Source organism: Lissotriton helveticus, chromosome 9 (assembly GCF_964261635.1).
Source record: "Lissotriton helveticus chromosome 9, aLisHel1.1, whole genome shotgun sequence".
NCBI classification, from domain to species: Eukaryota; Metazoa; Chordata; class Amphibia; order Caudata; family Salamandridae; genus Lissotriton; species Lissotriton helveticus.
This window is the reverse complement of record NC_136070.1, coordinates 857,332,201-857,404,289: the sequence shown is the minus strand read 5'-3', so window position 1 is coordinate 857,404,289 and position 72,089 is coordinate 857,332,201.

Below are 72,089 nucleotides of genomic sequence, written 5' to 3'. Positions count from 1 at the left end.
TCAAACAATAATCTTTCAGTACACATTAGAGCTGAATAATGTATAAATTCACGGTGGGGCATAAATGTCCGGAATATCGAGGGACAATAAATCAACGTTAGATTTGACATTTGAGGGTGGGCGGGGCAATAATGGTGGGTACTGAGGTAGGAGATAAGGTTAGAGTTGATAGTGTAACTAACAAGAAGGGCGATTGGTGCTTTAGATCAAAGGAGTAGTGCATTGTGGGCCTAGTAGGCAGTTACTGAGGTGGGAGGGAGATAGAGAACGGAGGGTGACGTGATTAGTGAATGTTCGATTGACAACAGGTGCGGGAGAAGGGTGGAGCATAAGAAGCTTGATGTAGAACATTCCAACAGTTGGTTAGACTTGGTTGGAGGCTAGAGGAACAGGAATGATGAGGGCACTAACATTGTGAAAGGTATGACGAAAATGCAAATAGCGAACTAGTTTCTACCTCTGAAATTATATGAATATTTGAGCAAGGTGGTAGTAGAGGAAACATAGAGGAGGGTACCGCCCAGAGGGATCAGGGGAGAGGAGGTTCACTTCATTAAGGCCTGGGACACACGATAATTACGAAGGCAGCACTTGAGGAGAGGCACGAAAAGGAAAAATAGCTTTGAAAGTACTGGTATTCATTCATAGGAGTGCCATTTGTTATGCTTATAGCGGGAAAACGTTGATTCTGGGGAGGGTTTAGGGTACTAATGTGTTATTAAATAACGAAAGAGATTGAGTGAGACATTTTTTTAAAAAGATGTGTTTTGCATTTTAGATAATCAAACCCCTGACGAAGGGTCGAAGAGAATAACCCGAAATGCATTGGGTAAATGAAATTGATGAGTGTGGATCAAATTTACGCACGCCCTCGGGGTGCAGGATAAAGCTTGGATAAGCATTGCTGTACCTTTTAGAATTTGGCGAAGACGTAAGCCGCCTCTCTTGTGATTTGCGCAAAAAGCAGGAAGAAATGATTAACTTCTGATTATTTTGAAAAAATAAAAGAACTTGGAAGAAAAAGAATGTGTCAATTGGCATCTGTGGAATGCAAAGTAAAACATAGCTGTGCGTCCGGCGAGGGGAGGTATGCCGCTCTAATTCAGAGCACTTTACTTTTAAACATATTTATCTAAAGCGCAGCATGCGACCATTGCTACAAAAATAAATATATATTTTTTTTGGCCTACAATTTATAGACTTTTGTTGAAATTGGTGTTACAATATTTAGCAAAGCCAATAGCTCAAACTTAATTAATGCGAGGCCTATTGCATTGCAAATGCTTGTTTGTATTTGATTCTGCGTGTGAATTGCTGCCGTGAGTATACTGTCCTTTTTTTGTATTAGTTTCTGCGTGTGAATTGCTGCTGTGAGTGTGCTGTCCTTTTTTTTATTTGTTTCTGCGTGTGAATTGCTGCTGTGAGTATGCTGTCCTTTTTAGGTTTCGCCTGGCGTCCACTGCGCAGCAGTGTTCGCGCAGGCGAAATCTTTTGAGTTTGAGTATGGGGATTTAACCCGCCTCTCTGTTCCATTGGCTAGCTCCATAAATGGAGGCTAGCCATTGGAACAGAGATGCGTCAGGCATTGTCCGAGCAGATTCGTGGGCGTTCCGGCGATTTTTTCGCTCTCCGCCCCTTTAACAACGTCATTGCGGCGGTGGGCGGATGTTTTTTATTTATTTTTTTCGTCATGTTTTAGTCTTTTTCGAAGTGTCTTTTGCCGCAGTAGGAGATGGTTTATTGTTTATAGCTAATTTAAGGCGTTCCATTTGATTTCTCAACGCATGTACATTACAATACGACCAACAGCAGTGACCAAGAACTGAATGTGACTTCCGTTTCAGAGTCAGAAGTCAGTATTATTTAAAAAGGACAGACATAGCATTTAAAGGCAGCAATATTGAACGCCCACAAAATAAAAACGTTGTGTGGCAAGATAGGTGCATTTTTAACAGATTAGCAGACTGCAGTGATCTTTTACATTTTCGTTACATATACCCATAACTTGAACTATTCAGTATTTATGTATTTTTGTATTGACGTGTGTACGAACAGCCATGTCAACAGAGGGTGCATGAACTAATATTTCAAGAAAATATGTTAGAACGTCACCTATTTTTGTAATATTTAATTGCATGGATGTTTTTCTACTTAGTGGAGCACTCAAACCTGTGTGGTGAATTTCAGTCATTCAGCCCAACCCAGTCTTAAAGTTCTTCTTCATTGCATGGGTGATAATATAGCATGCCTTCCTTCAAGAACCACTGCATCAACTACAAATAAGTTACAGGAGGCATACCTATAGGGCACAAGTTCTAAAAAAAAGAAGCGGGGGGAACAACCTAGTTAGGCAGTATGCAAGTGACATCACGGCTCGCGACATCACACATGGCACCACAGAAATTGACATAGAAAATGGCATCACAAGCAACGACTTTACAGGAAGTAGCATCACAAGAAGTGACATCAGATCTAAAGCCCTCACATATATGTTTAGCAGGTCTATCATGTGTACGTTTGAGGGCATTGAGAGGAAAATAGCACAGTGAGCTATGGAAGATGATATGTGACTTCTACACCTTGCAATCCCCCAGGTTTATGTAACACATCCTGTACATTCATTTACAAACATATAATTTATTGTACATATAATATGCACATTTTGATGTAAAGAGATCTGACAATCTGCATTGGAATGAGTAGGGCTGTACAAGACAAGCATTTGCAATGCAAACGGTCTCGCCTTTGGGACCTTATATGTATTTAGCTATGCAGCACCTTAGCCTGGGTGCTGAAACATCTACTGTTCTTCAACATATATACAGCATGCTTCTCTCATGACAGATCATGTTGGCTGCCTGTTATAAATATAAGCAGGAACCCAGCAAGTACAATCTAAATAATTTTAAAAATACTGAAAGTGAACATGGTCTCCATTCCTCTCCAAAAACCTTTGGAAGACTCCTTATGTAGATATAATAGGATCTTCTAGAATGCCCTGCAGAGTTTCTGAATAACCTGAAAACGGAAATCGGCTGCATTGTGATACCTGAAAATGTGACACCTTATTAAACATTATTGCTTTAAACCATGTTTGTGTAAATATAGCCAATACAAGGGTTAATCTGACCTAATTAAATCGTCTGCCTTATTTGCTTACTAAAAAAGAAAGACTAAACTAACATGCATCCTTTGTTTTGTTTACAAACTGGTCTCACTATTAAAAACAAGCACTGAGAGACGCTGAGAATGAATTCTGGTGTTCAAAGAAAGATAGGAGACACAAGTGAAAATAATGCAAAGTTTTCTGAACCACGTCACATAGTGACGGATTTCAGAATCTGATTCACTGCCAGCTGAGGCTGTTTTGCCTGATATTTACCTGCATGTAATAATCACCAGTATTGGCCTGGGTTTAAATGTAATAGTATTTTCTGTTCTGGTCAGATGGTAACTTAAATAAAGACAGAAGAGTAGCAGGCAGTGTAGTGTACTGTTGGAACCCATATGGAAAAGTAAATGAAATGCACCTGCTGCTCAAAATGCTTTGAATTCCACGCGTGAAGTGAATGTAGTTAGGTGCCATGGTATGTGCACATAATTACAGCATGGCACGCATCTGTAGATGCAATGCGCACAGATGAAATAACAGTAAAAAGCGGAAATGCAACTTATTTAAAAAGAAAGGTGTGGCGGTATGCTGGGTGAAATAAATAAAGAAATGCCGCTTAGTTGTATCTAGTGGGTGAATGAATTGCTATGTCATCTGAGCGCATTGCATCTACAGATGCATGCCATGCTGTAACTATGTGCACATACCATGGCACCTAATTACATTCACTTCACGGTGGAATGCAAAAGTATTTCATCTCTCATAAACGTGGTACGGGGGTCATTGTTCATTCAGTCATATTCTTTTATTCCTTCCTGGGGATGCGCTGAGTGAATATTATGTTTTTAAATTGAACCAAATAAATACATAAATGAAAAATGTAAGTAAATAATATAATGCAAAGTCTAACCGCGATCCAGAAAAAGAGGTTTCCGAGCATATGTGGAAAATGAAAGGTGACCTGTGACGACCCCCCCCCCCCCCTTCCTTCAGAATGTTTACTAAATTGTCGTAGAGACTGGGGGCAGAGTACAGTAATACACCAATGAGGTGATCTCAGAGCAGGCAATATCCTAACCCTCTTATGGATTTTGCATATCTCCATAGCATCGGCAAAAACCCCCGATTACATCACACCATCTGCACTATGATGTCACAAGGCGCGTGGAACATGAAAACAACGTACTCGAATGGGGACAACTCAGCTGTAGCAGAAGCAAGGAAAGGACATCGTGAAATCAGCAATCATCTCAGAGACTACACAACGAACTGTCCAGGCTACTAGTTTAAATTAAGTAAACAGGTAGATAGATTACTTTGAAAACCAAATCGCTGCTGTGATTTTCCAGTTCCACCCCCACAGCTTCGAGGCACATGGTCTTTCCCAATTGTGATAAGGAACACATTGTGACATATTCTTGGTATATATACGGGTCACTTCTGGAGTAGTGGTAAATATACTAGGTTTCTGGCGCCACTGGGAAAGTTACTCCTTTCTAATATATACGTGGTTGGGTAGTAGTTCACACGGTGCTATAAGGAGAAGAGAACCACTTCCCTCTTCTAGTTAGGCTAAGCCACAGACATTCGTTGCTCCCTAGCACACGTAAAAGATTAATACTGTCAAATACAGGTGTTTCCACATTACATTTCATACAGTAATACACTCAATAAAATTTTCCAGTTCCTTTTGTTCAGGGTTTTGTTGTTGTTTAATGAGGAGACGTCACAGCCAACACGTGTTTCGTCGTACTGGGGAATGTAACCCCCGACTTTTTCAAGGCTATTCTCCGTTGCTGTAGTTCGTTGTTGTTTGAGGTGATACTTCCAACCCTCAAAGGGGTTCTGGTGTATTTGTCGTGGTTATTTGTTGTTCCAGCTTCTTGTGGTGTGAACACCATATATTGGTTCACTTTCTTTTCGGCGTGTTCTTGGCGGGGAGTATGATAAGTCCCTTCTGCTTCGAGTAAGAGGCAGTTCTTACTCGAAGCAGAAGGGACTTATCATACACCCCGCCAAGAACTGGAAAATTTTATTGAGTGTATTACTGTATGAAATGTAATGTGGAAACACCTGTATTTGACAGTATTAATCTTTTACGTGTGCTAGGGAGCAACGAATATATATACGGGTCAGTTACTAGGGAGCCGTCGCACTGAAGAACCTGACATGGTCACGAGGCAACCTCTGCCGGAGCCAGAGACCAACGAGAAGACGGAGTCCATGGCTGAATTACACGGACTCCCTCAACGGAAGAGGAGAGGCTTACGCTGCCTGCCACAAAGAAAGAATGTGAGTCAGTGAAGCAATAACGTTCAAAACAGACTTGAAACCCGATTTGATAATACACCTTAACCCCAGTTTTCGAAATATCTTCACACCTATACCCCCTCTAAATCGTTTTAGGCAAATCCACCCTACTTACCCACTTCATGAGGCCTTCTATACCCCATGCAGGAAGACAACACAAGCTGTACGACTGACAATGGGTATAGGAATGTGCGCACCAATGTACGAGATGTGACAAAAAATGGTAACTATATAATCTAGAATCCCGGTGCTAGCCTATACTTGTAGAATTAGATATCACTATTGCTTAGATACAAATGTAAGTATACATGTGTTAAGAAAAAATGCAATAAAGTTTGTGTTAAGAAAAATGAGGCCTTCGATGCCCGAAATCTGCCAAGCCACTTATTTTTCTTCCAATCTTTTCATTCCTTCCCTAATCTGTCAATTTCTTAAACTTGCCTTATTCCAAATCTGCTTTCTTTGTTCCAATTTATATCTCCCCGACTCCCATACCTTACTCTTGTCAATCACCATACCTTACTCTCGTTACCTTTACTTGTCACAAATGCTGCCCATATCATATTTCAGTCCCTCTCTTAAACCCAGTCAGTTTAATTCTACTCCCCTACATTACTCCCATCACCCCTATTACTCTTACCCCATTTCTAGAGGATGTAGCCTTCTGGCTAGAGAGGTCGACCTCGTAGCTGGGTCACAGGTTTGGATTCTCAGCAAGGATGCTCAACATCCTGTGATTCTGGGCAAATCACTTAATCTCCCTGTGTCTAATAAAATGAATGTGTTAATCTGAATCGAAACCGGTGCTCATGTAAAGGACTCTGATATGATACGTGATATCTTCGGGTCTAGTTCGTGCTTTAAAAAACTCTAAAAAAAAAAATCCTTCTGACTGCCACCCACTTCAATTTGTCTCCCATTTTGCACACTCCTTCCTCCATTATTTGCCAAACTTCCACACCCAAGTTCCTTACTTCAAAACACTTCACTTGTGCCAAACCTTAGTTTACCCAAACCTCACTTGTGCCCAATTTTCCAACAATTCCACTTCTCCATTATCATTAGAAGTTTGGATTTCATCGTATATTGTGCATAAGCACTGTTCGAGCCAAATCTTGAATTCGGAGTAGTGTGAAATTGCAGCATTTTCGGTGGTCAGTCATAACAGATTGTAATGAGGGAAAAGTGCAGATTTTGGGTATGGCAAGCCCGCATTTGCATGTCATTTCCTATTCTGACCTCATTTACTCTGAAGGGTGAAGTGAAATCGTTGAGGCAAAACACTGTTAATTGAGTTACCCTGGCGAGATTTTTACTATGCAGTAATTCTGTGGCATTTGTAACAACGCCATTGATTTCCCAACCTTTTTTTGTAAATCCATATCACCCAAATTTTGGTCTTACATGAACGTGCCTACAAACAAATTGGACTTATTGTTTATCGAGCACCAGCACGGAATGATGTCACGTCTGGAGCTCAAACAGTAAATGTACCCACTAATATAGGTAAGGAGTTTGGCTGAATTTAGAGAATAAATACAAATTGAAATTTTTGCAGGGAGATATTTAAGTAGGGTCGAGATTAAGCCAATCCATATTATGGAGTTTATCTCTTTGCAAATTATGTTTTTGGAGTGTTGTTTCCATGCGGAACCACCATTTGAGAAAAAGGATGGAAAAGCTACTTGGGGAGGATGAAGGGTTGTCTGGTAAAATTGTGGGTGTTCTTTATCCCTGAGCCTCGATTGAAGAGGGTAAAATTATTTTTCTTTTCCCAGGTTTGAGCCTCTCAATGCCTTGGCTTCTCGTATTGCAGTGACCACCGAAGATGGACTGTTTTCAGCTAGGTATGACACTCAGCCTTTTGTAACAGATTTGTAGTGGATGCAGCAGCTCTTAAAGATGATACAGGGCCCCTACAAACAAATATGGTTCCCAAGGATATCAACTACAAAAAGAGCAATATTTTGCTAATAATGCAAAAGTAATTGAACCAATCATCATTGGGCCAATGAAAGTGGTTTATGATTATAGTAGCTCCACACTATATTCAGGCCATCTCCATCTTCTTTGTGAAAAGTTGTTTGAAAGATAGGTTGCTGTTTTAATGTTATAAGCAAATGCTCGTTTAAAACTAAAAAATATATAAAAACATTTGGAAAATGAGAAATTATTTAATTTATAAATGTAACTAATTATTACATTAGGATATAGTAAATTTATTGAATAATCACTCTATAATTAATTAGATTTATGTTTGACACTTTCAGTCCTATTTACTAGGAAGTGGCTTAACGCCGCACTCCACCTCTTCCAGAACACTGGGCTGCACCCTATTTACAAGGATACGGCTGAGCCCTGCATTTCCCCATGTGCTGGTTCAAATTTTTGCTGCCTAGTGCCAACTCAGACATCTTTGCACCATAGTGCAAGGGTGCCTGTGTTGTAGGGAAAGACTGTTTAAGTGCAGGAAGGTGTCCGTCCCTTCCTGCACATATAGGTGTCCCTTCCTGCACACAAACAATCTGAAATGGCATTTTGAAACTTCGATGTGCAGCACACATAGAAGTTGCAAAACGTTAAATTTTTTATTTGATTGTTTATGTGCAGGAAGGGTCACCTTCCGGGACATAAACAATCTGTGGTCTTTTGCTGTTTCTATGTGTGCTGCACAACGCAGCACACACAGAAACAGCAAAAACAAGGAGAAATGAAACATTTCTCCTCATTTGCACCTGTTTAAGACCAGGGTTTACCTGGTCTTCAATTTGGTGCTGCCCCATATTTACGCTGCCCTTTTAAATGTGGCGTAGCATCAAAACCAATGGGTGTTGCGATGGAACTTCCACCACAACACCCATTGCCCGCCCCTTTCAAGCTAAGTATAGCGTACAAGGGGACCTTATTTACAAGACAGCACTAAGACACTTTAAGTGGCTCAAAGATGCCTTGTACCTAAGGCGAAGCCGATATAGCCACAGGAACATCACTAAAAGTGACGTTTCTGTGGTGATAGGGGCTTGTTAATATGCACCATAGATTATTGAGTCTTTAAAGACTGGTGAAAAATGGCAAAATACTTTGGGGGTTATTTAGTGCTTAGTGGATGTGGGACATCTGCAAATAACTGGTGGATTACTGTTAATACTAGTTAGAGTTTAAGTCTTGGATATGCTCTCTTAATAGTGCACACAGAACATTCATCATTTTTTGGTAGATTTCCCACAACCACCAAACTCTAAATAATCCCTTTTTGCCATTTTTCAAATTTCGCCTCAGTCAACTGAGCTAATCTTTTGCTTAAAATGCTGGTGAATATATGTCTGTCTATACAAATGTTTATTCAACCTCATTTTATCCAGTTTAAAACAGGGAGTTATCGGTCCATTGGGTATGAGGGGCCACGCCCCTCCTCTTTTCGCCCCTCATGAACAGTGTCTGTCAGGCTGTACAAACGTCGCCTGGCAGACACTGTTTACTTTCAGTTCAAGCTTCCAGGAGCTAGACATGCACATTTAGTGCTGGCTCCTGGCTGCCTGAACTGAACTTTGCTGGGCTGAGGAAGTCACAGCTCCTGTGGGCCTGACGTCCTCAGCTTAGCAAAGGTCCCTGAGGCCCTCCCCTCAGTGAATAGGGGTAGTGTCACTGATTGCCTCGCACCTGGGAGATTCAGTTTTAAGAGCCGAAGCAACCAGGGTCGAGTGTCAATCAGTAGCGGCCAGTGGTGGGAGTGCTGCAGGGCGGTGCAGGGGAGGAGCAGGGTCGGGGGTAGTAAACTACAGCATACGGCCGAACAGAGGTAAGTAAACAAATAAATAAATAAAACAGATTTCATTGCGCATGCTGCATTGCCAAATGGGATGTAGCACGCCCAACGAAATTTGTTTTATTTATTTATTTGTTTACTTACCTCCGTTTGGCCGTATTTCATAGTTTACTACCCCCTCACCCTGCTCCACCCTTGCCTCGCCCCACTGCCCGCAGCACTCCAACCACCAGCCGCTACTGGTGTCAATCAGTGACACTTCATCACAGAGTAATGTGGGGTCAGCAGTCTCACTGACCCCATCCCACTCTGTGATGATAATGGGACTGCTTTCTTCCCTCATTGGCTGACCTTAATGAGGGAAGGCAGCAGTCCCAAGCCTTCTGGAACCTCTGAGGCAGAGCTGGCTTCAGGTAAGTGTTTGTTTTAGTTTTAAACTGTTTGGTGCGTGTGTGCGTGTATGTATGTATGAATGTTTGGTGAAGAGTGTTGTGAACGAATGTCGTTGTGTGTGTGTGCATATGAGTGAATACATTGCTTTAATTGTTCTGTGTATGTGTGCGTGAGAGGGTGTCCCATCCGCCCCCTCCATCCAAAAACAAGATTTAAGCACACCATGAAAGAAAGACTAGACAATCTATTCCTTATAACTTACATAGTAATCTCTTGTGTGAAGAATCCAATCAACTGCTGACATTTATTTTACTTTTCTCCCCTGCAGAAACTCTGGAGCTGTGCTCCCATCTTGTAAAACATGAATATATTCATCTCATGGCCTACCTTATGGTTTACCCTTATCTTGACAGACTTCTGGACAAAGGTGTAAATGTCCATTTTGCGTAACACTGCATTTGGAGCATTTGATGCCCCTTTCGTGGGGTTTCATACTGAGCTCCGTGAAAAAAAGGGCACCTGCTCCAGAGGTTATCATATGTGTGGCCATGAGTGTGCTACTTGCGACTTATCTACAACATCAAGAATGAAGCTGAAGTATTGGAGAACAGTCAAGAGAATAAAATCTACAGATCCTAGGAATCCTGGATGTTGTGGGGAGTCATGAGCTGAGATGAAGGGGGCCTTGTGCAGTAACTTAAAGAGCAGCTAGAATTTGGCAAGTGCCCATTGCAAGCAGAAATTATGTAAGCCATTAGGCTCAAAACAAGAAGCTCTCAAAAGCAGCAAAAGATAGAGGTACAGTCCATCAAAGCATAATGTGTCTAGAAGGAAGAGCATAGTGCTGTAGCAACAGCCAAGAAAGAAGCAACTGATCCACAATGGAAAATCAGAACGTCTGAACAGTATAGAACAGTCAAAGTACATATTTCCAGAACTTGATTAACTGAAATCAACTTAGCCTGAACAGACTAGGGTGTAAACTAGAACTGTATTCTCTTCCCCAAGAAAACACTAAACCATTCCAAATGTACTGCCTTGGAAGTCAAACCTTCTTGCCCCAAATCTCTACTATTAGATCATCCTTTGCTATTCTATGTGGTTTGGTTGAAGCCGTTATAATGTAAAATTCCACACTAACAACAGATTACACCATCATAATGCTTGCCACCACCATACACCTATCATCGTTGCCTTTCAGACATTCATCCCTTTCATGCCTCATCTCTTTGCACTCCTTTTTTGTTTGAGTTACTTACACCCACAATTGTATTACTCTATGCCACAGCAAAACAAGAATCCCTGTTAAAAACGTAATAGGCTGGAGTGGCCACTCCAGCCTGTTTTGCTGATGCTAACCCCCTTCCCTGTCATATACCTCAGGGGTACCTCCTTCTTTTGAATTCCAGTTACTCTATGCCACTCCACTTTACGCCACTCCACTCTACGCCACTCCACCCAACACCATTCCACAAAATTATATTCTACCGTACTCTACACCACTCCACTCCAGACAATGCCACTCCGTGCCACTCTACTCTACACCACACCACTCTGTACCACTCTACTCTAACCAACTCTACACCACCCCTCTACCCATTCAACTCTTCTCCATGCCACTCTACGCCACTCCATTCTACATAACGCCACTCTACACCACTCCATTCTGCTCTATTCCACGCCACTTCACTGTATGTCACTCTATTCAATCCTACTCTACTTCATACAACTGTAAGCCCTTCTACTTTACAGCACTCCACTCTATTCTATGCCACTCTACTACACACCACTCCATTTAACTCTACAACAGTCTATGCCACTCTACTCTACACCTCTCCGCTCAGCACTACTCAACTCCACTTTAACCACTCCACTCTATGCCACTCCACACCACTCCTGCTTGGGCAGCAGTGTCAGCCTACTGCATCTACTGATTAGTTTTTGTGTCATTCACATTTTACTTCCACCTAGCAGAGCATACAGCACAAGGCAGTGGGGCAGCCCATTTCAACTGATCAGTTAGCAAGCAATTCATGTTTTTGTATGCCCACAGTATTTAGGACAACACTAAAGTATACAAAACTGTGATGGATAGAATGCTTGAATTAATCTCAGCCACTGGTAATTACTCAGGCTGCCTCCCAATCCATTATTTTGCACACCATACCATCTTAGTTTGGACTTAGCCATATGAAATTCTGTTCTGACCCTGCTCCAATGGAAACCGTCTACCTTGAACAACCAGTCCAGGTCCTTCATGAGATGAAGTAGGTTTAGGGGCGTCAATATGTTCTCGGATCTCCTGCATTTTTTTCACTGAAGAAGAGTTTGATGGCAATGCACTTTTCTGTGGAGTGAGAAATAGGTGAATCTTGCAGGAGGGATGCAGTTCTTTATTGTCTTGAAGAACGCTCTGCTTCTTTTGGTGGATTCATTGATGGTGATGGTATAGTACTGCACTTAGGCTGATGTGATGACCTGTCTGCATGTTGCACTGAGGACCTTCACTATCAAGAGCTCCTCAGGAGTTCTGTTTTTCTTACCTGTATCATATGGATTGTATATTGTCAGGAATGTATTTAGAATGTGAGGGCACTAAAGGCTTTCGCTTGCACTTGCATTTTGTAATTTGGGTGTGGATTTTTGTAGGAAGCTGGCTTTTATATACACTGTACCAAAAAGAGCTATAGTGTGCACAGAGTCCAGTAAGTCCCCAAAGGAATGGCAGAGGTTAAAGTAGATAATACCTTACTTTCAATTTAGTTGTAAATGCAGTTGTATACGTTACAGTATTAATAATGTTTTCAGTAGATGTCATTCAAGTGCACTTGTATGCTTTTGCAGTGAAAAGTTTGACAGTTCAGTGCAATAGATAGAACAACAATGCAAATCTATGGAGGAAAACAATGTCAAACAGTTTGCAGGTAAGTACCTAAACATACTTCCCCAGGCTTCAGAGGTTTAAGATCAGGTAGGTACTGTACCACGAGCGGCACTGGGGCGGCAGAGTGCAGAGGTTACTGGGCCCATTGTTATCCAATGGAGCCAAGGGGTACCTCAAAGTGGCACGGTTTGAAGGTTGGTACTCATGGTCTAAGGGCAATGACCCAGGCTGAAGTGAGCACAGGGTGGTCACAAAACAGCTTATAAGCTACACCAACAGCGGCACATGGGTGGCCGGGTCTAGGGTGCAATGCATATAAGTGTTGGGCACCTTATGCTTTCCAACGGAGTTTGTCGTTTTCGGAAAGAGGCTGCAGGCTTGGACTAGGAAGCTGGATCAAGGCAACCAACGGTTGGGCAGGTAAGTAGGATAGCTGGAGGACACCATCAGCTGGGGTCCCTAACGTCAGGGGTGGAGGATGCAGGGGTGTCTTTTGGTGTCGGGGCTTCTAAACTGATTCCAGTCGCAGTCGGGCTGCAGGCGTTGAGGGGAAGATGGGGTCCTGGATAGGTCAGCCACTGATGCAGATGAGGTCAAGATTGCCGGACAGACTTCTCAGGATAGGTGAGTCACTCGAACTCAGGCCGTGGGCGTTGGGTGTAGAGTGTGCTGGGGACAGGGATCCACCTGGATCCGGATTCCTTGAAGTTAGAGTTTCTTTGTTGGACAATCCGTGTCCTCAGAAGACAAGAGTCTTTTTCAAAGGCAGGGCAGGTCTCTTGGAGGCTGCTTAGCTGCAGGACTCGCTGGCCTCAGCTCACAGGTTCTTTGAAGCAGAGGACAGGCTGGCAGGGATGGCTCCAAAGCAGTTGTTGTCGACATCTTCTCTGCAGCACGGCTCTTCAGTTCTTCTTCATCTTAGGTTGCCGTATCTAAGGAGCAAGGTTCAGCGTTACAGAAAGATGCAGGTTGGGAGCAATGGGCCCCTTCCCTGGGGTGTCTACACCCCCGTTATGCCACCCTCCAGTGGGAGGGGCATACACCTCATCCTCATTGGGGAGTCCTCTCATCTTCAAGATGGAGGGGACTGAGAGGTGTGTTTCACTTTGCCTCCCCTACCCCTCGTAAAGATGGGCACACCTCCCTTTCTCTATAGTTTTCCCGACAATTCTCCTGCCCAAAGTGGGGGTCAGAACCTGTGGGAGCCAGCTCCTGATAGCAGCAGAGGCTTTGGCTAGCTTACAAAGGATCCATTAATTACAATGGGGTAACCCGGTAGCCCTCAGAACCTGGGCAGACAATGGCAAAGAAAAATTGGTTCTGTCGGGAAGTGAACAATTTCTTAGTTCTATAGCATATATTGCAATAACATTTCTTACTTCGTAACACTTGGAAGTATTTAAATTAGAAAAACACACACACCACACAATATTTCAAGAGAAGAGAAAGGTTCTTATTCGTCCGTCTCTTTAAAGCAATTCATTTCAACACTTAAAAGATTGGTTGTCCATGCAAAAGATTTCAAAATAAAGTGCACAAGTGGATTACACGTGAACAAGTGATTTGGGTGTATAATACAGTGAAACAATTTTTACAACAAAGATTAAAAGCAGTCACGGTCCAAGCATGAAATCAATGTCCACAAACAGTACAATTATTTATATTTTTCTGCTGTGATTATAACAAGGACCAGTTGAAAAGTTAACGTCGACGTTTCGACCCTGGGATGCGGTGCTGTCTTATTGGCAACCAGTTCGGGTCTTCATCAGGACGATAAAGGAGAAGGGACAACCTATAATTAAAAAGGCGTGCCTATTTTAGTATGTGGTGTGTGAATTAGATGAGCAAGTAATCACCGCCTTTATTCATTTGCTCACCTGGGATTTGGTATTTTAAAGAGGGTATAGGCGTCCTATTTCTGCCTCTACACTCGTAGTTCTTATGTTCTGGCGTTGATTCTGTAAATTATAATTACATTGAGTATCACATTCTTTACGATTAAGTTTATACTCAAATTTACAAGTTCCAAGTTTTATTGGCCACATACCTCAAATATATGTCACCGTCCGGTGTACAAATAGGGGAAGGTGCTGTGGATAGAATAACAGCCTTGTTGGAATTTTCAGGGCGATGTATCTGTAATTTATATTAGCAAAATTCAGTGCACTGTTCTTATTTAATAGTTGTCAGTGACACGCAAGTTCAAGGAGACACGTACCTTACTGTATTGTAACGCTGTCTCCTGATCGAAAAATCAAGCCTGTAGTGCCGCAGCCGCGATCACCTAAACCGGTAAATATTCCCGCATTAGTAAATGAATCTATTGGTCAAGTTATTGACTGCGCTAGACATCGAGAGCTGGAAAGTCAATTGGGCTCTTTTACTTACTTAGGGAACAGTCACAGCAACCGTCTGTGTATACCACGCGAGTCAATCCTTACTGAAGGCTCGCATCTATTCCCATTATGTTAACGGAGGGCTTCCGGAAACCTTGCATTCCGGGACGTCTTTGACGTCATGACCATACTCCTCCCTAGCGTGTTGTCAACCAATGGCAGTCTGAACCGCAACGTTTTCAATATTCGTGGAACGCACCACGTCTTCATACTGAACGCAGCCTTCCTAATTTTGCCTATTGGTGGAGTTTGGTTCTCGTCTAAACTATGCCGCATTAGGGGCTGCGGTGTACTATGGTATTTGTGTCCACATTTTATCAAAAAGAGGCAGCGGCGGGTTGGACAAGCCGCAGTTCCTCGACGTATTCCTACCAGAACTATTCAGATGTACATGACAAACAAGTTTATGTTCTGCAGGATGTTAATTTAAAAAACCTCATATCTAGGAAGTTTGAGAAAATTTAAACAACAATACACATTTTCAATGGAGTTCCAATTCTTATGAACATGTTTAGTTAGAGGGACATAATGAATTTTCAATTCTAGTCAATCTAGCTATACCGAGTATTCACACATTAATGTTAAAGACATCCACAAGCATATATCTAAAACATTTTCAATGGAATTACAATTGTTATGCACATGTTCAGTTGAAGAGGCATTTTGCACTTACAGTTATGGTATTCACGCATTAATGTAGAAGAGTCAGCCATTATTCGCGACAATATAGCATAACTGGCACATAGAACATAACTACAGTCTGCTCATTTGCATGCACGTTTCTTCCTGACTATTCAATCCATTCGCCACAGAATCTAAATTATGGATCCAGAGACACTCTTTATAATTCAAACTCGCAGCCATATTCCCTCCTCTCTGATGTAATTCGATCTTTTCCAGAACCCACCATTCTAATTGTTCATGTGTATGACTAAACTTGCTGTAATGCTCAACGAGAGGGGCACCCTGGACTTGACATCTAATTCTACTTTGGTGCTGTAAAATCCTGTTTTTAATTCTTTGAGTAGTTTGGCCCACGTATAACATCTGGCAGGGACATCTAATGGCATAGATCAAGTTTTGACTATTGCAGTTTGTAAAGTTATTTACTTTGTAAGTCTTGTTGCCATTAGAGAAGGAATTGCCTGTTTTCGTGTATTTGCACGCTTTGCAGCTCCCACATCTATGATGTCCTATAATGGGGGGCAATGATAATTGGCTCCTAAGATCAGTCTGGGTCGGGGTATCCAGAAAAGAGGACACTACCATGTCCTTTATGTTTTTGGCCCTCTTGTATGCACACATAGGCATTTCTGTTATTCCAATCTCTGGTCCCACCAAGTTCCAGTACTTTTTAATTATTTTGTTGATATCGTGACTCCTCGTGTTGAAGGTGGTTACGCATATCAATCTTTCCTGTTGTTGCTCTCTCTCCACTGGTTCAAGTAACGTGTCTCTTGGTCTATACCATGCTCTTTTGCGTGCTCTGTTCAATAGACCCTTGGGATAACCTCTGTCACGCAATTTTATAATCAAGATATCTGTTTCTTTAAAATAATCCCCTCGCTTGGTACAATTTCTACGTATACGGAGAAATTGACCGTATGGTAGATTATCGCGTAGGTTTCTTGGATGGTGGGAGTTGTATCTCAATAATGTATTGCGATCAGTTGGTTTTTTATACAAATTCATTGTTATCTTGTCATCTTCTCTTTCAAATGTTAGATCTAAGAAGGGTAATGTTTCTTGATTCCATGACATTGTAAACTGGATGTCGGGCGAGCGGTCATTCAGCCAGGCCAGGAAAGTCTTTAGATGTTCTGCACTTCCATTCCATATCATGATGATATCATCTATATACCTGTTCCACTTTGTAATGCATTCGGAGTATGGATTAGTCTCAGGATAGATGTATTTCCATTCGAAATCGTTCATAAATAGGTTAGCCAGACTAGGAGCATAGCCGGCGCCCATCGCCACTCCCTTGCATTGGACGTAGAACTGATTTTGAAACGTGAAGTAGTTCCTTGTCATCGCTATTTCTAACAGCTCTATCAAAAAGTCTGTGGGCACCCAGTGTGGAGCTTCCCTGGTATTGAGAGTCTTTCTTATTACCTCTATTGCCTCATGCTGTGGCATACTTGTATACAATGAACAAACGTCTAGCGTTACAAATAGTTGTTCCTGATTCAGTGGAAGGTTCTCAAATATTTGTATTGTATGGGTAGTGTCTCTGAGGTAGGCAGTGGTTTTCAGGACAAATGGTTGGAGAAAATTGTCCAAATACTGATTTATGGGCTCCAAAATTGATCCACATGCGGATACAATAGGCCTGCCAGGCGGATTGATTAAGTCTTTATGGATTTTTGGAATAGTATATATGGTTGGAAGTCTTGGGTGTTGGGTATTCAAGAATCGGAATTCCGGGTCCGTTAGAAATCCAATTTCCATGCCTTTGGTAGTCAGGTCCTTTATTAATTTGCCGATCTCCTTGGTTGGATCTCCTGGAATTTTGGTGTAACTTTCGTCGCAATTTAACTGGCGCATTATTTCAGATATATAATTCTCTCTGTTTTGTATAACGACAGCACCCCCTTTATCGGCTGTTTTTATTACAATTGCTTGATTGTTCTTAAGATTCGTAAGGGCTTGTCTTTCTTCCTTCGTGATGTTATGTTTGATGTATTTAGGTTCATTTAATGCATGCAGGACCTCAGACATCACTATTTTTTCATATGCCAGAATTCGTTCATTCACCAGGTGGTTGGCCGGATTGAAAGTAGATGCCGGACGGAAGTCAGTGGCCGCTGGTTTTCTGATATATTCCTCCTTTTTCTGATGGAAGAAGTATTTTAATCGAATTTTTCGAAAAAATTGTTGTAATTCCAATTTCACGTTAAAGGTATTCGGGGGAATAGTAGGAACGAATGACAAACCCTTTGACAAGATCTCATGTTCTGGGGCGGTCAGCGTGTAGTCCGAGATGTTAATAATTGGGTCTTTAGTGTTGGAATGTAGGTTTCTATCAGGCATTCCCACAGGAAGTACAGTCTCTTCCGATGTTTGTATAGTAGACCTTGGAATATCTTCTACCACCTGTACGTTTTCTGACTTACAAAGTAAATAACTTTACAAACTGCAATAGTCAAAACTTGATCTATGCCATTAGATGTCCCTGCCAGATGTTATACGTGGGCCAAACTACTCAAAGAATTAAAAACAGGATTTTACAGCACCAAAGTAGAATTAGATGTCAAGTCCAGGGTGCCCCTCTCCTTGAGCATTACAGCAAGTTTAGTCATACACATGAACAATTAGAATGGTGGGTTCTGGAAAAGATCGAATTACATCAGAGAGGAGGGAATATGGCTGCGAGTTTGAATTATAAAGAGTGTCTCTGGATCCATAATTTAGATTCTGTGGCGAATGGATTGAATAGTCAGGAATAAACGTGCATGCAAATGAGCAGACTGTAGTTATGTTCTATGTGCCAGTTATGCTATATTGTCGCGAATAATGGCTGACTCTTCTACATTAATGCGTGAATACCATAACTGTAAGTGCAAAATGCCTCTTCAACTGAACATGTGCATAACAATTGTAATTCCATTGAAAATGTTTTAGATATATGCTTTGGATGTCTTTAACATTAATGTGTGAATACTCGGTATAGCTAGATTGACTAGAATTGAAAATTCATTATGTCCCTCTAACTAAACATGTTCATAAGAATTGGAACTCCATTGAAAATGTGTATTGTTGTTTAAATTTTCTCAAACTTCCTAGATATGAGGTTTTTTAAATTAACATCCTGCAGAACATAAACTTGTTTGTCATGTACATCTGAATAGTTCTGGTAGGAATACGTCGAGGAACTGCGGCTTGTCCAACCCGCCGCTGCCTCTTTTTGATAAAATGTGGACACAAATACCATAGTACACCGCAGCCCCTAATGCGGCATAGTTTAGACGAGAACCAAACTCCACCAATAGGCAAAATTAGGAAGGCTGCGTTCAGTATGAAGACGTGGTGCGTTCCACGAATATTGAAAACGTTGCGGTTCAGACTGCCATTGGTTGACAACACGCTAGGGAGGAGTATGGTCATGACGTCAAAGACGTCCCGGAATGCAAGGTTTCCGGAAGCACTCCGTTAACATAATGGGAATAGATGCGAGCCTTCAGTAAGGATTGACTCGCGTGGTATACACAGACGGTTGCTGTGACTGTTCCCTAAGTAAGTAAAAGAGCCCAATTGACTTTCCAGCTCTCGATGTCTAGCGCAGTCAATAACTTGACCAATAGATTAATTTACTAATGCGGGAATATTTACCGGTTTAGGTGATCGCGGCTGCGGCACTACAGGCTTGATTTTTCGATCTGGAGACAGCGTTACAATACAGTAAGGTACGTGTCTCCTTGAACTTGCGTGTCACTGACAACTATTAAATAAGAACCGTGCACTGAATTTTGCTAATATAAATTACAGATACATCGCCCTGAAAATTCCAACAAGGCTGTTATTCTATCCACAGCACCTTCCCCTATTTGTACACCGGACGGTGACAAATATTTGAGGTATGTGGCCAATAAAACTTGGAACTTGTAAATTTGAGTATAAACTTAATTGTAAAGAATGTGATACTCAATGTAATTATAATTTACAGAATCAACGCCAGAACATAAGAACTACAAGTGTAGAGGCAGAAATAGGACGCCTATACCCTCTTTAAAATACCAAATCCCAGGTGAGCAAATGAATAAAGGCGGTGATTACTTGCTCATCTAATTCACACACCACATACTAAAATAGGCACGCCTTTTTAATTATAGGTTGTCCCGTCTCCTTTATCGTCCTGATGAAGACCCGAACTGGTTGCCAATAAGACAGCACCACATCCCAGGGTCGAAACGTCGACGTTAACTTTTCAACTGGTCCTTGTTATATTCACAGCAGAAAAATATAAATAATTGTACTGTTTGTGGACATTGATTTCATGCTTGGACCGTGACTGCTTTTAATCTTTGTTGTAAAAATTGTTTCACTGTATTATACACCCAAATCACTTGTTCACGTGTAATCCACTTGTGCACTTTATTTTGAAATCTTTTGCATGGACAACCAATCTTTTAAGTGTTGAAATGAATTGCTTTAAAGAGACGGACGAATAAGAACCTTTCTCTTCTCTTGAAATATTGTGTGGTGTGTGTGTTTTTCTAATTTAAATACTTCCAAGTGTTACGAAGTAAGAAATGTTATTGCAATATATGCTATAGAACTAAGAAATTGTTCACTTCCCGACAGAACCAATTTAGCTTACAAAGGAAGCAAGCCTTTGAAGCTTCGGTTCGTGGAACCTTCCCACCCTGAGGGGGAGGAATGACACCTCTGCACAGGATGTGCTTCGTTTCAAGACCCAGAGAGGTGGCAGGCAGATGGACGGTAGCCATTCAGGTACCTCTGCAGGGATAGTCGTTTTTCAGGGGGCATCTCTAAGACGCCCCCTGAGTTCATTTTACATTAAATCCAACATTGGCATCAGTGTGGGTTTAATGTGCTGTGAAATTTGGTACCAAACTTCTCAGTCTTCAGTAAAGCCACCATGGAGCTGTGGAGTTTGTGCTGACAAACTCAAAGCCCATGTACTCAAAATGGGTTCACTACATTGACAATGTCTGTGAACTTTTTTTTTCACAGAGTTTTGTATAGCGCAAACTTGACCAGGTTTTGGGTATCAGAGCACTTTACATAGCACCAGTTGCATTACATGAGGACACATTCATTTTTTTTAGGCACAGTGAGATTAAGTGATTTGCCCAGAATAACAGGATGTTCAGCGTTATTGCCGAGACTCAAACCCGGTTCCCAAGATTCGAAGTCAACCTCCCTAGCAGTTAGGCCAACTCCTCTCCCCTATTGCTCATGCAGCTCTGCCTTCACCAGTGGTATGGTGTAACTGCCTGTAGCTCTGTAATGCCTGCCAGAGGGGTGACTTACCCATGCTGCAGGCAGTGTGGATGGACATTGCACACAGAGATGTGGGTCATGTCAACTCTTTAGTTTGGTCTGCAACAAAACACGCTGTCTGTAGTGGCAGTGTGTGGGTGTTAAGGTGAGGGGGTCTCTGAGGGTGGCATGGCCACAGAGAGACCTCTCTGGTCAAAAGGCCCTTGGTATCAGGGGTACCATTTACAAGGGACTTGCATGTGGCCCAGAGTTGTGCCAATTGTGGAGCCAAAGGTACAGTTTTGGGAAAGAACATAGGCCCTGTAATCCTGATTGGCATGGACTCAGGGCACACTCAGTCAAGATAGCATCATGTATCTGGCAAAAAGGTAAGGGGTAACCATGCAGAAAGGGGCACTCAAAGACTGCATTCAGACCATTAGGTTGTGGAAAACATTGTTCCTTTGTTATTTTATTTCTAAAACCAAGAATCACATAGTGCAGGTAAGTTTCACAGTGGTTTGAACATAGTAATACTTTTCAATAATGAAGTAATGCTTTGTAAATGCAGTTATATACTTTACAGTAATGAGGAATGTTTTCTGTAGAAGTCAAGTAAGTACAGTTGTATGCTTTTGCAGTGATAAGATTAGACAGTTCAGTGCAATAGTTAGAACTACAATGCAATCTAATAGAGGAAAACAATGTTAAAGTTTGCAGGTAAGTACTAAACTTACTTCCCCAGGCTTTGGGGGTTTCGATTGACACAGGGCAAGGTTGAAGACGAGGTAGGTACTTCACCACCAGCGGCACTAGGGCAGCCGGATGCAGAGGTCTCTTTGCACAATGTTATCCAATAGAGCCTGGGGGTACCTCGAAGAGGCACGGTTTGCAGCTAGGTACCCACAGTCTAAGGGTGAATGCCCTGGGGGATGAAGTGGGCACAGGGAGGGGCCACAATACAGCACCAAAGCTACACCACCAGTGGCACCTGGCAGTCGGGTTCAGGGTGCAAATCAGCAACTGACGCCCAGTGTTCTCCAATGGAGGTCATCGTTTTGGGAAAGAGGCTGCAGCCTTGGACCATGAAGCTGCAAGAAGGCGATAAATGACTGGGCAGGTAAGTTGGATAGCTGGGGGACACATGGGCACCATCAGCTGGGCTCTCCAAAGTTGGGAACTGTGGATGCCGGGGTGTTTTTTGGTGTCTGGGTTTTCTCATCTGGTCCTCCTTGCATTCGGGGGGCCCTTCGAACAGGAGCCAGTTGCTGATAGCAGCAGGGGTAGCTAACAAAGGCAGCTGGTCTTGTAAGCTTCCCTTAATGGATCCGGTCCATCCTGGGGGAGCAGGCATGACACCTTTGCCCAGGATGTGCTTTGTTTCAGGACCCAGAGAACAGAGGCTCGCTACGCAGGGGCCCAAAACCTCTCTAGAGGTGGTAGATGGTGGCTAGTCATCCAGGAACCAAGCAAGGGGCTTGTCGTTTTCCAGGGGGCATCTCTAAGAAGCCCTATGAGTGCATTTTACATTGAATCCAACACTTGCATCAGTGTGGTTTAATGTGCTGAGAAGTTTGGTATCACACTTCTGAGTCTTCATTAAAGACACCATGGAGCTGTGGAGTTCCTTCTGACAAACTCTCAGCCCACGTACTCAAAATGGCTTCACTGCACTTACAATGTTTGTGAATGGCACAGACACTGTAGGGGCATATTGCTCAAGCAGCTATGCCCTCACCTGTGGTATGGTGTACCTGCCTTTCGGGCTGTAATGCCTCCAAGAGGGGTGACTTACCCAGGCAGTGTGGGTGAGCATTGCACGCAGGGATGAGGGACATTGCAACTCTTTAGTTTGGTCTGCACCAAAACACGCAGCCTGCAGTGGCAGTGTGTGGGTGTTAAAATGAGGGGTCTCCCAGGGTGGCATGCCCTCAGAGGCCCTCTCTGGTCACAAGGCACTTGGTACCTGGGGTACCGTTTACAAGGTACTTGCATGTGGCCCAGAGGTGTGCCAATTGTGGAGACAAAGGTACTGTTTTGTTAAAGAACATAGGCCCTGTAAGCCCGATTGGGAGGAACCCAGGGCACAGTCAAGTTGGCCTCATGTATCTGGCAAATAGGTAAGGGGGCAACCATACAAAAAGGGGCACTCAAAGACTGAATTCAGACCACGAGGTTGAACAAAACATTGTTATTTTGATTTTATTTCTAGAACCAAAAATCAGCAGGTAAGATTCACAGTGGTTTAAAAGGAGCAATACTTTTCAAGAATGCAGTAATGTTTTGTAAATGCAGTTATATACTTTATCATATTAAGAATGTTATCTGTAGATGTCAATCAAGTACAGTTGTATGCTTTTGCAGTGATGAGGTTTGACAGTTCAATGCAATAGATATGACTACAATGCAAATCTATTGAGGAAAACAATGTTAAGCAGTTTGCAGGTAAGTACCTACACATATCTCCCTGGGCTTTGGGGTTTTAGGACAACACAAGGCATGGTTTAAGACCTGGTAAGTACAGAACTAATTACGGCACTGGAGCGGCTGAGTGGGGAGAACACTGGGCCTAATGTTATCCAATGGAGATGAGGGGTACCTTGGAGAGGCACTGTTTGAAGGTAGGTACCCACAATGTTAAACAGTTTGCAGGTAAGTACTCAACTTACTTCCCCAGGCTTTGGGGTTTTAGGACAACACAAGGCAATGTTTAAGACCAGGTAGGTACTGAACTAACAGCGGCCCTTGGGTGGCGGAGTGCAGATGTCACTGGGCCTAATGTTATCCAATGAAGCCTGGGGTACCTCGAAGAGGCACAGTTTGAAGGTAGGTACCCACAAGGTTAAACACTTTGCAGGTAAGTACTCAACTTACTTCCCCAGGCTTTGGGGGTTTAGGACAACACAGGGTGAGGTTCAAGACCAGGTAGGTACTGCACCACTAGCGACACTAGGTCGGCTGGATCTAGAGGTCGCTGTGCACAATGTTATCCAATAGAGCCTGTGTGTACTTCGAAGATGCAGGGTTTGCAGGTAGGTACCCATGGCCTACGGGCAAATGCCCAGTGAGTAAAGTGAGCCCAGGGTGACCACAAAGCAGCACCAAAGCTACACCACCAGCGGCACAGGAGTGGCTGGGTGTAGGGTTCAAATCAGTGTTGGGCAACTATTGCTTACCAATGGAAATCGTCGTTTTCTGAAAGAGGATGCAGGCTTGGAACAGGAGGCTGGATGAAGGCGACCTACGGGTATGCAGGTAAGTTGGATAGCTAGAGGACACAATCAGCTGGGCTCCATAAAGTCAGGGGGCGGAAGATGCAGGGGTGTCTTTTGGTACTGGAGTTTCACAACTGGTTCCAGTCGCAGTCAGGCCGCAGGCATCAAGGGGGAGAGGTATTCCTGCGTAGGTCAGCCACTGATAAAGATGAGGTCCTGATTCGCAGGGAGACTTCACAGGACAGGTGAGCCACTCGAAATTGGGCCATGAGCGACTGGTGCAGTGTGTGCTGGGGACGCGGATCTGCCTGGATCAGGAGTCCTTGAAGTTGGAGTTTCTTTGTTGGACTATTCTTGTCCTCGGAAGACAAGTCTTTTTTGAAGGCAGGGCAGGTCTCCAGAGTTCTTGGAAGCTGCTTAGCTGCAGGACTCACTGGTTTCACCTCACAGGTTCTCTGAAGCAGAAGACAGGCTGGTAGGGATGGGGCCACAGCAGTTGTTGTGCCACCTTCACTGCAGCACGGCTCTTTGGTTCTTCGTCTTAAGTTTTCGTATCTAAGGATTAATGTTCAGGGGTGCCCCTAAATACCTAGATTTAGAGATGTTACAGGGGGGTGAAGGTTGGGATCAATGGGGCCATTACCTGGGGTCTCTTCGCCCCCACTTATGCCACCCTCCTGTAGTGTAGTTCCTATATTCCCAATAGGCTCTGCGCATTGGAATAATATATTCAGCAGTGTAGACGTAGGACTGAGGTTATCTAGGTTTCTCTGACTATATTAGACTTAAGGTTTGCCAGATAGCTCAGAGGTCACTAGAAACTTTCTTGAATAAACGAGGAGGAGTTTAACCTCCCTGGATAGACAAGAAGGGATTAGCTTCTGACAACCATAAAACATGACAACTTTGCTCTCCCTGAATAAGAGTGTATCTCTAGAGTCGTGTGAAAACAATAGACAGCTATTTCACTCAGTCAAATGTGCGTACTTAGTTTCACCAGAATGCAGAGAAAAGAGAGACGGGCGTTTTCAATAAAAGGTGTTATTTATTGAGCAGTCTTCTTCCTCAACAAGAGAATGAATTGCCACGATTGTAATACTCATGGTAAAATAAAGTGTGTACATTAAAAGGAGGATTATAAAATAATACTGTAAAAGCATTGATATGGTTTCTTAGCCATATGATACTTTAAAATAGATAAAATATATACACACATATATACATTCACTAATCGTACTCAACTGGTGCTTCTAAATACGCCTACCCCGGTGTACTTGACCTAAGCCTAATACGTGGGAAGGAGTAAGTAAGTAGCAGTTTAAGTTAAGTTTGTTTTGCCAAGAATCTGACTCAAGAATTCTCTGTAAGGGTTTAGTCAGTTCTGTACCTGGGTAATAGAAAGCGGGAGGTCTGGTATCTCTCTCTCAGGACTCGATATCCCAGCAACCCGCATGGGTAGGCTGGAAACGCCGGAGCTGGATTTCTCGGCAGGAGAAAAGACAGCGTCTTTCTCAGCGTGTCAGGGAGGAGGGGCAGCGTCCGTGGGCTCTCGCATCAGCTGGGCTTTCGGGCAAGTAGATAGCTGCTCTGCTCCAGAATCACCACCGTGTGTTTGCTTAAGGCAACGTTGGTATATTTATACCTGAAAGGTGCCTGGGTTTGACGTAAGGTTGGACATAAGACGTCAATAAAGATGTCACTAAGAACTGGCCGTTCTTACAGTGCTTTACAGGAGTTCTAGGACGAAATCAAAACAAAAGCAAGGGGGATTTCCCAGGTTGCTGGAGGCTTGGTTTTGTTTAGAGATCTCGGTGTGCTTACTAGGGGGCCGGAGAAGTAGCCTTGCTTAATGTGACAGCATGTGCTACGACTGAATTATGGATATGATTGTTACGCCGTTGTATGGATATTATTGATTATAACCGGACAAGGGCATAAAATAGGAATATCGATTCAGGTTTCCTAGATAAAACACTACACCCACTCCACGAATTAATGTCCATCATTACTTAAAACTTAAGCAATAGTAAACATAAAAGGTGCATGTGTATACCAACCCACCCCAAAATACATTTATGCATTTGAAATGGTGTATGCGAAATACATGAAAATGATTATAGGTACTGTACGCTTTTCAAGCAGTGTAATCATTCATTGAAAAGGATGCATATATATATTGGCATGAATGATTTGCGAAATTTACACATGAAATGGCTCTTATTACAGAAAAAAAGGGTCGAGACCATTCCATCACATATAAATACAGTTGCTGTAAATGTGCTAGAGGCTGACATGCTATATTGTCTTTAGAGTTATAAAATAGAAGCTCTGTTCTCTAAGAATAGTTCTACTTCAAGCAGATTACATGTGCCAAAAAAAAAAAGGTAAATAATTTGGAATCGGGAAAAAAATAATTTCGCTTTCAGTGGAGAGAGAAAAAATATAGTTCCAAATATGTTCAGTAGCTTTTGTTTATCAAAGCCGAAGGCCGAATTCAGAGTTCAGGGAATGCTGTGTACTAGTTTGCTTAAAAGTTATTCCTTTTGTTCGGGGGAAAACAACATTTCAGACAGACTTTCAAAAAAGTGGTTTACCGCTTCAGGTGAAAGTTCGACCAAGTTGGAAAATGCCGCAACTGTGCAGTCATGAGCATGATTGCTATCATCGATGACAGGATCAGCAGTGCTCACAGAAGGTCGTACCTGGGTGATGTTGCTCTCATCTCGTACTTCACTACCCTTTAATGGCAGTGGTGAAGTCTCAACGAATGCCGTCATCAGGATTGGTAACCGCTGGGGACAACATGATGCATGAGCCGTTACAGGACTTAGCAAAGTATCTGTATCCAATGGTACTGCTGATTGTAGTGTAAGACAGACGTCCAACACGCATTCTTCTCCGCATAGCATACATCGAAGCACAGGTAAGATACAATTATGCCAGATGGGTCTGAATGAAAGAAACCAGGTCATATTCAGATCTCTTAGCCGGGCTAATCCAAGGACCTTAGTTATGCGGTCCCGATAGCGTATAGCTAGGATCGTTTGTTCCATTGTTGCTGGAGTCTTGTCTGCGTTTTGGCTTGCCATAACGAAGCAGAAGTATCAAAAATAAAATGCCTGCTACGAGTCCCAACAGGAGTGGTAGGCCGCCAAAGACAGAATGGACAAAATTAGGAAAGATGCCCAGAACTGTTGTGAAGGGTGTTAACAGTCCCGAAAAAATTGTCTTAAATATATGTGGGATACCGCCAGTATCGGACATATTTAGGATTTGGCTTAACATTTCTGCGAAATGTAGGGGGCAATTTGCTGATAAAAGGCTATGTATCTCTACCGTTGTCCTTGCGTCTTGCAGATCATACGTTTCTTTTGATGACGTCAAGGGCACAGTTGTCTGTAATAGGACAGACTTCATTCTGCTTAAAGTATCAATTCAAATAGAAGAGATATTAAAAAATGGCCAAATGTTTTCCCCCCTGTCTGGTGTGCTGTTTGGAAACAATACTTGCATACAGCAAGTGACCATGGAACTAACGCTAACGAGATAAGCTTTTCCTGGCACCATGCCACAACATCTGTGGTCCACTATTAGAATGTAGCTCCCGTTAGAAAGCCGTCTTAAGAATGGCTCTATTCGAGTTGCAGGTGTGCCATGCTGGTGACATGAAAGGTTATTTGAAGTCCCCTCACAGGCCCCATGCAGGTTAATACCTTGACACAGAAGTATACCACTTAGTGATCTTTTACAATTATTACCACTAAGAAATACATTCTGTTCCTTTTCACTATAACGTGTGTGTGTAAGGTAATTTCCATGTTGACTTAATGTACCCTTTACCCAACCTTTCATACTGGCCTGCTGGTATATATTCTTGACAGAATTTATATTTGAAAGTTGTTATCGGAATAGTTATTATTCCTTGTATTATCCATTCAATGACAGGTCGTTCTGACATTGTCAATGGTAATCTCTCAAGTTTTTCAATGCTCAGTATTGTATATTCCGCTCCTTTCTGTGCCAAGCGGATATGTGTATCAGTAAGGTTAAAGATAGAGGATAATGACGTTGTATTGATTAAACGCCAAGGCACGTAGCCTGAACGCAGATTTTGTAACGTCCAGCCAAGCTGTACAATAGAACGTAATTGGGACTGACCATGTTGTAACATTAACAAGTCCTGTTCTATTATATCTATAGCAGATGATACAATGCTGTCCAGTGAATATATTCTGGAAGACAGAGTCATTAACCCATTGTCCACAACAGAAAGTGATTTTTCCAAATTAATACAGTCAATTTCCAGTATTTTTTCTGCTGTTTTAATTTGCGTTTCTTTCCAAGCTTCGTTGTAAGCTGCATATATACCCGCCGCTATGAAACGTTTTTGACGCTGTTTGCGTGGTCCCATTATGAAATCACGCAAGTCAGCACCGTCTTTAAGTAAAGTCAAGTGTTGCTTAATTTCTGCCAGTGTGGATTTCTGTAGCCATTCGAGGCAGAGTTTTCCTACACTGTATGTAGTAACTATCCCTGGATGTTGTCTCTGGGAGTATCTAGTGTCTGGCCTGGTCAATTTGAACCCCTGTATTTTGTTCAGGAATCTATCTTGACAGTTATTTGTGTCTGTGGGCCAGATCAACCATTTCTTCCAATCATGATGTGTTCTGTTTTGGTTAAAAATATGGGATACGTCTATCTCAACATCTGTAGTGCTATTACTGTCTGATGTTGGCTTTGGAATAGACGGTTTGTTTAAGTCTTTAATTTTGGCTAGGCCAAGACAGGTTGTCTGTTGAATGGTATCATTCAAGAATATAATTTGTTCTGGGATCATGCAGGCTCTAAATAATAATTCTATACCTTGGACCTGCCAATCTTTGGTACCCCAGATGGTTTTTGTTTCAATATTGTTTTTCCAAAAATCAAAACCAAATGTAGTCATTTGTTCATAAAATGCTTCTGAATAGATTAATTTAGTGTTTGTCAGCATCATTTTCATTCCTGTCTTATTTAAAATTTTGAAATAAAAGACTTCTGCTTCACTTGTGTTAAACCCTGAGAAGTATGGGAATTTCTCATAAAATGTTTTTGAACTGCCTTTTGGTGGAGTTGCACAATGTTCCCATTGATTATAATTTAAAACATTTCTAGGTTGAGCAGATTTATGCAAATAGTGATGTGCAAAGTGGTTGTAGCAGTACATTTGTTCATAATTAGATGAACCCTGCAAGTAATCATGTTCTGTAAATTTTGCTGACATTACTAAATCTGACATCATATCATTAATACTATCAAAGTCCCAATCATCAGAGAATGTGCTCGGTTTTACAAAGCCACTCAATGAAATCTTGAACTGGTGTGGATACTTCAAGAGCTCGACCGGGCCATAAATATCGTAATCTGTTTTGTCCCAAGCTACCCCACCGGGTATTGGATTGGCTGTGACATTCACTGATGATAGTTCTCTTTTCTCGATGTGAGATGACTTAGGACCAAGTTGATGTTCTGACTTGCTATGTCCATTGTACTGTATTTTCCCTCAATGAATTTTCCCAAACAAAGAACCATGATGAGCCAAAGCAGGAGGAAAAGTACACCTAACACAATCCAAAATTAAATCCATGGAGAAATCAGATAGGTCTCTTTGAGTTGATGAAATAGTTCTGTTACTTTGTTTTTAAACGTTTTCATTGTTGGCTGTTCTTCAGGTTCACTCGGATCCTCAGTAAAGTCATCGTAGTTGATGAAGTAGCCAGATGCAGTTCTATCAATTATTGGAATCGCTTCCGGATTTTTATTTGCTTTTGGAATTTTCTTTGTTTCATTAGCACAGTCTGTGGCTACATCGTTGTAGACAGGTGTTTCTTGATGAACTGTTTCAATTTGGGTTTCAAGAGGCACAAGTTCCATCGCATTATTGCATAGTCCATTGCTAATCACTTCAGGTTTTTCAAATGTGATTAGTCTCTCAGTTTGAACCTCTTGGATTGTAGCAAGATTTGGTCTTCTGCTATTTCTTGGGAGTACACTGGGCCTACTACTTATTATCGGCCACATGATTGTGGTTTTACCAGGTCGATTGATACAACTCGGTTCTCCTTTTTACCAGCAAGGGGCGGTAGTACAACTGATCTTGTTCCGTTGACAGCCAAGACAGGTACTGCTTTTCTGTAAGAAGGCCCAAATTCCTTCTTCACCGCGATCTTCTCTCTGACAAGATCCCCAATTTTTGGAATCCAGACAGGCCTTGCTGGGACAGGTGGTTTCTCTTCAGTGGCTGTTGGCTGGTGTTTTAGCTTTACGTTGCTCAGGTCTTTTCTTGTTTCATTTAAGTCCTGTAAAATAGCCAAACGATCTTTGATATCAAAGCATTTTTCTTCTACCACTGAAGTCTGACTATCGAGGTCCTGAATATGCATTCTAGTCCCGAACAATAGTTTGTACGGACTGAAACCTTTTAGAGAATTTCTTGGCAGATTATTAAGACTACGTTGGACACTTGTTAAATGTTGGACCCACCCATCACCCGTACCTAATACCCTCGCCGTTATAGATTGCTTTATGTCTCGGTTTTTTCTTTCCACAATCCCGTTTCCCTCAGGATGGAAGGGACAAGTGTACCGCAATGCAATGCCCATGCTGGTCATGGCCTCCTTATAAGCTCGAGAGCTAAAAGCAGGACCCTGGTCAGAATGTAGCATGCCAATTGCGTATGTGCCGATATAGACTCGCAAATCTTTTATAACAGTTCTGGCGTCAGCCGAGCGCGGGGGCCACATCCAAATGAATTTCGTGCAGGAATCCACTGCTACCATGATATGTTTATAGTTGCCATCCCTTTGTAAGGGACCACAGTGGTCCAGGTAAACACATGCTAAGGGTTTATCTGAGATTAGAAGGGGCGTCTGTTCTGGTCGTTTCACTGTTGATACTTTCATTCTTTGGCATATTTCACATTCTAGAACATACTTCCTAGTTTGTTTTCTCATGCGTGGTCACCAATATCTTTGTTTTAATAACGATACTGTGGCGGAAACACCAGCGTGTGCAGAAGCAAGCCCTTCGCGTGCCGCTGTAATTAGTCCTAACCTGTGTTCCATGTTTGGAATTGCCCTATCCCCACTCCAGGGATTCGAGCAAATGGAACATTATTTGCATCAGTTATGTGAATGAATTCCCCGCAACGTGAACGCCATCACGTTGATGACTCAGTGTATGGATCACGTGAGTCTTTTGTAGTTCTTTCTGTAAAAGAACTACTTGTTCCCAAAGCGTTTTATGCTTGATTGTGCCACCTTTTGCGTCTTTGAAACCGTTTTGAACCCAGTTCTGCAAGTATTCATTATAAGACTGGACGCAGTAATATGAATCGCACACTATTAGTGTGGGGAATTCGCGATCGGTATTTTCAAGCGCCATCTTAAATGCTAGTAGTTCAGCTCGCTGAGCTGTACAATCTCCTCGAGATTGTGTTTTAGTGACAAGTGGTCTAAATTTTCCTTTGTGCCAACGACCTTTAACAATCGCGCACGCAGCACTGTAAGCCTGCTTACCCCCAACTGCGGGTTGTGCTGATCCGTCTGTATATATTATACAGCCGTAGTGCTCTAGAGGCAGGATTTCGGTCGGCAGAGAACATTCATATTCATATTGTAGAAATTCTTGTGTTTTCAAATTAGGATCAAATTCGTAAACTACGTCTGCCTAAACAAGAGAATTAACCCATTGGATCCATCTCGGATGTAGCGCTTTAGCATTTGGAATGCTTGCCTTTGTTACCGCTTCTAGGGCTGGTACTGGTGTAACGATTATTATTCGTTTACCTTGTGCTAGAGTTCTTTCTGTTGCTACAGCAGTCTGAACCGCAGTTAGAATTTTTTCCGTTGAACTAAATTTCATTTGAGCTTTTGTGTACAAATGTGATTTGTATGCTATTGGTACCTTTTCTCCCTTATTAGAGGTCAGGTACGTGAATCCACATCTTCCTGGGGTGACTCGGATTACAAGGTTGCGTGTATTATCGCGAGTTTGCAATTTTGTTTTTGTTCACATGTCTGTTTGCAATGATCTCAAAATTTCTGTGTGTTTTTGAGTCCAATTGATTGGTTTAAAATCAGGTTTTATTAATTCATAGAGAGGTTTAACCCTCTCTGCATAATTTAGGATGTATGTTCTTCCGAAATTCAGGAAACCTAGTATTGATTGTAAGTTCCTCAGCGTTTTTGGTGCTTGGAGTACAGCGCATTTCTCTAAGAAATTGTCTGCTAGGCTCTTGCCTTCACTTGATAATTCATATCCTAAAAACAGGACTGTTAGATGGGCAATTCGTGACTTTTTAAAGTTGAATTTGTAACCCTTTGCTGCGAACCCAAGTATTATGGTGTTCACTCTTTTCAAGTGAGTATCCAAGTCATCATCTGTCAGATAGATGTCATCGACATAAGATAATGCCTCATCATCATACATTTGTAGTAACTCTGTTACTCTTGCTGAGAATAATCCTGGGCTATTCTTGAACCCCTGTGGGAGTCGACAGAAATTTTTCTGCGAGCCCATTATTGAGAAAGCGGTCAAATACCTGCTTTCAGGTGCAATGTTTGGACAAAAGAATCCATTAGAGATGTCTAATGTTGTTTTGTACTTTTTGCGCACGATGTTATTCATTAGTGCTGCACTGTGTGAGTTTTGTACTGCAAATGTCTTGCAACATGAGTTTAAGTGTCTGTAGTCCAAAACTAGACGGTATGAATCGTCTGGCTTGGAGACAGGAAACAAAGGATTGTTCATTTGTGAGGTGCATGTTTCAATCACCCCCTGGTATTCAAGTTGATCTAAGATCTCCCTGACCTGTTTTTTAGCTTCTTGCTTAATTGGGTACTGCCTTTCTGCAGTTGGTTGACATTTTAATTGGATTTTGTGAGAAGGAGAGTCCTCATCCCATCCTACATGATTTTTATATAATGCTGGAGCTTGGGCTACTGCCCACTTTCTTGCAAGTGTATATTTTTTATGAATTGGAATGTGATTTGAGAAGGCAGGCATAATCATTTCTTCGCCATGAGGGCACTCCCTGACAAACTCTGGTGGCCAGTCCTTTTCAGCTAAAAGGATATCATAGCCTTTGGAAAGGTTATCCCAAAATAGACCCCTTATTTTCCTAGTCTTATCTCCCTCTATACTTAATGTTATCTCGTATATTTTATTAGGTTTGCTAACTCTGCTGTCTGCAGTTTCCATTTGAATGTATTCATTCGTGTCCACTGTCTCCAGATGGTTCATCAGGATCTTGCGAGCTATGGTCACTTCTGCTGCGCTGTCTAGCACTGTCTGGGCCCACTCTCCGTTTTTCAGCTGTGTCCTCAGTATCCTCGGCACGTTTGACTATTTTAATGCTGGCTACCTTCTTTCTTGGAAATTGTAATTTTTTACTTTGATGAGCAGGTTCCTTGTCTTTGGACTTGACGTGCTCTTCCCTTTGTTCTGACCGTCCTCTTCTTTCCGATTTCTGCGAGGAAGTCTGAAAAGATCGAGAGGGACGTGTATCAATATCTTGATATCTATCAGGTTTCTTCAAATTATCCCTATTTCTAAGGTTGTATCTTTTCTCAGAGGGCTCCCTCTGGGGAAACTTGTGTCCTTCGTCCGGAGTTCTTTCTCTCCGCCGAGGAGACCTTCCTCTGGACTGGAATCTTTTTTCTTTGGGAGTGGATTGTTTATTTCCATCCCAGCTCTTTTTTGGAGTGTTTAGATTATTTTTAATAAATATCTTTTCAGGATTTTCAGTTAGTTGGGGTTTTACGGGTTTCCCACCCAAACTATCTCTTCCTAGTTCTTCATAGGATTTTTCTATGATTCTGGCAAGTTCAAATGGTTGTTCTGCTATATCTGTTTCTTTCAATTTCTGGCGGATCGCCACAGATGCTGCTTCCCCTTTTATGTTGGCTAATAATATAGCCGAGACCTGCTTGAAGTCTTTTAGTAATTTCATACCCAGAGTTAAAGCAGGTTCTGGATCGTATTCATTTTGAATCTGTCTCAGCACATCGGGTATTACCGCCATGGACGGAACACCATGTGTCTTTGTGTAAATGGAAGCAAAGACTGTGCCCCAAGTGTCACAGTCCTCTACATGTGGTGCGATCCCCATTGGAAGACAGATAGTCAGAATTCTGTGTTTCTCAGTAGGGGTAGTATCCGGAAATACTGCCTCTATTTGAGTGATTTTTTTTGCTAACCAGAATGGAATTTGTTCCCGTTATATGGGTACTTTATCCAAACATGATTGTATGTTCTATGGTGTAATTTTGTTTGTGTTCCCCTGATGAGGAGTCAGCTGTGGAATGTTAACAGTTGGTTGGACTGTTGAAGTCCGCATTACATATTGAACTAATTGTCTATGTATTTTAATCAGTTGTTTTAGCTGTGCTAAAAGTTCTGGTATTGACATTTTTTCAATGTCTGGATGTGGTATGTAGCTGGCTAGAACCGGCCACGTTGCTCCTGGTCTACCTAGTGGACCGAGCCTGGTGATGTGATTATTATGTTTTAGGGCGCCTTTAAACCAGAGCAGGTGCTCTTGGTATTTTAATGGGATTTCCACCTCCTCAAAAGGAGTGTATTCATCCGGAGGTTCCTCTATTTTGTAATAGTGGAATTCGTGTGTGACAGCATTCGCTTGTGGTAAATAAATAAATAATACCTCTCTTTTTGACTAGACATATATCATAACAGATAGCTCAATAAATAAGAGTCAAGATTCGAGGTAGTAGGAGTTTTGCAGGTTTAATACAGCATAAGGACAGGAACAGGACAACCTGCATAGGAATAGGATGGCAGGGCCCAGCAGCTGCTGGGGCTGGATCTGGGATGAGCGCGCTGACTTTTAATAACAATACATGAGCATATATACATAACGCAAACACATAGCATTACATTGCAGTAGGCGTAGCAGTGGGTGGAGCAGAAGGTGTGACGCATAGCAGTCGCGAAAGATAAGGGTAAAAGTAGGTGTAACAGGGCGTATACATAGACATGTGATGCAAACGTAACAGAATATGTCATGAATAGGGCGGAAACCATGGAGGGGGCTACCTAAGGAGCCGGGACCTCTAACCTGATGGTGCGTGCAAACTAGCAATGACGTATCACTAGGAGAAGCTGGGGGCTATGAACTCTGTGCTAGGAGCAGAGACTGAAGTCTGGAGAGTCAGGGCGACATGTACCTAAACAGTATCTAGTATCTGATGTTTAGAGAACATGTTGATATAAACTAGAAGTTAGGAAAGGAAAGGCTAACTTGATTCTAAGACTGGACCATGCATTATTCTACATGTAGTGCGTGATGAAGAATATTAAATGACCATTAAATGCAGTATTTCTCTAACGTGGAGACGTGAAGGCTAGACCATGACGGAAACTATTGATGCGATTCAGTAGTTTAGGAATGCAGAGAAGGAGGACTGAACTGATAACTGGAACTATAACATACTTTTGGCAGACTCAGAGGCAGAGCCAGGCTGGACCGGGCACTGCGAGGCAGGAAGTAAGTGAAGGGTCGAGGATACAGGTGGGGGCTGTATCGCTCCTCAGCGAGGTTTCTGGAGACAGGAGCTGAATCTGGTGTCCAGGCCCTTTTGAGGCCTAGAAACGGGGACTTTATAATAGAATAACGTGCACACTGAGAAACGTGGCAACGTAGCTTTACATAGGCCTGATATTCGTAGTATTCACGAGGACTGGAAACTGGCATATTAGAGGTGGACACAACTATAATTGCGTCATTAATCGGACATAGGGAGTACATATGCATATTTAATCATGCACACATAACATATGATGGAGGAGGCGTAGGGACACAGAACATGGCAAAATTTACTTTTCCACACGCTGCTGGAAAGTTTATCCATGAATAGAATACCTCTGTCTGCCGATATTCATGTGCCTCAATTACGAATACGACTATACCACCTCTCGATGTTAGTCCATTCTCTATAAGTTTAAGAGTTATAGTTTTTCTTATGTTGACCAGAATGAGTATAGCATTCGGGTCGGTCTGCAGGAGACTTGTGTCATCCTCTAGGAGTTGAGCTGCTATTCTAGCTGTCTCCCTTTCTTCTTCATTTTCTGAAATTTTTACTGACAGAAAGGTTTTTATTGCAGATCAAGTTTCAAGGAAACAAAGATTAGGTGCACAATATTTTTGGAACACTGTATCCTTCAATGTTGACTAAACCAAAAACTATACATAGAAATCTCTTCCTACTAAGTTCCGGCGGATTTTAAATCTTTGGAGTATTTACGGGAAAAAGGGTCTGTGTGAAAAAGCACGACTGAGTTACTCTAACGTCTTGCGTTAGATTTATCGCCTTACCAAACGTTGGGCGCCATGTAGTGTAATTCCTATATTCCCAATAGGCTCTGCGCATTGGAATAATATATTCAGCAGTGTAGACGTAGGACTGAGGTTATCTAGGTCTCTACTGACTATATTAGACTTAAGGTTTGCCAGCTAGCTCAGAGGTTACTAGAAACTTTCTCGAATAAACGAGGAGGAGTTTAACCTCCCTGGATAGACAAGAAGGGATTAGCTTCTGACAACCATAAAACATGACAACTTTGCTCTCCCTGAATAAGAGTGTATCTCTAGAGTCGTGTGAAAACAATAGACAGCTATTTCACTCAGTCAAATGTCCGTACTTAGTTTCACCAGAATGCAGAGAAAAGAGAGACGGGCGTTTTCAATAAAAGGTGTTATTTATTGAGCAGTCTTCTTCCTCATACAAGAGAAACGAATTGCCACGATCGTAATACTCATGGTAAAATAAAGTGCGTACATTAAAAGGAGGATTATAAAATAATACTGTAAAAGCATTGATATGGTTTCTTAGCCATATGATACTTTCCAATAGATAAAATATATACATACATATATACATTGACTAAGCGTACTCAACTGGTGCTTCTAAATACGCCTACCCCGGTGTACCTGACCTAAGCCTAATACGTGGGAAGGAGTAAGTAAGTAGCAGTTTAAGTTAAGTTTGTTTTGCCAAGAATCTGACTCAAGAATTCTCTGTAAGGGTTTAGTCAGTTCCGTACCTGGGTAATAGAAAGCAGGAGGTCTGGTATCTCTCTTTCAGGACTCGATATCCCAGCAACCCGCAAGGGTAGGCTGGAAACGCCGGAGCTGGATTTCTCGGCAGCAGAAAATACAGCGTCTTTCTCAGCGCGTCAGGGAGGAGGGGCAGCGTCCGTGGGCTCTCACATCAGCTGGGCTTTCGGGCAAGTAGATAGCTGCTCTGCTCCAGAATCAACACTGTGTGTTTGCTTAAGGCAACGTTGGTATATTTATACCTGAAAGGTGCCTGGGTTTGACGTAAGGTTGGACATAAGACGTCAATAAAGATGTCACTAAGAACTGGCCGTTCTTACAGTGCTTTACAGGAGTTCTAGGACGAAATCAAAACAAAAGCAAGGGGGATTTCCCAGGTTGCTGGAGGCTTGGTTTTGTTTAGAGAACTCGGTGTGCTTACTAGGGGGCCAGAGAAGTAGCCTTGCTTAATGTGACAGCATGTGCTACGACTGAATTATGGATATGATTATTATGCCGTTGTGTGGATATTATTGATTATAACCGGACAAGGGCATAAAATAGGAATATCGATTCAGGTTTCCTAGATAAAACACTACACTCCAGTGGGGGGAGCATATGCCTCGCCCTCATTGGGGGAGTCCCCTCATCTTTCAAGATGGAAGGGACTGAGATATGTGCTTCACTTCGCCTCCCTCACCTGAGGGTTGGGGTTGGCAAAGGTGGGCACACCTTCCTTTCTCTGTAGGTTTTTCCGTCGATTCTCCTGCCCCAAGAGGGCTCAGAACTGACAGGAGCCAGCTCCTGATAGCAGTAGAGGCTTGGGGCTAGCTAACATAGGCAGCAAGCCTTTAAAGCTTCCCGTTCGTGGAACCTGCCCATCCTGGGGGAGGAGGCATGAATCCTCTGCCCAGGAATTGCTTTCTATCAGGACCCCAAGAGGTGTCAGATGGTGGGTAGCCATTCAGGAACCACTCCAGGGATGGTCGTTTTCCAGCGGGCATCTCTAAGATGCCCTCTGAGTGCCTTTTACATTAAATGCATTACTGGCATCAGAGTGGGTCTAAAGTGCTGAGAAGTTTGGTACCAAACTTCTCAGTCTTCAGTAAAGTCATAATGGAGCTTTGGAGTTTCTGCTGACAAACTCCCAGCCCATGTGCTCAAAATGGTTTCACTGCACTTACAATGTCTGTGAATGGCACGGACACTGTAGGGATAAAATTTTCATGCTGTGGTACGGTATAACCTGCCTCTGTGGCTGTACGACTTGCAAGAGGGGTGACTTACCCATGCCACAGGCTGCGTGGGTGGGCATGGCACACAGGGATGTATGCCATCTTGACTCTTCACTTTGGTCTGCACCAAAAGACGCAGCCTGCCATGGGTGGTTATGGGTGTTATGGTGAAGGGGTCACTGAGGTTGGCATCATACATGCTGCAGCCCTCAGAGGTCCTCTCTGGTCACAAGACCTGTGGTACCAGAGGTACCTTTTACAAGGGACTTGCATGTGGCCTAGAGGCCTGCCAATTGTGGAAAAAAGGTACAGTATTGGGAAAGAACACAGGCCCTGGGAGTCTGATTGGCAGGGACCCAGGGCACACTCAGTCAAGCTAGCAACATGTATCTGGCAAAATGTTAGGGGGTAACCATGCAAAAAGGGGCCCTTTCCTACAATGTTCACATTGTTTTCCATGGAATTGTTGAGTCCAAGCAAACAGACACCACGCAGAGTACAGGCAGAGTGCTCACTTGGCAGACTCCTAATTTAGTTCAGACACGGAGTCCCCCATGCCCTGTAGGTGCTGGATGTAAGGTCAATACTTTATTTTGTTTCCATAAATACTTCCATCATTTTCTGGAGGAAGATTTCTTTGAGGAAATTAAGCACCAAACACATTTACATGCCTTTCAGTTTCTGAGGAATCATGGAGGCACTCTGTTGCCTCAATCTGGGGCACACCTGGAGACTCCCATGTCACTTGTGGAGTAAAATAATTCTGAGCCTAACACTGAACACGGGAAACCTACACAACCCAACTGTACAGTCTTTCTAGTCATGCGGTTTGGGCAACACCCAGCTACGCACTGGTCATGAGCACAGCTAGGTTTTTGATTTTGGAGTCTATGTTGCTTTTCAATGATTATTCAGTTGCATTGCCCCAGGATCATCCATACCATGACAGACTGTTCAAAATACAGCCTGTCGTTGAACTTTTGTCTGCCAAGTTTCTAGAGATTTACGGGTCATCTGCCATATTATAAATCTCCCCCTAAACCTTTGTCTTGAGTGATGCTCCTTACAGCGGGATTAGCTCGAGGCTGAAGCACCCACAACAGATGCACAGAGGAGGTGTGAACAGTCTGCACCTTCACTATAAACAGCCAAATATGATAGAAATCAGGAAGAGAGACAATGGGCTGTTCTCCTTCTAAGGAACTTTCACAACACGAGACCAGATACTACAGGCCAAATGCACTAAGTGGCGAGCAATTATAGTCCCAGACTGCATTGCATGAGATAGGCTACGCCCAATTTCAATTATTCATCAGTTAATCCAAGTTTATCCAATTTTTTTTATGGTGCAACTATTACCAAATCTTTTTAACTAACTGCTTTCCAAGCATATTACATTATCTCAAAACAACATAAGATATCTCCCATTATGTCAATCAACTTTGGATGCATTTCGGACAAACTATGCTTCAGGGGAGATGATCTTATATTTCTAAAATATAAAATATAACTATTGTCAACTGAGGAAGCCTGATGCATGATTACCAAAACAAATACATACCACTTGAATGTTTAGCATGTTTTCAAGGCTTGTGGATAGAAGGCCTACAAGACCAATACGACGAAATATTGGAAAAGGTTTTATTTGGGTTGAAATTAGAGTGTTTCTGAACTAGAACTAACAGAGACTGCAGTTACACAACCCTACTGTCCATCAAATGACTGTTCCATCAGCAGCTCTCTGCATCAGTAAGGACCTAATCGATTTATAAGGGGGAGGCTTGTCTCAACTTTTCCTACTTCAGTGTCTGGGTTCCCATCCTCCAGTCTCAGGAATGTCGGCAAAACATGTCCACTGGCAAAGCATACTCATACCCATGTTGTGTATATGAACAGTCAAGGGATTCTAACCTGTGTCACTATGTTCATTCATACACTGCACACCACCACACTAGCATACACGCACATGCTTAAGTGCATAGGATCTTGGTGCTACGACCCAAGATCACAGTGACCCGCAGAACACTTAACGCTGCCACCACTGTGCCACACGTGTAAAGCACCCGACCAGGACAGTACTCCAGCTGTCAACATGAGGATTTCGCTTGGTGCACCCCTCAAAGTTCAGGACCAGCAAAAGTCCAGTACCTCTCGCAAATCAATGTCAAGCCTAGAATTCTGAATACACACTGCATTAATGACTCACCATGCAAACTTCAACTATTTCCCTCAATCATCATGTAAAGTTGGCTAACTAAGTCTTTGTGTGACAACATCACTGGCAACTTTCACAACCATACGACAGAACAATTACTCACTAACACTTGACTAACTGATTGACACTGTCACCACCCCATTTCATGCGCCTGCTATTTACAATGGACCTGAACCCACAAAAGCTTTAGTTTAAGATCTTAACATTTTAGATCATCTTCACACTCTGGTCCCTCTGAACATTCTTGGGGTTTGGGTTTGTAACAGATTTACAAACACCCACATACAGAATACAATCTCCTCTCTACTTCATGCTGACCAGATACTCATTGATATTCATGCATGCTCCACTCACAACACAACAACCTCATACTGACCTCTGGACTCAGAGGCTACTTCTGGCCAACGGTGTCCACATCCCTTTGATCATGCCTGCATGCACATTCCAGTTACACTACTTCCACTATGATTCACTGAGTGTCAACTCATCCATATTTTGATAGAAAATCCTGTACCTTATCCCTCCTTGCTGTACCACAGTGTGCGACAATCTTTCTACTTCGCCAAGTCCCAACTTCTTCTATGACCTCAGAAACACACTTGTCTCACTCTTAGATTCACACTTGCATCTCAAAACCTTTAACCCTCCAGCACCACATGTAGAGCACTGGATCCTTTTTTAATTCCAATCTCTGAATGCCAAGCTAAAATCCTAAGTGCAGTGCTGGAATCAACTCTGTACCCCTCAATTCCTGGAAACGTACAAAAGCCCACTCCTTGTCCTTGGTATAACTTGACAAAACCAAAAAATTTTCAGTAGCACATTTTTATCTTCTCTCCAGAGTCATCCAACATGTCTTCTTCATCCCTTACAACCACTGTCCTTCAAAATTCCATATCTGTTCACTTCAGAAACTCTTGCAGCCACCAATTTTGATAAATATTTCTACTAGAACATTTACATCAGGATCACACTGGCCACTCTGTGTGCAATACCTCTAGCTCTCTTATTCACCCCATACTCGTATAACCAGAACTATTGCACAGCATCTGCCTCAAGGCATACAATCAACATAAGAGCAATTCAACGTTACCAGCCCTTCACACACTCACCTCAATCATGTGTAACAGGCTACAAAGTAGGCCTTCTTCTAAACAAATCATTGAGAGCTACCTGTCCATACTTCAACTTGGTGACACTTGAACAACTGACCATTAGCATCATTGTCCCATTTTAGGCACACATTGCCGTCTGCCATCCACCCAGACTTTCAAGAATCTAGAACAACATCCAAGATCCACTCAACCCCTTTGCCACTGGTTATATTTCGAAACTGTACTCAACTAAAGAACGACAAAAAAAACACACTCTTCTCACAACTTCTTGTTGACCTTAAGCTAAACATTACATATTCCATTCAATCAAAATGCAATCCTCTTGACTGCATACAAATCCCTCAGCACATCAACAACTCTCAAATTTCCTTGTGCTTATCCTCCTTTGACCATATCCTCATCCATTTGTTCCTCACAGTACCTCCACCCAGTAGTCACCTAAATCACCCGTCTCCAGACATCCCTGATTACCACAACACAGTGCACAATAATCTCATTATTTCACCTGATCCCAACTCTTTCAGTAACCTCACAACTTACTACACTTAACATTAGACCCACACTTCCCTTTGTGAACTATGAAGTTACAAGCACTTCACCCTGGATCTTTCCTGGCACTGATCTTTAATAATGAAAGTGCGATCCCAGATGTGCAGCTGGAAAAAATATCATAAGTTCTGAAATCTTAAAAATATTTGTTTCTTGCCCTCACCACTGCTCTTGTCTAAAACCTAATCATACTAATACTGAAATCTCATCTTCATTCCAGCTTTAACAAAACCTTTATCTCTTACCTTAACATTATTGCTCACTGACTACACAAATCTAACACATCTTCTGCGCTTACTGCCAGTGAAGCTGTTGAATAATTTCACTCAAATATGTGCATAACGGCCACACTGCTATATTAAACAATCGTCTTCACACTTACACCCCAAAAGACAAACTCCAAAAGCCACTTCTTTCACATCCTTACCCACAACCTCAACTATTGAATGTCATCCTGTTCTGAAATCAGATAATCAAAATGCTGCTGAAATGTGTTGAAATGTTGCCATGGAAGAAGACATGCAGATACATGGATGCACTTTGGTAGAATATTAATCAATAAACTGTGCAATGTATTTTATTTGTTAATGTAATAGTTTAGGATCTCTATAAAATGGCTCATTAATAAATGTGTTTTTCAAAAAAATATGTAACAGGCAGCTATATTGAATCCTGGACAGTAACAAGGTCCAAAGGCCATTCTTTCAACCTTTGTTCATAGTGGAGCTGTACAGTGCGTTTGCTTAGCACTGATGTTATCTTAGAAATGTGCTGCCTATAAGATGTTTGCTTAACTTTTCACCCCATGTTAGATCATTGCAATAGAATACTATGAGCTTAGTAGATTTGTATAGAATAAATGGTGAAATAAACTTTTGTAAAATATTGCTTCTGAATATAATATATACGTGTCTCTCTGTTGCTGACTAGCTTTTGTCTACACAATGAGTTTAAAGACCATCCTAAGCTTAGGTAAGAGGGTTCTCATGAGAACCCTCCCTCATGTAACAAACTTAATACAATTTGTATCAAACTTGGAAGACAAGTGCAGACTGTGGAAATCGAAAGAAAATGCATCGCGTGACTGGCGGCACCATCACATGGACGACTTTTATTCTTCATCAAGTGAAGTCATCTTTGTATAATTATACAATTTCAGAAAAACTATATTAATGAGTGTTCCTAGTATAACCACACTTCATATCCCTTTGCCTTGTCCAATGGTAACACTGCTGGATTATTCCCTGTCCTTAAACTCTTCTTTATCGAGAGTTGATTCCTTTGGCAATTCTTGTTTGAAATCAGTTAGCTTCAAACTGAATGATCAACAATATTCAAATGCCTCCATCTCCATTGCAGAATACCATACGTCACCACTCACCCCCCCACAAAACAAATGCAACAAGTTTTTTATTCTTCCATTAGAAGTGTCCAAAACCTCAAAAACATACATTACTAGAATCCATAGTAAACGTAGTGTGACATTTAGCACCAAAATTACCAACACAGGATCTTCACTCGTAATAGTCTATTATGCTTCTGTTCACACATGATCTCATGTAAATCCATGGTTGCATTAGTTTCCTTTGCGTTTCAACTACATTCAAGATGTTGGCCACAATTAGAACATTATTCATAGATTTGTTTCCATCACCTCTCTGATCATACTTTTAATTGAGTTTATGCCCTTCGCAATTCCAGTCCATCATCGATACATAAAGCATGTGCATATATAATTCTTTGCTCATCACTGTGTATAACCTACAGAATCTTCAAAATGTCCCTCATTTATATAAGCAACATAGTGTGGTTTATCCAATTTCTAATCTCCATCATCTGGATGCCAACTATGTTCCCGTTTTCAGGTCTCGCCTGAGCCAGTACACATGCACTGTCTGCGAGGCATTTTGTAAGGGCTTTAAAATTCCAAACACGCTTGTGTGTGTGCTTGGAATTTTTCATTTGCTATTGGGCTTTGCTTGCTGTCTTTCTAAGAAAGAAAGCACGTAATTGGCCCAAGTGGGGTGCATGTCCCGCCTTCTCAGTTCTGTGGCATAGGGTCCGCGGGAGCGAGCATGAGCACCATATGTTTCCAATTATCGAGCCTCGTCTCGTGGTCGCGTTAATTGGAAACAGATGGGCAAACGCAGCACTTTCACTTTCGTCAAGGGGCTCAAGTGCGCTAGTGCGCACACCACTTCCGGGCTTGTCTTTGTAATGTTTCCCTGCACAATATGAGCACTCTGATCTATAATTTTCTTGATAAAAAATGAGGAGGATTTTTTGGGATTTAGAGCCAAAGAACAGAACAGCTGTAATTAAAGTACTAGGTTTGGGGAATCCACAATCACAATGCCTTGAACCTCCTCAGATATCGCCCAATAATTTTAATAGAAACGGGCATGAAAGGACCCTCCCTAGCGATGTTGCTTCTTGCAGGGTGCGTGGTCAGGCATAGTCGTTGCTATGTGTCGCTCCCATACCACCCCACCTCCGCCCACTCCCTGCGCTCCTCAGGTCAAAGTGCAACTTTCCCGTGAGCAAGTGTATCCCCCACCCCTACCCTCAATTCATAGATGCCTGCACCACGGACAGCCTCGTCTTCTGAGGCAGCAATGTTACGACGCTGGGGTAGTCGGCCTCCGCCTCCTGCAGCCAAAAGGCAGCTCGCAACCCTTGGACTGACTCCAATGGTTAGCATGGCTGCTGTTTGAAGGGGGCGGGGCTGAGAGTGCTCAGGGTGGGCACGAGCCAGAGCCCTAGGTTTTACTAAACTAAAGCCTTCAGCTATGGAGAAGTTATTAGCCGTCCCCAGCCTGGAATTAGGCGTACTCCATTAGTGTCCAGCTCCATGGCACCTGCTGCAGAAGTCCTGCAGCTTGCACCGGAGGGGAGCAGGGCCAGAGGGGAATCCTCAGCAGCGGGCGAATACTTGCTAGGGCTGTCACTGAGACCGGGGCTCTGCATCCGAGGGCTGCATGCTGGGACATCAGACAGAGGTAGGTTGGACCTCACCAACTGGTCCCAGCTAGACAACCGGACCCTGCAACACTACATGGCCTCATACACCCCTGCTTCCTCCGAACCTGGTAACTGTTCGGAAGGGTAAAACCCGACATTAAGAGCTGTGGACGCTAATCCCTTTAAGTTAATAATCATAAAATATGTCCAGTAGGCTAAGCTTATTTGGTAATAAGCCGCTTCTCTCTAAAGTCCATCGAGGTATTTGGCTTGTTAAGAATGTCATCATCTTTAATTGAAGGTGGCATTCCAATGTGAACTTCGAGCTGCTCCTCTCGTGAAACCATTTATTCATCCAACCACACTGCTGCAGGCTGAAGCAGCGGCACAGGTTACTTTGCTAAGATTGCAAGAATGCATATACCAATGGAGAACTATTGTACCTTGTCGACATAGAATGGGTAAATTTCTTTGATACATCAGGACCAAGGACCTGATCCTATGGGGTGGTCAACATCCCAAAAATTCTATTGTACCCTAAGACAGGGGGTAACAGAGGCCCCCTGCAGTCCCTGTGGTGTAGGTGGACTCCAATCCTTCAGGGGTGCCCTAACCCTTCAGATGGCCCCATTCCATCCAAGAACAACGAACATCTGTGGATTTGACAAACTCAAGGACCCCGCTTCATATTTTGCCGAGGCGGCCCCATTTTACATCACGCCACTCCCCAAAGACTTCTCTGTTAGACTACCAGTGCTTGCCATATTCCTGGTATTTGTCATCTTTTACATCTGAATTATCCAGCTGGCGTTAGATGTCATCCTGTTTTTGTAGAACACAAACATCACAAGAGTTTCACACAGAACCTTACTTTCTGGAGTGATGAAATGCAAGATGCTATATTGTACCCTGCTTTTTTTCCTTTAAGGCCACCAGTTAATGTTACCTTTTGATGGCCACCTTCTTTATTTCCTAATTGGACCACTGAGGGTCTCATAACTGATTGTTGTCAGCAATGACATCAGGATGAGTGTAGATTTGGAAAGCTTGGCTGCCCTCATCTTACTTGAATTTATCCCCAGCTTTCGATATGGTTTGATATGATTTCTTTTCACTAATGCAGGGTAAAGGGCACAGCACAGAGTTGGTTTTCTTCTTTTTTATAAGGACACTGACAATCGGTTACATTGGCAATTTTCTGCTCCACTTACAAAACCATAAATTGTAGCGTGACACATGGCTCTTCTAACTGCCCACTGCTCTTTAACATCTATGCAGCCACACTTGCCACTTTTATTGCATCTTATCGTTCTAGGTCTTACATCTCTGTATGTGATACACACATCAACCTAAGATGTGAGGATCATCTTGTGATTCATCAGGAATAGTTTAAAAGGCACCTGTTCTCACTAGTGAGCTGTATGAATCCCTTCCCCTTCAAACGTAACATAGACAAGACTGTTGTCCTAATGTGTGGTAATCTAAACCTCAAACTGGTGGCCCAACACACTTGCTGCCTGTCCTGTTCCTTCTTCCAATGTGTGCCATCTAGCTGGCATTGTTGACTACTGTTAGACATGACATCGTTGGCATGGCATACCCCAAAAGCTTTTGCCGTCACTCCTACGGGTTGCAGAGTTAATTTCTAATGGCTTTAGGACTCTGTTTACTTTATAATTGCTAACCAGTGCTAAAGTGCTTGTGCTCTCTGCCTGAAGCACAGTAAAGTGGTCCTACAACTGATTGGCTCATTTAATTTACTGGTACGTCCCTAGTATATGGCACTACATGTATACAGGATCTGAAATTGAAATTAAATGCTACTAGAGGGCCTACAGCATTTGTTGTGCCACCAACTAACTGAGAACTTTAAAACATGTCTCAGGCCTGACAATTGTAGCCTGTAGGTTAGTTTTAAACTGCCCTTTTGACCTGGCAAAATTACCTTTTTTGAGGCACAAACGTTCCTTTTTAGGTCGAGCTTTGATCGACCTGTTATATCTGTTTTTGAGGGTTTGGCAAACCCATCAATTGCCATTATATAATATCTGTGTCATTCAGAAATGCTGGCTTGTTATTGGTACATTGGTGTGAATGCCACACCTTTGCATGCTTAGTTCCGATGTATATATTCTCAACATTAATGAGGATTGCGGAATGATGAATATTTTTTATGAATATGATCACTGGTTGTGACATTGTGAAGTCTTAGAAGATCAGCCTCCATTGATTCCACGATTCGTTATTGGTGTTTTTCAGGACTGAATGGTTGGGATTAGGTCTATTCTCTCTGGTTGGATCTTGCCCGGTTTTCCTCATTTTTGGTCATATTTGCACGAAAGTTTCTGTATTTAAAGTTGAATGTTTCTTTTCAATCACAGCGGGGTGATTGTGCAGTGGCTCCCATCTTTTCTTTCCCATATGTAATTTTGATTTCCATTTGATCCTAACAAACTACAGGGTGTGACTCGGAATAAAGCACATGTGCATCTGAAAAAAACATAGGAATCGTAAATATATGATTATCACTGAACACATTGGGTATTTCCGACTGGTCCTTTCCCCTGTGGTCTGTCTGTGACCCAAAGTCACAGCTTTTCTGCATTTTCTCTCTATAGCTATCATCTCGTCAAAACACACTCACACTTTTATTGTGGACTCTCCTTCAACTCAATGTCTTTACCCTCCATTCTCTCTCTTTCCTGTACTTGCGTGACTTTTTTTCCGCTCCCTCACACACCCTCTTTCGTAACAAAAATGCTTAACACTTTTTATTATAACTTTTCAACATGATGCACACAATGCTCTACAACATAGCCAAAAGTTCAGGCTAAACACATAAGGTACCAAAGGCGAGACCTATTGGCTCTGCCAATGCTTGTTACACTTGTTAACACTTTCTGGACAAAAGGTTGCACCTCTTTGGAACCAATTTAGGACCTAAATGTAGCAATAAGCAGCAGTCAACCTTTTAAAAGGGACTTTTGCTAAACAGCAACAAATCTTGTTGGGATTTTAGTAACTTTTGAACCATTTGAGGTAGAAATAGATTCTCTTTTGTTAAAATCTGGAGATTTTGTAGCAGATGATGGATTATCTGGCAAATGCAGCTAAACTATAATAATATGAAAAACACTGCAGCAACACGATTGCTCATTTCCAGTGACTGTTGATAGGACTGGAAGCACAGGCCTTTGAGAATCTGGGATAGAACTAGGGATCCTGCGCCTGCTGCACTTTGTGGCATTTCATTGGCTTTCAAGGATGCACTGATGTGTGTCCTGACAGCCCTGTTTAGCAGATATGCTGTGCTGCCTGAGGCTCGTGCAGGATGTCTGCTAAATAAAATAGAGTGTGCCGGTATTAGGGGATCATATAGTTAAACTATGGCCCTCAGACGTCTAACAGTACACCTCCAAGAAGAGGCCCTTCTGTCCCTCTTGCTGTTTTTTGTTTGGTGGACAGATATATATTAGACTGAAGAGGCCGATCAGAATGATATTCTGAATAGACAGCACCAGGCACTGCGATGACAAAAGCTTTCTGCTACAGCAGCAGGGCTTTTCCCAGATTGCTCTGCCCTCATGTGTTCTACCACTTGATCATCCTTACCATCTTTGAAAGTGGAAACAGGTGGTTGGAAAACCTTGCGCTAAAAGGAGAACAGTACCTGCTTCAAATCCAAGAAATATTCACATTTCAAAGGATCCAAATAAGTAAGTGTAGTCCCCTTGGTTAACACACCTACTTCAGAGTGATGGTCCACTGGCACCACTCTTTTTAGGGTCCACCTGCTTTAAAGTATCATAGTAACATTGAGAGTGGATTAGAAGACAGGGTTAATGGAGATCAGCACCATGTGTCCAAATTCTTGCAGTGCAAACTTAATTAAAAAATCACCATTCAAAAGGGTGACGTCTGCTCGGTGTCAAGAAGCTCTTTTCAATGCCTATTTTATTAAGGAGAGGAAGTTGGTTATTCTTCTTGAGATAGGCTGAATACTTAGAAGACATAAACTCCACAGAGGAAAGCAGGTTCTTGTGCATACAGAGAAAGTGGAGCTCCACTGCAAAAATACTTTATTATCTTGTAGAGTTGAACTCACTCCTCTGCAAATATAGCTGAGCTCCAGCACAGATGCAGCCAAGTCCCTCAATTTATGGTGCCAAACCCATGCACAGATAGAGCAGAGACCGTATGCCCATAGGTAATTTCTTTCATTTAGCTGGAGCCGAGTTCCTGCATACATCGTACTGCAAACCTGGGCCGACAGAGCTAAGCTCCATTGCAGACAGTGGTGAGCCCCTGTGCAGACATAGATTGTGGTGAGTCAGTTCACAGGCAGAGATGGACACTTTAAGCATTCATTCTTATATTGCAAAACCCAAGGTTTTGTTTAAACTGAGGAACCAGGACCAGCTGGTATATTCTGTGGGATAATCGCACTTCTCTCACCCAGGTTAATCTTGCTGATAGGGAGTGAGAAGGAGAAGGTGCGATGGAAGATGCCAGTAAGAGAGAAGGGAGTGAGAGAAGCAATTGAAAGAAGAGAGATAGAGAAAGATGAGGTTGTTAGTAGTGAAAGAGAATTAAGCATATTTGTGAATATGAACAAAAAGGTGAGAAAGAAATGAGGAGAGTGCATCTTAGATGAAAAAGAACTGAGCCGGAGAGTGAATCAGTCGACAACAGAGTGAAAGATGTCTAAACAGCACCAGAACCATAATAATAGGCAACATCTATGTTATGTTAAGAGTATTTGTAAAGTTCACAGCTCACCCTGGAGAGTATCCTGGTGCTGAGAAAGCAGGGATTATGCTGGCTGTCACTGTGACTTGTCCAGGTGAAGAACCATATTTTCAGTTTAGTTTGGAGCTCAAGTACTGAGGAGGCAGCTCAAATGTGTAGGGGTAGGTTGTTCCAGGCTTTGGCCACAAGGTTGGGAATCCCTATAGTTATTAGTATATGGGGGATGTGTTCAAGCAGGATTCTGACTGAGTAGAAGTGTCTGGTGAGTGTCTTGCATGAGGGTTAGTGAAGGGGGTGACAGTGGACAGGGGAGAGTTGTAGTACTCAAAGAGATGATGGATACTTCATGTAGGATAGATCAAGTTACTTTATTTAAGTAAGTTAGTTAAGATATAAAGGAAAACCCCATCAGGAGCAGATGTCCTGCTGCTCAGCCCTCACTCAACTGACATTCTCAGCACAGCAGCATTCCAATCATCCAACAATCCATATGACATACATACTAGCTGAGCAGCAGGGAAACACAAGTTACAACATATCTCCCTTCGTTATGGGTACAATTGCATAAAGCAATAAAACAGTTGTCAATAAGATGCACTCTAGTACACAAAGTCAAAGATATAAAAACAATGTACCAAAGTATAAATTAACAACACATACAATAAATTTTAACACTTCCCGCAGCGCATTGTTTCCTGACATTAACAACTATCTTCATCCTATATCCTTATGCTACTAATTATACAAGCTGGCCAGACAAGTATAAGAAGCAAGGCACAAAGGAACAAACTTAATGCAAATTTTTTTTTTTTTTTTTTTTTTTTTTTTTTTAGGAAACAACGCGCACACCATATGTAATAGTACTCGTATGACACATCCATACTACGGGAAAACATACACTCACAACAAGTACACCTCGGCACTATGCGTGCACACAGCTAACTCATGGGTAGCCGGGAAACCAGGTGCACATAACGAACCCACAGTTACACACAACACCAATTGTGGTGTAACAACTCTTTGGTGAAATAATCATTGATACCAAAACAAATAACCACTGAGTGACCATATACAGCATAGCCCTCAAATAACCAAAGAGTGACCATGTACAGCATGGCCCACAAATAACCTATGAGTGACCATATACAGCATAGCCCTCTAACAACCAATGAGTGACCATATACAGCATAGCCCTCAAATAACCAAGTGACCAGGTGCACACAACGAACCCATAGTCACACACAACACCAATTGTGGTGTAACAACTATTTGGTGAAACAATCATTGATACCAAAACAAAATAACCAATGAGTGACTATATGCAGCATAGTCTTCAAATTACCAATGTGTGACTATATACAGCATAGCCTTCAAATAACCAAAGAGTGACCATGTACAGCATGGTCCACAAATTACCAATGAGTGACCATATACAGTATAGCCCTCATATAACCAAGTGACCACTTACCACATAGTCACTACAAACATGAGTTAATGAGTCGAGATACACTCACACACAACATAAGCTGTGTAACAACTCTTGCTAAATAAACTTCAACACCCAAACAACACAACCAAGGGGTGACTATATATCACATAACCCTTACAAACATGAGTAATGAGTTGCCTAACGTCTAGAGACACTCACACACAACCCCAGTTGTGTTACAACTCCTAAAGAAACAATCACCAACACCAATATAGTCCTCGCACAGGAAACAAAATATGAGACATTCCCTAGATCTCTACACATACACATCAGTAAGCTACACCCATCCTCAAGAGCACCTTTAGCGACAACTGTCCCAACAAAGTGTCTGCATCGGCATAATAACATTATGGTTCTCCATTGCTGATACAGTTGACTTCTACAGTGGTGATCTTCGGTTAAATCGCAGGTACTGTCTTTTCTTTACTCGCTCATAGTTTATTCCTTAAAGGCAGATAGGCACTTGTTACTACACAACTCATATCTCTCCATACGCATTGCTCTGCAAAAAAAAAATGGTTTGCCTAGTAACAAGTAATGCAATACAGTCTCACTGCGTCGCTGCCGTTTCCTGTGGTAACGCTCGCTGCCTGTCAAATTACAAGTACTGACTTTTCTTTACACGTTCGTAGTTTATTTCTTAAAGGCAGATAGGCACTTGTTACTGCACAACTCACAGGTATCTTCATGTTTCTCTTATGCGTTCTGCTCTGCAAAAACGGGTTGCCCAGTAACAAGTAATGCAATACAGTCTCACTGCGTCATTGTCGTTTTCCGTGATGACGCTCGCTTCCTGTTCTTGTTTCCCGTTGTTTAGAGATCCCTTTACCAAAAGTCGCCACTTCCGCTTCCTGCAACGCTGCTCTCAGGATCACATGAATGCTTCTACGTACTGCACCGTTCCACAGATTCAAACAGTGAGTCCTTTGTTGTTACGCGCGTCTCTCCGCTCGAGCCACCCTTCAACTTTATTTTCAAAAAAAATTGTTTGAAGTCTCGTTACTAGCAAAGTGCTTATTTCTTCCTTCTTGGAAATGTTCGTACACTGCCAGCACGCTGGTCGAAGATCTCAAATCCAAAGCGCTAATTTTTCAGTTCGAGCGCTAATCTCTACTGTCTTGCTACGGTTTATTTTCCATTTCAACAGACACAGCGCTAATCTCATCAGTCTTTCCCCAGCTTTATTTCCTTTTAACAGTGACAGATCACACTCTCCTTTGAACAGTAACAGCGTTAATTTCATCAGCCTTGTCCCAGTTTTTATTTTCCTTTTTAACAGTGACAGAGCACACTTTCCTTTTAACAGTCACAGCGCACACTTTCCTTCAGACAGTAACAGCGCTAATCTCTTCAGCCTCGCTACAATTTTATTTTCCTTTTAACTGTCCCAGCGCTGTTCTCTTCTGCCTTGACAAGGTTTTATTTTCTTTTAAACAGTGACAGTATTAATCTCCAGCGCTAATCTCTTCCTTTCTGACAGTTACAGTCACAGAGCTAATGTCTTTTTCCTTATCAAGATGTCATATACTGATCTTTAGGTAATCTACAGTGATACTCCACACTGCTGTTGGTAAATTAAACAAATCTAATCTGGCAAACTTTGGCTTCAGGGCGACCGATGTCTGGGTCACTGATGGGGTTTATTTGCCAGACGGGGTTACACACGCACTTTTCATCCAAACTTAAATTTACCTTTAGTCTTCTTTCTTCCTCTTCATCAGTATCTTTATTCCTTTTCCCATCTTTCTTTGGTCAGAATGAAGTTTTTATATAGTCTTTTTCCTTTGCACGCGTTGATTCTTTACATAACAGTCCCCAAATGTCGCCAAATTGTAGTACTCAAAGAGATGATGGATACTTCATGTAGGATAGATCAAGTTACTTTATTTAAGTAAGTTAGTTAAGATATAAAGGAAAACCCCATCAGGAGCAGATGTCCTGCTGCTCAGCCCTCACTCAACTGACATTCTCAGCACAGCAACATTCCAATCATCCAACAATCCATATGACATACATACTAGCTGAGCAGCAGGGAAACACAAGTTACAACAAGAGTCTAAGTGTGAGTCAGGCCATTGGGCTTTTTATGGTCTGAAGTCTTCTAGCAGTTATTCCTACAGAGTGTGTTGCCATAGTCCATTTGCTGGTGATGAGGGCCTGGGTGACCATCCTGCATGTGCTGACTAGGAGCGATTTGAAGATGACATTGAGCATTTTTAGTGAGGAGACAGTGACTACATTGGCTAAAGCAAACTTTACAGCATATTTCTACCATTCCTTTTGCTCTCTTCATAAAATGTCTGCCTTTCACTGTGTCACTGTTTGTGGATTGTGCTGATGCCAATCTCTTCAAAAACATTTTGGTCGCCAGCACAAATTTGAATAGCCAATTAAGCACTAGGTTGGAGTGAAGGTGTTGCACATGTGACAGATTCACTTGGCAGCTATATTTTGAATTGTAAAAGGTGGTCTAGTCAATTTTTAAATTGTTTTTCACATGCAACTTCAAACATAAACCATTCACTTACTTAAGGAGTTTGTCATTTCAAATATTTACTTCCCTGACGTGGTTGAAGCAGACAAACCACAAAATGAGTGCATGGAGGGATAAGGCATAAAGCTTGTGAGGGCATGTCAGATTCAAGTGTGCAATGAGAAGGATTTCTTGCAGGAGCCTATGTTAGTGCATGAAAGCTAATTGTTAATATATAGCTTGGTGGCATCACAAACAAAGGGAAGGACTCCAATCTTGGTGCTCTGCAATCATGGCCCCCGCAGTGGACAAAACCTCTGCGTTCACCCCTATACTACTAGAGTACCATGCATCCGTTCAGGTGAAGGAACATGAGCTGCGCACTGACTGAGGGGGCAGGTGTTGTGCTATGGCTGGAGCTACAGGAACCTTTTGAGAGTCTAACAGCAGTGTTTGGGCATGCACACACTTTCCCACTCACATGGGTCTACTCCCAAGTCTCCTTCTAGCTATCATAATGTAATCAATTGTCTTATGCTGTTGATCCACACATAACAAGTATGAATTGATTCAGCTCCCTCACTAATGTGGATGCCAGCACTACGTTCCATGATGAAATTCTGTTGCAGCAAGCACACATTTAAATCTGTGAATCTTTGTCTAACCTTCTCTCATTTGGAGGGAAAGAAACAGTGACTGAGTGCAAGTTTGGCTAAGGTTTAAGTGTGTATTTCATTGAATGAATTCAATTCAATTCAATAATCTTGATTTGAATATAAAATATCAATAAAAGCACAGAGCAAAATATCAGCAAAAGTGTACATTTTAAAACATTTCATAGTTTAAAATGATAAACACACAATTTAAAACGACGAACACACAGAGACCTGTAAATTGTGCAAAGCAACAAAGCAAATTCTTCATAAACTTATAATAAGCTTAAAACCGATAACAGGGGTTTTCATAACATGTAGCTACATCATTTCATAAAATGCAAAACGGTGCAACAGATAGCAGCGAAATATGGTCTGGGTACAATCCAGTGTAAACGAATAGCAGCACAATACTTTAAAGTGCAGTCAAATTAGACTATAAGGTTTAGACCATGACATAGGTAGCAACACTATTCAGAGCGCCGGTCAAGATCCATATTCATGTTTCTTATCAAATAAAAACAAAATTTGAAAGGTGCAATCAATGCTACTTATAAAGTGGTCATGGAGGAGCGTGAACGGATAGCCATTTTCGGAAAAGTGCTAACACAGAGAGTTAAGTCTTCCCCATTAAGTTTAAGAATATCAATGTAGGCTACTTTAAAGTCAGTAATGGCCAGTGCCTTAAAAAAGGGATCAACAATTGTTTGCTGTATTTTCGGTAAAAGTTACAAAAGAATAGAAAATGTAACATAGATTGATTGCCACGGTTACCGCAGGGACAGGGCGTTTGCTCAAGATTAATGTTGAAGCCTACAGGGAAGCACAGTAGGTATTTTAAAGTGCCAGCCCTAAGGTGAAAGAGCAAGCTTCTCTCCCAGCGGTTAATATCTTTTAGGAGGTAACTAGCTGGCAAATGTGAGGGGGGACCATCAGTGTCCACCATGGACATATACCGTGCAACTGATGATTTCGAAAGTTCTTGTACATGTTTCATGTCAACATAATGTGCATATAGGGCCACCTGGATAATCTTTTTGTTAATACCCTCCTTGTTACTTGGGTTTAAAAAGATATGGTTGAAATTTACGCCAGTCAGGCTATCCCGAAAGGCCGCCAGCCTGGGTATATCCCCAACCTTGTCGCATTTGAGGCAGTCAGCTACAATTTCTCTTGTTAATATAGCTGCTGGATTTTGCCAAACCTTTAGCCAAAATATGTCCGGGCGGGACCTAATATTGTCCGCTATATAAAACAATTTTAACTCCTTGTGTCTAACAAAGCATGAGGAATAAATTGGTGCCCCGAAAATTCTCCGGCAAAATCTATTTTCTTCGACCTGAATGCTGCGACAATTTGTAAAGTCCCAAACTTATGCCCCATATGTTGCAGTAGGTATATACTGTACTTAATATATTTTCAATAGAGATAGCACTACCTCGGTTCTTTTATGTTGAGGGGGCTCAAAATTGAATTGATAGCCTTTAGAAATTTGCTCCGGCTATGTGCCAAGTGAGCTGCCCAAGGACCATTATCTGAAAATGCTATCCCCAAGTATGGGAAAGTGCGAGTGCATAGCAAACCTCCAGATCCTGAGGTAATTACATTAACAGAGTGTTTTTTGGGGCCGCAACTCATTAAAAATGATTTCTTAAAATTTGTACAAAGATCTAAGCCATCCATAAAATCAATTAAACCCCTAACTAAAGTGCGTAGTCCATTTGGGGTGCGGCCCATTAGGACCGTGTCATCCGCATATAGTAAGGCAGGCAGTTTGTTACCATTAATCATCGGGACATCTGTAGTCAGTTTAGACAACACATTGTTTAACTCATTAATTTATAAAATAAATAGGAGTGGGGCCAGTACGCACCCCTCCCTGACACCTCTGCCGATAACATTTTCCCCTGAGACTGTCCCATCCCTACTCACCCTTGCCTTCAGGTCCCTATGTAAGTAGACTAAAAAATAAACTAAAACCTCATCCAGCCCGTATTTTAAAAGGCATGACCATTGACGGGATCTATTAACAAAATCAAAGGCTGAGGTAAGGTTAGAGGTGTGCGGAATTTGCGTAGTTGCGCTACGCAAATCTCCGCAAAATGGTAAAAAATCTCCGCCAGCGCGCAAAAGTTCAGAGAACACATTGAATTGCTTGTGCCGCCCGTTTGCAATGCTTTTTTCCTGTTCGAGAACCCTGTTTGCGTGCTCGTGGAGAAATATCTCGCAAACACGCATTTTGAAAGGGTGAGCGAGCAAAAAAGTCTGCGAAGCCGCGGATTGAGGAATGTTTGGCAATTCTGCGTTCTCGGCGGAACGCGAAATGACCTAATTTCCGCGAGCGGAACAGATTTTATCGCCCAGACCTAGATAAGGTTCATAAAGGCTAAGTAAATGGGGGATTGCCGGGCTATAGTATATTTGTCGATAATCAAATTAAGATTAAGGCATTGTTCCAAAGTTCCCAGATTGCTTCTAAAACCTAACTGGCGCTTGTTTAAAATACCTTCCTCCTCAACCCAAGACCTAATTTTATTAAATAACACCCTCCCATGTATTTTAAGTGTGTTGTTGTCCAGGGAAATTGGTCTGTAGCAGCTAGGGTTGGATCTGTCCCCCTTATAAAAAATCGGGACAACATAGCTGGTCGACCATTTGCTGGGAATTTGGGTATTTGTTACATTATTTAAAACATTGAGTAAAAGGGGCACCCAAAACTCTGGTTTGTGCTTAATAGGATCAATGGAAATCCCATCAGGGCCAGGGGCCTTGTTGCCTAAACTTTGGTAGATGGCATTCTCAACTTCAGATAATGATATCTGGATTTGTGTAGCAGAATAAATGTCAGTGAGATCCTCACTCTGAGACAGGGCTGTGTACATTTTGGAAAAATGTGCTTCGCTGGTTAAATTGCAACTTAGTGGAGTAGGTATAATGCCCATGGTTCTCATGGCCTTAACTGCTGCCCAGAAACCATTTGTATTATTGAGTCTTGCAGCACAAGCTAAGTTGTCCCATTGTTCTTTCAGGATCTCATCTTTCCACTGCTTAGCCACTTGTTTATAATGATGCCTCAGTAATCTGACAAGGCTTGCATCCCTTGATACCGCTGTAATAGCAACACGGAGCACTCTATTTGCCCATGAGCAAGTACTATTAAACCACTTAGGATTTTGCTTGTTGTTAAACGCAGGTCTTGAGATCATTTGCTTGATGCCTGCAAATAAGTGGCTAAAGGCATTAACTGCCTTAGGATTGGGGTCAGTAGGTAACAGACAGGTTTCAACAGTTCTTAACATTTTTTAAAACAGGTTACTGTTGTCAATGCCTTTCCAGATCACTCTTAAATTGTCTGTCATGAATACTAGGTTACTGGCCCCAGGTTCTTTAACAATATCGGGTCTAAGGGCAACCCTGAGTGTAACGGAGGTAGGGTTACGGTCCCCATGCATGGTGGGTATGACCTCAGCTTTTAATAAGAAATCTTCTAATGAAGCCGATATGAAGACATAAGCTATTATTGAGACACTGCCCCGGCCTCTATAAGTGGGGATTGGGTGGCTGTCATTATGATTTATGGCCGCGATATCCATCACTTTTAATAAATTGTGGTTGGACAGGCAGTCCAATAATTCAGTCCCCCTTTTACACGGATGTGTCTGGAGTGGGTGGACGATATAGAAAAACAATGGTCCTCAAACCAATCAATCATTAACGAAAAAATCAATTACAATTTCTTTGTTTCAGAGCTTACATAAATGCCACGCTCTTCTTCTGCGTAAGGATTATATATAATAATAATAAAGGATGTGCAGCAACTATATTTGTATGAAACAATTTCATTTATTCCAATCGATAGGCTTTTTCAAATTTTATGCAAAAACGTTGGCAAAGGTTGCTCCAAGGGGAACGTGCAAAGAAGAGAAGGTGCTCAAAGATTTGTGGGTGGGAGGATAATCCCAAAGTGAAGATGAAGAGAAGTAGGAAAAATCAACGTGGGATTGATTCAACATATCAATCTTAGTGACCTGGCAAAACAGTATTTTACATGGTTTATTTACATCAATTCTTACAATCACAGATTATTTTCGTGTGAGGCACGTAATAAGTAAGGGTTGGATGGGCCCAGGTGCATGGGTATATATTCGTCGACGTTTCGACTCGGCTTGTGGCACATAGGGAGGTTGAGCCTTGGCCTGCGAGTCTTCCTCAAGACGGGGATGTGGGGGAATTAGGAGGCAACCAACACGTGGTTTAAGAACCTCATCTAATGGAAAAAGAGGGTGGCTATAAGTACATTATACCAGCTGACACATCCGCTGTCTAAAAGTAATTGTACAGTAAGGGCCTCATTAGGATTGTGGTGAATCCGCATACTCCGGGCCGGCGGAAGCCACCGCCGGCCCGGAGTATGCGGATTCACCGCCGCAGCCACATAGAACACCCACCGCCAGATTAGGATGGCGGTGGGATTGCGGTTGGACCAGCGGCGGACGGCAGGTCCGTCCGCCGCTGATCCGCGGGGTGGGGGGGCTATTTGGTGACGGTGTCTGCAAGACACCGTCAGCCAAATTAGGATTTGCACGGAGACATGCTTTTCCGCGGCGGCTTTTCCGCCGTGGAAAAGCATGTGGACTGTGGCTTTTGGGGGCCCGTTGCGGGCCCCCAGGGTGTCGGGGTTTGGGGGTGCACATGGGGGGTACCTATGGTACCCCCGAACATTTACATGCACAAAGCGGCAGGCACCGCGCGGTGCCTGCCGGTTTGTGCATGTAAATGTAATACATGCATTTTTAACATTGCGGTGGGTGCTGCTTGAAGCAGCACCCGCCGCAATGTTATTAATACCGGATGTGACCGCCACCCTGGCGGTCACATCGTAATTTGCACGGAGGGACCGCCGCTGCCCCTGCGGATGGTCCCTCCTACTCTATGGTGGCGGATGGACTCAGGTCCGTCCGCCATCATAATCGGCCCCTAAATGTGAGGTTTACCCGCCTGAAATCATTGCAGGGGTGAATATTTTCTGTAGTGCAGGAACAGCCGTTTCACTGCCACAAGATTATTTCCAACGGAAGCCCCAGCCGGAGTCAGTCCGGTTAGCAACAAAATTGCAAGGGTTCTGTTGAAAACAAGAGTCACCTATATATAAGTCAGGGGCAAGAGCCTGTGATATCTAACCCTAGTGTAGGCCCATGGTCTATCGGTTCCTACTTCCCAGATTAATTAAAAACCCGGATCTCTGGGTGCGTGATCAGTCCCTGTAGAAACTCCAGGAGCGGCAACCGTGTGACCGCAGATACAAGGCAAAATAAGGGTGACTCGGCCTCCATCCGTCTTAACCTAGGGCGCGCAAGAGTATTAACAATGGCGAGAGTTATTAAAGATAGTGCCAAAGTGGTATATCCGGGGTGTGATCAGTGCCTGGATCATCTATGTTAACTCCATACATGCACAGCGGGAGCACCACGCCGGCATGTATAACATGAGCAGTGCCAGAGAGACGCTGTCTCTGTTGTCGCAAGAACGCACCGTTGGATTTCAGGTAAACGTATGCTTGTCCGCTCCCTATCGCTTAACTTCCCTGAGGCGATCTAGGCACTGATTTTGCCCACACGCTTTAAATATCGCTTTGGTACAATTTCATACAACTATTAGAATGGTTAATACGCTTGCACACCGTAGGTTTAGATGGCGGCTCAATCAAGGTATGCCTGCTTGCTCCCCATCCCTTAGATGATCTAGGCACTGATCACGCCCCGGATATACCACTTTGGCACTATCCTTAATAACTCTCGCCATCGTTAATACTCTTGCACGCCCTAGGTTAAGACGGACGGAGGCCGAGTCACCCTTATTTTGCCTCGTATCTGCGGTCACACGGTTGCTGCTCCTGGAGTTTCTACAGAGACTCCACATTGGCCAACATGGGCACCCCTGGGCACCGCAGCATCACGGCATGGGTTCCATCAATGTTCCATTGAATAATATATGCACTGATCATGCACCCAGAGATCCAGGTTTTTAATTAATCTGGGAAGTAGGAACCAATAGACCACAGGCCTACACTAGGGTTAGATATCACAGGCTCTTGCCCCTGACTTATATATAGGTGACTCTTGTTTTCAACAGAACCTGTACAATTTTGTTGCTAACTGGACTGACCCCAGCTGGGGCTTCCGTTGGAAATAATCTGGTGGCAGTGAAACGGCTGTTCCTGCACTACAGAAAATATTCACCCCGCAATGATTTCGGGCGGGTAAGCCTCACATTTACTGTACAATTACTTTTAGATCGGATGTTTCAGCTGGTATGATGTACTGAATGCCACCCTTTTTTTCCATTAGATGAGGTTCTTAAACCACGTGTTGGTTGCCGCCTAATTCCCCTACATCCCCGCCCTGAGGAAGACTTGCAAGCCAAGGCTCAACCTCCCTATAAGCCACAAGCCGAGTCGAAACGTCGACGAATATATACCCATGCACCTGGACCCATCCAACCCTTACTTATTATGTGTCTCACACGAAAACACTCTGTGATTGTAAGAATTGATGTAAATAGACCATGTAAAATACTGTTGGGCCAGGTCACTAAGATTGATATGTTGAATCAATCCCACGTTGAACTTTCCTACTTCTCTTCATCTTCACTTTGGGATTATCCTCCCACCCACTAATCTTTGAGCACCTTCTCTTCTTTGCACGTTCCCCTTGGAGCAACATTTTCAAACGTTTTTGCCGAAAATTTGAAAAAGCCTTATCAATTGGAATAAATTAAATTGTTTCATACAAATATAGTTGCTGCACATCCTTTATTATTATTATATATAATCCTTATGCAGAAGTATTGTTTCTCTTCCAGAGCGTGGAATTTATTTAAGTTCTGAAACAAAGAAATTGTAATTGATTTTTTCATTAATGATTGATTGGTTTGCGGACCATTTTTTTTCTATATCGACCTGTACCCAGGTCCACAAATTTGTATTGGGTTTATCCCTTACCTGTAATGGAGTGGGTGGACCCAAATATTTTGCCCTGGCAATCTCAACGTTAAAGGCGCCGCCCAAACAGATTCCAGCTAGATTATGATTCTCCGTTGGGCTTTGTACATCAGAATTTTTTTTTAAAAGATTAGCAAAATTCATGTTAGGTACACTTAAAAAATCATTGTTATAAAAATTGATAAAACAAATTAAGACCCCGTGTATATATCAGGACTTGAAAGTTCTCACTATTAGTGGCAATGGTTTTAGCGCTTCCACCTGAAGAAATATTGACCCAGATGGAAAGGCCGCCAGAAGGTTGCCCATGTTTAGGGATAGGTGCGGTGACGTCAAAGCTTTCAAATCCCTCAAGATATAACTCCCTTGTTGCCCAGGTCTCCTGAAACATTAAAATATCATATTTATTTACCATCTTGACCCAATCCTCAGCGCTTACTTTAGAGGCCAAGCCAGTGATATTCCAGGTTAACACCTGCAGGTTTGGGTCATGTGGCTCAAGACCATCATTTCCCAGAGGATCCGCATAAGTATAGAAGGGACAGATTCAGTGGGTGTTGTAGTGAACAACAGTCAACCTAAACTATCTAAGCCAGATAGGGCAGAACACCTATTATGTGTTAAGTATGGACAGATACCAGGTGTGTTTTGCCCAGGGTTTTGTTTATAAAAGAAGCTGAGAGGCAGTGGCCAAATGTGAGTGGGTGTAGAGCTGTTATGGTATTTTGACATCAATATAGATCTTACAAGTGCAGGTCGGCAGAAATTGATGACAACACAATCTCCCTCCATGGTCTTGAGTGAGGGTCCAACCCAGCCTACCCTGTGCACCATCATGATGTCATTAATATTAGACTCCTTAAACCCTTTATGTTTACCCAGCCAGTCAGTGCTCTTGTTACGTAATTGGTCCCAAGACTCAGACTGATTTTTCCATATGGGAGGGACCCCTGCAAGAACCAAGACATAAGGATAAGTTGACGGTGGTAGGCTTAGGACTTCTTTACTTGTCTCCACGGACCCATAAACATTATTCTTAGTAGCAGGGGTCATATTCTGAGAGTTACGCTCTAAGCGACGTTATTTGCAGGGGCTGTAAAGGAGGCATGATTGGCTGGTTGGGTAAGTGGATGTAGGCTGTTAAGGTCACCTGGCGTTGATATTTACTATAGATACTTGTAAGTAGGGGATTTGGGGGAAATGTATTCTTTGACTTTACAGCAGGTGTCACAAAAATCAATTAGAGGAGGCTGCGCAGGATTTAGAGTTTGTTGTTGAATACTTAAACTTTTTACACTCGGGGGCTGCGATTTGAGGATCCCTCCCTGTTGGGATAACAACTTGGGTGCATTACTGTGCGAGCTAAGCTTATTGGTTAATGATTCTAAGCAATCCAAGTGCTTCCAAAGTATAGCAAAGGTCTTATCTACAAGCTCCCTGACACGCTGATACATAGTATCTACAATAATATTAATGTCCGTGTCCCCAAGTTTAAAATGAGTAGAGGGTGCTGATATAGACTCAGTTTGGGTGTAGATGGAATGGTTTGGTATCTCAAAGGGTGTTAAGTCAACGGGTGCACTAACAGTTACTCTATCAGCTGGGACCACTGATCCTTGGATCTATGAACTTAAGGTGGTACATTGTGGTTTTAAGCGTGGGGGTTGTTTCCTCTTGGTGCAAACAGGTTTCATCGATTTCCTTTTCTTTTTTGCCCCAGTATTTGCTGCATTCGGGGAAACATTCACAGTTGCTACAATGTCCTTGCTACAAGTCGAAGATGGAAAATCTTCAGCCCCCCCAGTACCCCCAATACCCTTATTACCTTCAGCACCCTCTACTCTTCCCGGGGCTGATGATTGTGTGTTATGTTTGGTTGGTAAGTTTGGCGTCAAGGGGGGGCTAGTGTGGTCACCATCCTCGGTTGGAAGAGTGATCTGAGAAATTGTTAGTCCCAAGGACAAACTTCTCTCAGTTAACTCAATTTCAGTGCTAACGTTGTGAATGGCTCTTTCCAACATACTGTCTATGGAGGTGGAAGTACGGGAGCTTGGCAAAACAGTGCGTTTGCCCAGGACGAGTAATATCCACAGTTATAAAAAACGTACATAACTCACCAAAGGGGAGCCAAGAAGGGTGAGGGGTGTCAGAGGGGTAGCCCGGCCTCCTTTGGTCTCCTACGGGCATGGATGGGCCTGCCCTTGCCCGGGCTTTGCCCAGGCACAGCCCGGGCACGCCCGAGCGCATCACGTGCTGCGGGAGCCCACTGGTCCTCTTAACGCACCTCCGGGCATGGGAATGGTGTCACTTTGGCTCCGCTTCCCCCTGGGGGTTGTGGTTCTTGTGACACAAACCTTTGCCCTCACAGCTGGATTGACGTGCGTCCCACGCTGCGGGAGCCCGCCGGTCCTCTAAACACGCCTCTGGGAGCGGGAATGGCTTCACGTTGGCCCCGATGCCGCCTTGGGGTTGTGGTTCTTGCGACACAAGGCGTTGCCCTCACGGCTGGATTGAATTAATTTAGAGCTAACAAAATGGGAACTGTCTGTATAGTTGTAATTTACAAAATAGCCTTATTGCTCTCAGAGGAATGCACAGCCAATTTATAGATGTATTGTATGGCCAAAAACTGAAAAAAAGATTCATCAACCTTTTTGAACACTACCTTAGATGACAGAAAATACCATATTAAAAAAAGTACTCATTCCCACCACTATCTGTTCTCCACGCTGATGGGTAGAATGGAGATTATTGAGACAACAATAAATCTTCGTGTAAAAATGCATATATTACATGTTTTGGTGCTTTTATTGCACAAAAAGCAGTAGTGTTAAACCCACACATTTTTAAGGAACCATGAAATATGGACAATAGTTCACGTTTCTATGTGAAATACAGAGTTTCTAACCACTGTGCAAAGGTTTTACATTGTCCAGGCTTCTAGGATTATGCAGCTTGGAGGGCCAAGGTTATCAAAATTATGCAAAAAAAAGATGCAAATTATTGGGCACTTTAATATGGTAATATTTTTATCCGTTTTAGCTGGAAACAAAACTTTTGGTGAAATCCGCATATTTTGAAAATTATGTGGAAATTCAGTAAATCCATAATTATGCTGTAAACTCTGCAGCTACAGAATCGCATAAACCTACTGAGCTCACCATTGCCTATTGTTTTTCCAAGAATGTATTTGTGACAAATAAACAAAGCCTTGACATTTTAATTCCAGTCAATGCAGATTATTAGCTGCACTTTAAACAAAACAGCTTGTAATATAAAAAACTACATAAGGAGTACCTTTTCATTGCCATCGCAGACTTCTGTTGCTATTTACAAACTACAAGGCTATTATTAACCCTGGGCGTAGTGTGCGGAGTGGGGCTCTGCGGAGCTACGCGAAGCGGGCGCAAAACTACGCCCACCCGCGCACTCCGCGTAGCCCCACTACGCGCCGCCCGCCTCCCTCCCGCCCTCCCTAAATATTTAAATAAAAGGATAGAAAGCTTTTAAAAACACTTACCTTGTCCGCCGCGTCCCCGGGGCTCCCTCTCGCCGTCCCTGGATTCGCGCCGCCGCCATTTCAGATACTAATGCGCATGCGCGGGTGCCCGCACATGCGCATTTCTCATGAGAAATGCGCATGCGCGGCCGCCCGCGCATGCGCATTAGTATCCGAAATGGCGACGCGAATCCAGGGACGGCGAGAGGGAGCCCCGGGGACGCGGCGGACAAGGTAAGTGTTTTTAAAAGCTTTCTATCATTTTATTTAAATATTTAGGGAGGGCGGGAGGGAGGCGGGTGGCGGCCGGCTATGCACCGTCTGCGGAGCGCGCGTAGTGCCGCCTGGCTACGTCCGCTACGCACAAATGCGTAGGAGACGGCACTACGCGCACTCCGTGCACGGAGCGTAGCTGGCCGCCCACCCTTAGCTATTATCACCCGAACTCCTCAACGGTAGTATTGGATCAGATTGCACAGCAACCTATTATGCATGCTCTGTATGTACTTAACTTTAAACCATTGTGTATATGTTAATTGATAAACCTCAACCTTAAACAAGAGACAACTCATTTAGATGCTACCCATGTATAAAACATAATAATTTACATTCATTCCACTCACTAGACAGCATAAGGAATGCAGCCTAATGGCTTTGTTAAAACATCAGCAGTACATGTTTGTTCACAAGGAGTGGTGAAATTGAACGTTTGAAGCTTTTTAAAAAAAGTTCTAGTCATCAACTAAGGAAGGAAATGTGGTCTAGCGGCTAAGCTGTCGATTTGCGGAGCTTGAATTGAATCCAGCTTGGCATAGAATGAAATCTGTGCAATTCTGGAAAATCATTTCATCACAATGTGCCTAAATTTAGACTTGTGAGATACTAGTGTAATTGTTTGTGTAACAAAAATATGTAAACAAGCACTTGATGAATACAATCGTGCATTATTTTCCAATTATTTACCATGACAGACAATGCTCTGTTGCTCTCGGTTTAGGTCCATTTTATATCAGTACCAATACACGCATGCTTCTACATTGTGAACAGGTACCCAGTTTATTATTCTCTGTGGATACCCCTTCTTTTTGTGATGTTGGTGGGCCCTCCTCATTTTGTGACAGCTAGAAAGAAGATCCCTTCATTTTGTTATCCCGGCTTATTATTCACACCTCATGTCTACTTCCCAATGTCTATGGGAGCACTTTATTGAGCACATTGGAAGATTCCCCCACACACATCATCATGTTCCATGAGGTATTTTATCATTATGCAGTTCATGCTACTTTTAATCAGAAAATACACTTTTTCAGCAAGCCTTCTTTGCTTTTATTTCTAACATGCACAGAACACATATTGCAGACATCCCATGCTTGCAGGTCTGGTGGAAACTCTCGAGCTCCAGCAGCGCTCTTTGTCTCAGCGGATTGCAACGGTAAAGGCAAAATATCTGGCTTTAATGTGCCACTGCAGGAAAGAACAGGCATGAACATATGCCTTTCCATGCGTTAGCACATTATTGCCAGACCTATTGGCCTTCCAAAGATCTATTCTAATGCTGTCTCAGTTGCCAGTGTGCGAAATGGTAGACTCTCCAACACTGTTTAGTTCTAGACCCCCCAAAAGTTCTGTTCAAGTTGCACCCCTAGCAAACACAAGGTGATGACGGAGCGCTGAAACTTTTAAGACACTCACCCCCAGTCACAGATCTGGGTTGAATCCCTCATCATTCTTTAGCTCATTTCACCACCTCAGTTCAGACCCAGCTATGTTGAAATCAGTCTTGACCTTGTGCCTCATGGGAACAGCCCAGCCCGAACTGCTAAGCAGGTCATCCCTGACCCAGAAACAAGCACCCTGGGACCGGTTTCTGGGTAACACCCTTCATCAGCCAGGCTAGCTTGAATCCAGTGGCAAAGGGCCCGATTCACAGAACTAACTTAAGACAAAATCCTACACTTACTACTTTTGGTATTCACAGAAGGCATTTAGTAGTAGTAAAGTTAGGATTTTGTCTCAAGTCTGTCTCAAGTCTTTCTTAAGTCTGTCCTAAGTTTGTCTTAAGTTTGTCTTAAGTCTGTCTTAAGTCTGTCTTAAGTTTGTCTTAAGTCTGTCTTAAGTCTGTCTTAAGTATGTCTTAAGTCTGTCCTAAGTTTGTCTTAAGTTTGTCTTAAGTCTGTCTTTAGTCTGTTTTAAGTTTGTCTTAAGTCTGTCTTAAGTCTGTCTTAACATAATTTAGCCACGGAATGGATTCCCAATGTTCTAAACTAAGACAGTCCCTCAGGATCTCGTGGTTCACATCCACTTCTGGGTTCAACCAGACCATGATCCACTTTAAAAGGGGTGCAATGGCAATCCAATCCTCTAAGTATTCCACCCCACATTCTTGGTGAACTATAAAACCCAGGGTCGATTGTGGTACTGATCAAATAGACTTTACGAATTTGTCCTCCGCCACCTGTAACAACTTAACGTTCTTAAAACCCCATAAATCTGCGCCATACATTGCTATGGAGACACATTTTGCATTGTACACCTGTAATACTGCCTGTAACGGTTTTACCCCCAGTTTACGGGAAAAACCCAGAACAGCAGAGATGGACCGAACAAATGCATTTCTTTTCTCGGACAGTTGAGGAAGCCAGGTGGAATTTTCATCAAAAACCACCCCAAGGTATGGAAACCTGGCTACCCTAGTTAACAAATTCCCATTACAGTGGAGTTTCATCAACTTCCTGTGCCTGCCCTTTGTGCCCACAGCCATGACGTGAGATTTGGTATAGTTGACGCTAAGATCCAAAGAGGACATAAACTCGTAAAAGGAATTTAAAAGACTTTGTAAACCTACTGGGGTGCGCGCTATGAGTGCGGCATCATCCGCGTATAATAATGCGGGGAGGGAAAACTTGCCTGCCTTTGGAATGTCCTTACAAACTGCTCCCAGAACACTGGCTAACTCATTAATATACAGGGTAAATAATAAAGGGGCTAAAATGCAACCTTGCCTGACCCCTTTAATTATGCCTATCTTACCCGTACAATTTCCCTTACGATCCTATCTCACTGTGGCTGTGAGGTCTCTGTGGAGGTCAGCTAGAAAGTATACTATATTTTTGTCAATGCCCATCTTAAGGAGTAAGCCCCATAGCTTGGACCTGTTTACTCGGTCAAAGGCCAAGGACAGGTCCATAAATGCTATGTACAAACAACCTTGCTTAGCTATAGTATACTTTCCAATCAGTAATTGGAGGTTGAGGCTCTGATCTATCGTACTACGCCCCTTTCTGAACCCATACTGTAATGCTGACAGAGAGTTCGTTTCTTCAAGCCAGTCAGATAATTTGCACAGGACCACTCTGCCTAGGACCTTCACAGCGGAATCGATAAGGGAAATTGGGCGGTAATTGCTCGGCTCTTCTCTGTTACCTTTTTTAAAAATAGGTACAATTACCGACTGCGACCAGGTCGCTGGGATGCCAGATTTAGAAATTCTGTTAAATACGTTAGATAAAACTTTGGACCATATTGCTATGTTAGATTTAAAAACATCGGCTGGAACGCCATCAGGGCCGGGGGCCTTATTGCTTGTCATTTTACTGATGGCTTTAGCCACCTCACCCTCATTCACCACCAAAATATATGGGTGACTAACCCCCAAGGTTGAATTGTCATCCCCTGTGGATACCTGTTCATAAACTGACTTAAAATGGGTGAGCCACTTGTCTTCCTGAATACCACAGTCTAAAACATTGTAGCTCGAGTCAACAAAGTAGGGTTGATTGATCACTGCCCAGAATTTGGCACTGTTTTTTATCACGGCAGTAGAAGTCAATTCTGCCCAGGCATCTTCCCTGATCTCCCGTTTCCTCTGTTCTACTGCTGCTTTATATGCTTTCCTTAACAGTGCCACGCGTTGTCTATCAACAGGCTTACATTTCAGGGCCTCCTTCAATTTATGGTTGGCTACTGAACAGTTGTGGTTGAACCAACCAACTGGCCCTGGATCTTTAGCTTTGCCAGGATGTGTTAGGTCAGACATGATCTGGTGACAGACCTTTTGGTATGCCTCCATTACCTCACTGTCCCCAGCTTCCTTATCCATGCATGTACGCAGCTCCTCCCCTCTACTATTGGAGAGGTTACCTTGGAAATCCTCAGGGACAATTTTACACCATTTAATTCTACGAGCCTGGTCTGTCGCACGAATGTCCTGTTTGTCAACCATGTTCAGTTGTGCCTCAGGTTTCCTAAGGACACCTCTAACACGTAGAAAAACAGGGTTATGATCGCTGAAATGAGACTAGACCGGAGAATAATCTACTATGTTACTACCTAGCATTAGACTTGTGAAGATAAAATCGATAGTTGACCCACCACCATTTCCCTTAAAAGTTGGTATGTCCACCTCATCCCCCATGGGTAACATTAAACCATTTTCGGCCAAGATGTATTCCAATAGGATTCCCTGCTCCGTATGCTCGAAATGAGCTTCGCTCTGTTCAAAGGGGGCAAAAGGATCATTGGACAAACATTTGTCTGGGCATCTATGGATATCCAGTAATATTATATAGCATTCATTCTCCGACAGCTCCTTATAATCTGCTAAAAAGGAATGTAACGCTGTCAGGTTGCTAGTAGAGGTGGCTCTATCAAAAGAATTGTAAAAATTGATAATTAAAACGTTATATGCCCCTTTACGGGCAACTTTAACTACCTGACAGTAGGGGGAACCTGAGGCAATCACCGTATGTGTGCCGGAAATATTAGCTGCCACTAAGGTTACCAATCCCCCCCTCGCTCTTCCTCTAGTGGAAGTGACTGCGGGGAGAGAATAGGTAGTGTATCCATCCAAGGTGAATATGTTCTTTGTGTCCCATGTCTCTTGTAGGGCGATGATGTCTGCGGTCCCTATAGATTCCCTCCAAATAGGGTCATCAACTTTATTCCTTAGCCCTGCGATATTCCATGTTCCTACCTTTATATATCTATTATCTCTAGGAACTTCCATACCCGCTAGTTGACTGTTTGGGCTAGTTACTGAATCCCTACCTTTACCTAGCTCATGGACAACGGGAAAAGGTTCACTGGTGTCCACACTTAATACCCCAGTCTCCGGTACCATATTAGCAGGTGAGACGGGATTGGTCCTATTTCCTTTATCATATCCTAGCACTTTGCCCGCCTGTTATCAATCCACCCAACCCAGGTCAGACAAGCAATCATACTGATTTGTCAATGGGATATTACCAAAGTTATCTAGTGGATAGCGAGCCTGGGCATGGTTATAAGATTGACCAGAAAACATACCATTGGCCCTAAAGCTGTCTGCATAATGTCTGTTGTCGTTATTATGTCTACCTCCTCTTCTCTGAACCAAGTTCCAGCCCTCCTCACCACCCCTGCCCCAACTATGGGGATTTATTTCCCTAGGCTCATCTTGCCTCAGCGCTCCTCTATGGTGATTAGGATCCCTAAGCCAACTCCATCTGTTATCCTGTTGCTCATTGGGCATATAAAAATAGGACAAGGGCCTAGCCATGACCAAGGTACCATTATTGCTACGGGGATTCCCCCGACAGATAAATTCCGCAATGCGGGAATCCTCAAAGGTCACCACTATGCAATCCCCCTGTGTTCTTTTCCTAATATGTCCTACCCAAGGCGTTCTCTCAACCATTAAGATGTTGCCACAAAGATTTTGAGGTAAGGGATAATTATTAGTCAACCAGTGACATACCTTATTTTTAAGAGCGTGAAAAGTTTCATTTTTTTGGGGGACCAATTCCGTTACCCCCGTCAAAATAATTACGTAAGGACAAGCATCTGGCGGCAGATGAATATTTTGCCGTGTCAAGTTGTTTTGAGGGGGGGCTGAATCGGGTTTTGGAGTAAGGATAGCGGGGCCTTTTGAGTTGGCTTGGAATATGGGCTTATTTAACGTGGGAGTTTGGGTGCTCTCTTTATTAATCGCGTGGTTATGGGGGTTTATTACCGATTTTTTGGGCATCTTGTTTTTACCGCTGTTATGCTCTTACCCGCAGGCCTTGATTTACTGGCTTCAGTGGTGGCATTGGTGGTCCTATTGAGAAAGTTGCTATCATGAAACCTTATATCCTTGTGTATATCATGAAGCACTTTTTCAATACCATGAAGCCTAGCTTCTAGGGGTGCGAGTAGGGTTTTAATAATTTTAGTTATAATACAGCCTATAGGCTCCTCCTCCCCATTAGCCACCCCTGATAAATCAGCCCTCGACCTGTTGGCTATAATGCTATCCTCAAGGAAGTCAGCCAAGGAATTATCCAAGATGGTATCATCGATGATGTTCAGGGGTAAGCTGGCGACCTCAGATGGGGCTACTTCCGCCCCGGTTTTCTGCCCAATGGATTCATTGCCAGGCTCTCTCGACTCTACCGATCCAGCCCTCTCATTTGAATCAATACTAGTATTCCCGGCTATGATAACACGCGCTTTCTTGGCTCCAATGGTGTTAATGTTTGGGAGCTTGCGTTTAGGGATTGCCCCCTCCCGCCTCCCCCTCTTTTGTTCATTTACAATCACTACCTGATCCGAACTAGTCCCTGTGAGTTTATGAGCCTGAACCTGGGGATTAAGGGGTGATGGGACTCGGGAGCCTGGCTGACTACAGTGCGCATTGTGAATATCAGCAAGGACCTGCACAGGATTGGGTATATGGAATGAAGTATCAGGGGCGCGGGCAGAACCAAGGAGACCCAAAGACGATCTTTTGGCAAATGCCAGATCCTGGGAGACCCTTCTTTCCATAAGTACAATACCTTGATCAATCAAGGAGTTGGTACACACAATAAAATCGTCTAAGGTGCCTGTCAATTTTTTACCACCCGCCGCTGTCATACTTCTAGTTTCGCGGCACTCCATGCTCCTTGCCAAAACAAAGAGAGGAAACAGCAGGAACCGCGAACACTAAACTCTCGTGGGGTTTTCACTGGAATGACAGCTAATTAGCTCAGGATACCCCTGGCTAGCGTTGAGCCCAAGACAAGCAAGAAGCACTTAC